The 72089-nt window shown below is 36.3% G+C and overlaps 2 protein-coding genes across 2 annotated transcripts; one reads left to right on the forward strand and one right to left on the reverse strand.

The window, feature by feature from the left end:
* Positions 1–17021: 17021 nt before the first annotated feature.
* On the reverse strand, positions 17022–17594 carry LOC107929645 (tropomyosin-1-like). Its single transcript, XM_016861138.1, has one exon. The coding sequence runs from the start codon at positions 17592–17594 to the stop codon at positions 17022–17024; it is 573 nt and encodes a 190-aa protein (XP_016716627.1).
* A 20800-nt stretch (positions 17595–38394) lies between these two features.
* Positions 38395–39144, forward strand: LOC107929644 (uncharacterized). The gene has a single exon (XM_016861137.1). It carries the CDS (start codon positions 38395–38397, stop codon positions 39142–39144), a length of 750 nt encoding a protein of 249 aa, XP_016716626.1.
* Positions 39145–72089: the final 32945 nt, after the last annotated feature.

A 72089-nucleotide genomic window follows, 5' to 3' on the forward strand; every position in this document is an offset into this window, starting at 1 on the left:
CCATACCCGCCTCAACGGGGTCTTAACTTCTGCCACCTCATACTTGGTCTTCTTATTCCTACCTTCACTTATCCCATTCACTCCTTGGTCGGTATGATTGGGGAGTGGGTTTCCTACTACATTGGGTGCGGCTGGGTCGTCAAATCTCACGATCCCTATCTTAATAAGTCTTTCGACTACTTTCTTAAAGGTAGTGCAGTTTTCGATAGAGTGCCCGGTGATTCCCGTGTGGTATTCATATTGGGCGTTTGTGTCATACCATTTTGGATACGGGGGCTGTAGTGGCTTCAGGTAGAAAGGGGACACCACATGAGCGTTGAACAGGTTCTGGTACAACTCCTTATACGTCATGGGTATAGGGGTGAATTGTGGCATTTCTGTGTTCTCCCTCGCATTGGATTCTTGTCTTACAGAGCTTTGATGATTGGTGGTCACCATCTTGGGTTGATTTATGGTGAATGACTTGGACTGACCCTTGTTGAATGTACTCGTGTTGTTCATTTCATTGACTCTTTTCCTCGGGGCTGACTTTCTGGCACTCTCTCCCGATTCTATCTTGCCGCTCCTCACAGCATTTTCGATCATTTCCCCCGTCATCACTAAGTCGGAGAAGCTTTTTGTGGCACCTCCTAACATATGAGTGATAAAAGGGGCTTTCAAGGTGTTGATAAAGAGCATTGTCGTCTCCTTTTCTAGAAGTGGCGGCTGAACTTGTATGACCACCACTCTCCACCTTTGTGCGTACTATCTGAAGCTTTCATTCGATTTCTTCTCCATGTTCTGGAGACTGATTCTGTCAGGGGTCATGTCCGTCACATGATTGTATTGCTTCATAAAGGCCTGAGCCAGGTCTTTCCACGAGTTAATTTTAGAGCGGCTTAATTGGTTGTACCACTTAGACGCCGCCCCGAGAAGACTATCTTGAAACTAGTGGATTAATAGCTGGTCATTGTTAACATATCCCGTCATTCGCCTGCAGAACATAGTGATATGAGCTTTAGGGCAACTTGTTCCATTGTATTTCTCGAATTCGGGCATTTTGAATTTAAGGGGAAGAACTAAATCTGGGACCAAACTCAGGTCCTTGGCATCAATCCCTTGATGATGATCCGCGCTCTCCATGTCTTTGAATTTCTCCTCAAGCCATCGACACCGTTTTTCCAACTGTTTTTGCAAATCTATCCTCGCCTTTTCTTCTTCAGCAATTTCGTCCAAATCGGGAATGGGCGGATAGTTTAGGTTGTTGACAAAGTTAGAGCATGAGCCAATTTGGAAGTTCATCGGTATTGAAGCTTCATTCGGAACCTACTGAGGCATGATCGTGACGGATGGTTTTGGTAGATTAATCTCGGGTTTTACTGGTACATGTGTCGGAGTGAAGCCGGGGGGTATTGGGGGTCTTCATTAGTTTGCTCAACTTTGTCCATGGGGCCCTTTCCCTTATCCGTTCCTCCCAACATCAATTGGGATAACTGATTCATTATTTCCCTCTGGGACTCCATCATTTTCTCTTTCATCTCTCGCTGAATCTTCGCTAGCTGCTCTTGCATCTGAGACTGTATTTGTTCTTGAATGTCTTTTTGCATCTGCTTTAATTTCTCGAGTCTCTTATCCATTGATTTTTTTGTATCGTAGGGGTGCGTGGTTGGTTGGTTTTCGTTGGTTTCCAGGTTACTGAAATAATTTTTAATTAATTAATTAGAAACCTCTTATGGCCTTTAATGCATAATGATATGATGTAATGCAAATGCATGAATGCAAAGGAGGCATCAATTTTGATTCAATTGCCTTTAGAAAATTTCACTTGAAAATAAAATCATTACATAAAGTTGAGTTACAGATAAAATTTCGCTCTAACACTCAAAGTCTTAATTTTTCTAAGCAACGAGGCTAGCTCTTGTCTGCGATTTGACTTCAACTCATACTTCACGCTCAATGTGTCTACCTGTACAGCTAAAACCTGCAAGTAGTCAGCTACCTCTCGAATCTGGGTTATGGCCTCCCCCATAAGGTAATCTCTGTTTCTGACTTGGTCTTGCGCATGGTGAAGCTGCTCTTTCCAACGATCCTCGTTTGCCTTGAAAAACTGAATCCGCATTTCACAGTTTTGCAGTGACGCCTCTAACTCTTCTATTTTTCCTTTCATTTCTTCTAGCTTGCTCAAGCTTGCCTTCAATTCTATTATTGTGCTGCGGTTTCGGTACTAATGCAGAGACTTCTCGAGTTCTGCCACTCTAGCCCTTAATTCACCTCGTTCATTTCTGCTTTCCGATAAAATCTTCTCTAAATCTTCATTTCGTACCTGAGCTTCTCGGAATTTCCTTTCCCACGGTCGGTATTGGCTTTTTCTTCTCGAATTTCATGGTGCCATTGTTCGGAAGTCTTACCTAAACCCGCAGTCCTCATAGATAGGTGCAGCTTCTTGTAGTATGTCTTCAAACTGTCTAAATCTTTTTTGGCCTTAGTTTTTCCTTTTCTCCACTTTTCAGCCTCTGACCTCTGGACATCAGGGTCCATTTTTAAGTGCATATTTTCTTCCTCCAATTGTTCGATCTTCTTCCTAAGCTTCGAACTGTTCTTCTCGAAATCTTGCCTTATAATCTCCAATTCTGAAGGGGCGACTTGTAATTGTTCCCCGATAGGTCGAGCATCCTCCAAGCTTGGCTTAGGAACATTATCATTAACCCTCTTCTTAAACCACTCGATATACTCGGGCGTTACCATGGAACCAACGGCTAACCTCTTCATCCAACAAGTTTGCTTCCAAGCATCCGATAACTTTCAAACTCTTTTCTTATAGTGAGCACCTTTAAACGAGAATTCACTTTGAGCAAGTCCATAGGTTGTGGGTACAAACTGCCTCGACTTATATTGCCTCAACGTAAGTAATGGAGTATACCCGGTAGCTCCCCAAATTCCTAACAATGGCACCCAATCGAAGTTACCACATCGGTACATGATCTCGTCAGGAACCATCCAATAAGCTCCCCACTAGATTTCCCCCTCTTTGAGGTTCTGAAGAATGTCGATCCACTTCTTCTCTGAGATATCCTCTCTCCTGTGTATAGCTACCTCTTGTTTTAACGGGGAATAACCCTCAGAAAAACCCAATAGGAAACCTTGTCTACCTTCCAAAAGTGCCTGTGAAACCATGCCATCAATAATTGTGCATATCTAATGAACCGTCCTTCGCCCGTCTTCCGACATGAGCTCAAAGATCTGAACGTTTCTACCAATATCGCCGATACCGGCGTGATTCCCTTCTCAAGGTGATTGAATATGTCAATGACTGCCTCGTCCACGTGCCTCAAAGCCTTAGGAAAAATCACCAATCCGTAGATACTTAAGGTAAAGATATCGACCCTCTTTCTTTCATCTGGATGCGTCAAAATCAAATCTCCCAAATTCTCCCAAGGGATGCACTTACTATCTCCTTTTTGCTGAATCCGAGCAATGACCCAAGACTCGCTCATCCCAGAAATGCTCATCAATTTTTTCACGAAAGTCTGACTACTAAAAACCCGGGCATAAGTCTTCCGGACCTGAATTTTTGGACACTTGAGCAAAGTAGTGTATTCCTCCATGGTAGGTACTAAATCCACTTCTCCAAAAGTGAAACACTTGTATGTAGAATTCCAAAACTGAACTATAACCCGAAATAGATGCTTGTCCACTCTAATGTCTAGTAAGTAGGATATATCACCATAGCTTTGATAGAACAACTCCTTGATCCCTTCATCCCAACTGGCCAAAATATCTTTCAACTCTTACAGCTCATTCTGTGCTACATTGACGCGATTGAAATCCTACAACTCCGATATATACCCTTCTGTTAAGCTATCCCCTCTCTCGGATTGTAGCCTGTCCGACCATGCACGAATGGCCGCATTATCCTCGACTTTACTAAGAAATTCATTCTCCATGTCAAACTTTCTAATTTAGTAATTGAATATGGATTAACACCTCCTTTAATATGCAATGTCATGCAAAAAAGACAATAAAAACAAAACACAGACTAGTAATAGATAATATCGATAAAATGGAAGCACATAAACGATAATCACAACGCATATATGGGTAAGTACTAAGGCTCGACGTGGCGCTACCCAAGTATAGCTCCTAAGGTTCACTATATATGGTTTAGTTCTATGGATGAGGTACCCGAACCAGCAGATTCCTCAATCATCACCCATTATAGGCTCATATAGATCGAGTTCAGTTCGGGGGGATACATTTCTCTATGACCATATGGAGATGAAAATCTAACGAAATCATTGGTACGGATGTACCTCGGAAGCAATCCACTAGCCCATACGGAGGTGAAAACCTCACGAAAGTGTAGTTTTTTACTCCCACTTAAAAGGTGTGACCATAACGGTCATGCAATGAAATGTAGTACTATTCTACAAGACCCGCACCAAAACAATAATCAAAGGTAATAGAAAGATACATTATTTTTAAAATAAATTTTCGGTCTTTGACAGAAGGACAGCAAATAATCAATTTTATGGCCAGACTCTCTTTTCATCCCCAGTAGAGTCGCCAAGCTGTTGAAACCATCCTTTTTTGAGGATTAAAGAAAGACGGGGAAATCGACATTTTAGAAATGAAACATGGAGTCACCACTGATCTTTTGTTTTGGTGTGATCGGATCACCTAAGAACTTGGTTATTTTAATAAAGTATTTTAATTCACTAAAACAAGGATTTAAGTCTACGGACTTTTGAGCAAATGGGTTCGGGAGTCGGTTACGCATGAGGAAGGATTAGCACCCTCACTACGCCCAAAATTGGCACCAAATCGATTAAATACTATCCTTTTGTCTAAGATTTAAAAACGTTTTGAAATGTGGTTCTTTTTTAATAACATTTGAATCTCCTGAGTTGGTTTCCAAAAATCTTCTTGTTTTAACATCCGAAAATTTATAATTAGAAAATCACAAAAGGATGCTCAACTATTTAGTCCATAAAAAAAATTGAAACCCAGCACAGTAGGGCACGATTCCTCGAATTTCCAAACATTGACCATTGCCTTACTTTGGAAAATACGAGTGAAATTCCGGAGAGATATTCGATTATTTTGGACAAACGAGATATTGCAACCCAGCACGATAGGGCACTATTCCCCGAACTGCCAAACATTAACACTTCTTTCGTTTTAAAGGGTTTTTGGAAAACGTGAATGAAATTTCGAAGGGATCTTCGATTGTTTAAAACCAATGAAAAAACGCAACCCAGCACGATAGGGGACGATTCTCAAATCGTCAAATATCGAACATCTTTTTTTTTTGAAAGGTTTTTAATAAACATGAGTGAAAACCTAAAGGAATATTCGATTGTTTTGACCAAACGAGAAATTGTAACCCAGCACGTTAGGGCACGATTCTCGAATTGTAAAACACCGAATATTGCCTTCATTTTAGAGGTTTTTTAGAAGACCAGAATGAAATTTCGAAGGGGTATTTGATTATTTTGAGCAAACGAGAAATTGCAACCCAACACGTTAGGGCACGATTCTGCGAATTGCCAAATATCAAACTTTGCCTTCGTTTTAAAGAATTTTTAAAAGGCATGAGTGAAATTTTGAAGGGATATTCGATCATTTTGAGCAAACGCGAAATTGCAACCCAACACGTTAGGGCACTATTTCACGAATTGCCAAATATCGAATCTCGTCTTCGTTTTAAAGAATTTTTGAATGAATGATTATAAAACTAGCTTAAAACATATTAATTTGATTTGAAATGAGACGAAATTAATCATAAAAATTTGAATTTTACAAAAAACCACATTTCAAAAACAAAGTGGAAAACGATGATATAGGGTAATATGCACATATGAGGTATAATGTTTGATGAATAAGAATATTAATCAACTAGTAGAATAAGCAATTAAACATAATTAATCTAAAAATTATAACCCAAGTTCGATCACGTATGAATAATAATCGACATATCAATAAGATGAATACCATGCAATAATAACGTATATGCTACAATGTAAAACAACCAACAAAATATATGCGAAATGAAATAGAATTTGAAAGTCAAAGTAGTATAAGACGATGTCTAAACACAAATGACCTAATGAATCAAATATTTGTGCTACAAGTGAATTAATGAATTGGTGCATTTTAAAATTTATTTGTAAAAAAAGAAAAACTAGGGATATACACTTAATCATTTAAAATACATATTATAAAATGAATGTTTAAATCGAAAATCGTACTAAAACGTTGAATAATATTGGTTTTAAAAAAATGAGGATTTATATAATAAAGATTTAAAATATGTGTAAAATATATTAAAATAATAAGAATAAAAACGTATAATACGATGTAATCTTTAAAAACATAATGGATCTACAAATTATATGTATATGTGTATAAATAACTTTTAAAAACAATTATTTGTAAAAAGATAGAAATACATGCATGATTAAATTAATTTTATAACCAATTATATAATAGTTTTAAGAAGCTACCTATGTATACATATATAAAGAAAACTATGTGTATAAAATACATAAGTTTAATAAGGTATATATCAAATATAGATATCTATAACATATACATATATAAAAACAATTTAGAAGATGTGTTATATAGGATTATATAATAAAATACAATAATAAATTTAAGAAAACATATGAATAAAATAACATAAAGTTAATAATATATATATATGAAATAGAATTTACTCAAATATAAAGTAAAAATATATGTATGATTGCGTAAAAAAAATTCAAAGCATATGAAATGTGATATTATCATTACAAAAAAAAAACAAAATTACAACGAAACAATAACAATTACCAAAGACATTTAAAACAATACAAACAACTGATTAAGAATAAAATTGGGTTATAAAACAAAAAAACTTAATTAAAATTAAACTAAAACAAGGGGATAATTTGAAAATAAACAAAAATGACAATGGGGACCAATAGGCCATACGCACAGATGCGTTGGGACTTAAGCAGGAACTAACCCAGCTCCCCAAAATGCAGTGCTCAGGCTCGGACCCCTTTGCAAACAAACGCGAATTGTGGGGAAAAATTAAAAGAAAAAGAAAGATGAATAGAAACTGATTTGCACATGGCGTGAAAGGGGAGGGACCAACATTGCAAATAATCCCTCACCGCAAAAACACGTGGGTCGTCGGGGCAGCAAACCTGATCGGCTCGGGTGAACAGGCTTATGTGACGACGTTTTGAGGTCACGGTAGTAAGCCTCAAAGGACGTCGTCCCCACAGGTATAAAAACCCCCTTTCATGCCAGATTTCTAAAGCTCCCAAACCCTAGCCCCTTTTCATCAGCTGCTCCTCTGTTTTCTCCCTCAAAAAGCACCAGCCCGCAGCAAGGTGTGGTGTCCGACACTCTGGGCTTCGAAGTATGGCCTATTTTAGCCACAGATTTGCTTCTAACTCCGATTTCGACGAAGCGAAGGGGACCGACGGCCTAGCAGTGAGGTAAACCCTCTGTTTTAATTCTTAATGCTAAAAAACAAAACAAAAAGAGAAAGATGGAGCCGATCCAAAGAAAAAGAATACAAGACGCTTCCAATCACCTTTTGATTGCCTTTTTTTTGTATTTGGTATGCCAAAAAAATGTGTCTATATTGCGTGTGTTCGTAAATATATGTCGGTATTGCCTATTCCGTGTCAAAAAAAAGGAGAGTTTACAACCAGAAATCCATAGGCTTTATAGCCGAACGTTAAAAAAATAAAAATAAAATACACTTTTCTTTCTTTGTATTTTGCTGCTTTTGTTTGTTCCCTTTCGCAGGTACAGAGTACAGGCTATGTGCTGGCATGTGTACGGGAGTTGGCGCATCACTGCTGGAGGGTACGGAGGCTTGGCGTGGTTGCTGGAGGCGTTGTACGACGCTTGGAGGCTGAATGGTTGCGGCGCATCTGCTAATAGGGCTAGGGTTTGGCGAAATTTGTTTAGCATCTGGGCAGTTTGGGCTCAATTCGAGTATTGGGTCAGTCTTTGGGTTGTAAAAAAGGACATTGATTACTGGACTGTTATAATTTATTTGGGTTTTATGTTTATGGTTTATTATTATTATTTTTATTTTGTGTATGCATGGGCCGGGCCAAAATTTGTCATTACAGCTGCCCCTCTTTACTCATTGTCGTGTAACGAGAATGGAGCAAAGACTATAAATGGCCCAATTTTGTCGGAACCTGCTGGGTCCCGATTTCTTGCTGCTTCTTTTCTTCAAGTAGCTTCAATACGCTCCACTGCAACTTCAAGGAGACATGGTTCGAGTGTTTTTATCCTGCTCTACTGCAACTTCAAAGAGATAAGGATTGTGACTTGGATCTGCTCCTCTGCAACTTCAGGGAAACAAGATCTAAAATTTCAGCCTACTCCACTACAACTTTATGGAGTTAGTTTGGCGGCTTAAATCTGCTTCACTGCAATTTCAGGAAGCCTAGATTCACCGTCTTCGATCTGCTCCACTGCAACTTCAGGGAAACGAGATCTAAAATTTCAGCCTACTCCGCTACAACTTTAGGGAGGTAGGTTAGTGGCTTAAATCTGCTTCACTGCAATTTCAGGAAGCCTAGATTCACCGTCTTTGATCTGCCCCACTGCAAACTCAGGGAAACGAGATCTGTAGGATTAGTCGATGTTGCTACACCGTCTTCTAAAGACCTGATTTGTAGAATTGGTTTCGTGTATCTGTGTATGCCAAATAATTAGGGTGCCATGATCAAAATGAACCAAATGTCCCTAACTAGATGTGGTGTTTATGTCAAATAATTAGAATGCTATGATCGAAATGAATCAAGTGCTTCTAACTAAATGAATGATTATGAATGTAGAAATGTCATGAGAGTGATTCCTTTTTAAACGCTTAAGTTATCATTGCTCATAATTCGCCTGGGATTCCTTTTTAAACGCTTAAGTTATCATTGCTCATAATTCGCCTGGGTTCTATCATTGATGTGCTATCACGCCCTCTTGCTTACCCATTATCTTCGATAGAAAATTTGAAGAGATAGTCACAATTAGGGCTCTTCTTTTTCGAATGTTTCAAATTTTGAACCTAGCCAGTCCTGACTAGTGGCCCTGTTTCAGGTCCTTGTACTATTTAGAGACTTTTCAGAGTAATATGCATAACATCTTTTGTGTGAATATTACATGTCAAAAATCGCGATTTCAACAAAAATGCTCGAAAGAGATTATCATAAGGGACTAAGTGGAATTTAATTGAGTAAAACTCGAAGTGAATACATCAAACAAGATAGCAAATTTGCTAAAGCAAAAAATAAGTATGAGAAAAGAGGTGCCCTAGATATCGCAGCACGAGTTTCACTATTCCAATTTCTCAAAGGCTCCTTCGAACCGAATGTGTATTCAGGAGATCCTATGTATTTTGTTGATGCTCCAAGGTGTACTATTCTTCTGTCTTGCTGATTTCAGGGGGAAAAGGCTACCATATGCCCCATATTCAAAATTTGAGCTGCCCGTTTTCGGGTTTTCAACTCAAAAGCCCCTTTGGTCTCAAAGTGCCCTTTGCGGGTTTTCACCTTGGCCTCTCCATCTTTTTTTTTTCCAGATTTCAGAGCGCCCTTTGCGGGTTTCCACTCTGGCCTCTCTTTCTTTAGGTAAAATACTTCTTGATCGAATCTGAGTTTACAGGATTGGGCAAGTTTCTGCCGTCCATCTCGGCTAGAATTAATGATCATCCGGAGAAAGCTTTCTTCACCACGTAAGGCCCTTCCCAATTAGGCATCCATATCCCTCGAAAATCCTTCTGTATGGGAAGGATCTTTTTCAAAACCAGGTCTCCTTCGTGGAATTCTGTACGGCAAACCTTTTTGTCATAAGCTCGCACCATTCGCTTTTGGTACATCTGACCATGACGGATAGCTCTTAGCCTCTTTTCCTCAATTAGGTTCAATTGATCATATCGAGACTGGATCCACTCAGTTTCTTCCAACTTTAACTTCGACAACACTCAAAGGGACGGGATCTCAACTTCGATCGGCAACACCGCTTCCGTTCCGTTGACTAAAGAGAAAGGGGTTGCCCCAGTTGAGGTTCTGACTGATGTTCGATAAGCAAAGAGGGCAAACGGTAACTTCTCATGCCAATCTCTGTAGGTCTCGGTCATCTTCCCCACGATTTTCTTAATATTTTTATTGGCTGCTTCCACTGCCCCATTCATCTTCAGACGATATGGTGACGAGTTGTGATGTCTGATCTTAAATTGGCTGCAGACTTCCGCTATTGTACTGTTGTTCAAGTTTAATGCATTGTCAGATATGATCCTCTTAGGCATTCCATATCGACATATGATTTCTTTTTTCAGGAACCTACTCACTGCTAACTTTGTAACACTAGCATATGAGGTGGCTTCTACCCATTTGGTGAAGTAGTCGATAACCACAAAGATGAACCGATGCCCATTGGAAGCTTTCGGTGATATTGGTCCAATCACATCCATGCCTCACATGGAGAATGGCCATGGGGAAACCATGACATGCAGCGGTGAAGGAGGCACATGAATTTTGTCTCCGTAGATTTGGCACTTATGGCATCTCTTGGAATATTGACACAGTCTCCTTCCATGGTAGACCAATAGTACCCGAATCTCATAATTTGCCTGGCCATTGTAAAACCATTAGCGTGTGTCCCACAGACGCCTTCATGGACTTCTTCCAAGATTTTCTTAGCTTCTATAGCGTCTACGCATCTTAATAGCACCTGATCCTTTCTCCTTTTGTATAGGATCTCCCCATCTAAGACGTAGTCGATGGCCAATCTTCTCAGCGTTCTTTTGTCATTCTCGCTTGCTTGGTCCGGGTATTCAGGATTCTTCACGTATTGCAATATATCGAGATACCAAGGGTGATCATCTTTTTCTTCGCCTTCTCCAATATTATAACAGTGGGCCAGAGTTTCATAATTGCTCATCCGGATGGGTTTTGACATCTTCTTGTTTGTTCACCCTGATCATGGAAGCTAAGGTAGCCAAAGCATCAGCCATCTGATTTTCGTCTCGTGGAAGGTAGTGGAAGGTAATGTCCTCAAACTCTTTAACCAATTCTAGGATCAGTTTTTGATAATCGATCAACTTGGGGTCTCTGGTCTCCTATTCTCCCTTGAGTTGATAAATCACTAGCGCAGAATCCCCATACACCTCTAGCATTTTAATCTTGCGTTCTATGGCTGCACGGATTCCCATGATGCAGGCTTCGTATTCTGCCATGTTATTCGTGCAATCAAAATCCAATTTACAAGTGAATGGATAATGATCTCCATTTGGGGACACCAAGACTGCCCCAATTCCATTACCTACAGCATTTGACACCCCATCGAAGTTTAGTTTCCAAAGAAGTTCTTCTGGATCACCTTCTTCAGCGGTCGCAACACACATTAGGTCTTCATTCGGGAAGTCGAAGTTCAGAGGCTCGTAGTCTTCCAAAGCTCTACTGGCCAAAAAGTCTGCTATTGCACTCCCTTTTACGGCTTTCTGGTTCACATAGACAATGTCAAAATCAGAGAGCAAAATCTGCCATCGGGCCATCCTTCCATTCAAAGCGGTTGACTCCATCATATACTTTAAAGGATCCAATTTTGAGATGAGCCAAGTAGTGTGATACAACATATACTGCCTCAGCCTTCAGATTGTCCAAATTAGGGCACAACACAACTTCTCTATCAGCGGGTACCTTGTTTCATAGTTAGTGAACTTCTTACTAAGGTAGTAAATAGCTTTTTCTTTCCTTTCTGACTCATCTTGTTGACCTAATACGCACCCCATGAAATTCTCAAATACTGCCAAATACAGTATCAATAGCTTATCGGGGTTAGGTGGTGTTAGCACCGGAGCATTGGATAAGTACTGTTTGACCTTGTTGAAAGCCCTTTGGCATTCTTCATCCCATTCACCTGGGTTGTGTTTCTTGAGAAGGTGAAAGACAGGGTCACATTTCTCGGTTAGTTGTGAAATGAACCAAGCGATGTAATTTAATCTTCCTAGAAAACCTCGAACCTCTTTCTGGGTACGCGACGGAGATAACTCTTGTATGGCTTTGACTTTGTCTGGATCGATCTCAATCCTTTTCTCACTGACCACGAATTCGAGCAACTTTCCAGACTTGGCTCCGAAGGTACATTTGGCTGGGTTGAGTTTTAGCTCAAACTTCCTCAACCTCGAGAACAATTTCCTCAAGACTTGTATGTGCTCCTTCTCCGTCCAAGACTTTGCAATCATATTATCCATATAAACCTCTATTTCTTTATGCATCATGTCGTGAAACAGAGTTACCATGGCTCTTTGGTAAGTTGCCCCCGCATTTTTCAGTCCAAATGGCATCACTTTGTAACAGAACATCCCCGACATGGTTACAAACCTGGTCTTCTCCATATCTTCAGGATGCATCTTGATCTGGTTATATCAGGAAAAACTATCCATGAATGAAAACAATGAGTGTCCTGCCGTGTTGTCCACTAGGGTGTCAATATGAGGCAGTGAGAAATTGTCATTCGGGCTGGCTTTATTCAAATCTCTGTAGTCCACACACATTCACACTTTTCCATCTTTCTTAGGGATGAGGACGATGTTGGCCACCCAATTTGAGTATTTTACCACCTTCAGGAATCCGGCGTCGAACAGCTTTCTAACCACTTCTTTTATTTTTAGCAAGACATCGGGCCTCATTCTTCGGAGTTTTTGCTGAACTGGCTTACACCCTTCTTTTATGGGGAGTCGATGCACCACGATGTCAGTGTCCAACCCGGGCATATCTTGGTATGACCATACGAAGACATCTTTGAATTCTTGAAGTAATTCAATGAGGTATCGCTTCATCTCCGTAGTGATACATGTTCCGATCCTTACCTCTTGTCCTTCTCCTAAGCTCACAATTTCAACTGATTCTTTGTGAGGTAGGATCTATTTCTCGTCTTGTTCTACCATTCTCAACAAATCAAGAAATAGGTTACAGCCTTGGTCATCCTCAAAATCCCGAGGATCCTCCATACACACATCTCACTCAAAAGGAAATTCTGAGTCGCTAGCAGTGTCACTCGTGTCATTGATATCTGGGGACCTGTTATGAGGATGAAGGCAGATACAAAGAATCAAAAGAATTCGAAACATTTATTTGTGGTATGATTATGAATTACGAATGAAAGAATATTTAGAATGTTTAAAGAATAAAAGAATCCGAAAGTAATCATTTGTATGGTTCTGAATGAAATTGAAAGGATGAAAGATCGTTTGCTCAAAAATGATAATAACCGTGCATTTTATTGAAATAACGTTTTTAAACATCAACCTATTTCACAAAAGATTCTTATTACTCCTAGGCCTAGAGCAATAAGTGTGTTTTGGACATTACTCTGAATCAGTTCTAAAAACTACAGGAATCTCTTCCGCAGTCCAGTTATCCAGAACACTTCCAGGTGCATAGGGGCAAATGCTTGACAAATTTTCTCCTCCAGCTTCTTCATCGTATGTGGCGTTGATGTCCAATCTTTCCAACCTCTCCTCTATTACTTCTTTTCTTGGCGTGCCCCTCTCGGGATAAATGATTCCCCCGGACACAAAAGTTTTTGATATATGGGGGAATATCATTGGTTCCCATTTCATTTCCTCTCTTGTTAACCGTGCTCTCCTTCTCTCCTGCTTCTTTTCCAGGTCCCTTCTCCTTTGTTTCACATCTGGCTTAAATCCTAAGCCAAAGCAGTCTCTCTTGTTCTTCAGCATTGGCGTTTCAATCCTTCCTTGTAGATGTCTCCCAAATCCTCCTTCGGGTAGGGCCCCTTTTCCAATCGTCAACTGTAGGCTCATCCTCATGGTTTTTGACAATTTTGGCACCAGAATCTTGCTTACCTCGGCGATGAAGGTTGCATTAACAAATTCTAAAGACCGAAATAAGCATTCGATTGCTTCGTCATTTGTCTCCAAATAGGGTGCATTATTGCTCACAGTTGCAATGATATCCTCTTCAACATTGATCGTTATCAATCTCCCCTTTGATACCAGCTTCAACTTTTGATGCAACGAGGAAGGCACTGCCCCAGCTGAATGTATCCAGGGCCTCCCCAATAAGAAATTATATGAGAGCTTGATATCCATTACTAGGAAATTCACCTCATATGTGTTTGGCCCGATCTGAAGAGGTACCTCGATTCTGCCCATCACCTTTCTCTCTGTGTCGTCAAATGCTTTCACTATATTCTGGAACTCCTTCATGTGAGAGCTGTTTATAGGTAATCTGTTAAGTGTAGTCAATGGTAGGATGTTCAAAGGCGATCCGTTGTCAATCAGTACGCCCAGCAGCGTATACCCTTTGCAGAGCATGGTAATGTGCAAGGCTTTAGTTGACCCCATGCCACCGAGTGGTATCTTGTCGTCATTAAAAAAGATATAGTTGTCAGCACTTATGTTGCTAACCAAACGGTCTAGCTTGTTAACGGAGATATCGTTGGCAACATATGTCTCATTCAAGACCTTCATCAACGCGCTGCGTTGAACTTCCGAGCTTAGAAGTAAGGCCAGCACCGAGATGCGAGCCGGTTGTTTACGTAGCCGTTCCACCACACTGTATTTGCTATGTTTTAGGAATTTTAAAAACTCCTTGGCCTCCTCTTCGTTAACTGGCTCGTTAATAGGTTTGGTTGCTTTTTCCTTCATTTCCTCAACCACTGGGGCTTTTCCTTTTGTTGGTTGTGCCTCTTCATTTACTTCATTGTAATGTCTCCTGCTATGTGTATAGGAGCCCCTGTCTTGACCCTCTTTTAAAGTATCCACTAGGTTTTCCTTTCCTGGAATCGTCATGTTGCAATCATAATTCCATGGGACATTTTTGTTGTCTTTGTAGGGAAAGACTGCAGGTCTTTGGATTATGACCCTCGGTGGCATTTGAACTCCAGCTTCATTATTTTTGGGTCTCGATATGATAACCATGGGATAGTTAGATGTTCGATTCTGTACCATCGATTCTCCCTCCGATACGCATATATCTCCCTCTACAGGGTTTTTGGCTTCTTCATAAAACTCAATTTCCTTATTGTTCATCATGTTTTGCACTAAGGCTTTGAACTCCACACAATCTTAGATTTCATTCCCCACCTCGTCGTGAAACTCACAGTAGTTTCTCTCTTCTTCGGATTCTTCCCTCAAATCCTACGCTATCAATCCTCTCTTGGTCATCTCTTTCCATACCCGCCTCAACGGGGTCTTAACTTCTGCCACCTCATACTTGGTCTTCTTATTCCTACCTTCACTTATCCCATTCAATCCTTGGTCGGTATGATTGGGGAGTGGGTTTCCTGCTACATTGGGTGCGGCTGGGTCGTCAAATCTCACGATCCCTATCTTAATGAGTCTTTCGACTACTTTCTTAAACGTAGTGCAGTTTTCGATAGATTGCCCGGTGATTCCCGCGTGGTATTCACATTGGGCGTTTGTGTCATACCATTTGGGATACGAAGGCTGTAGTGGCTTCAGGTAGAAAGGGGACACCACATGAGCATTGAACAGGTTCTGGTACAACTCTCTATACGTCATGGGTTTAGGGGTGAATTGTGGCCTTTCTGTGTTCTCCCTCGTGTTGGATTCTTATCTTACAGAGCTTTGCTGATTGGTGGTCACCGTCTTGGGTTGATTTACGGTGAATGACTTGGACTGACCCTTGTTGAATGTGCTCGTGTTGTTCATTTCATTGTCTCTTTTCCTCGAGGCTGACTTCCTAGCACTCTCTCCCGATTCTATCTTGCCGCTCCTCACAGCATTTTCGATCCTTTCCCCCGTCATCACTATGTCGGAGAAGCTTTTTGTGGCGCCTCCTAACATATGAGTGATAAAAGGGGCTTTCAAGGTGTTGATAAAGAGTATTGTCGTCTCCTTTTCTAGAAGTGGCGGCTGAACTTGTATGACCACCTCTCTCCACCTTTGTGCGTACTATCTGAAGCTTTCATTCGATTTCTTCTCCATGTTCTGGAGACTGATTCTGTCAGGGGTCATGTCCGTCACATGATTGTATTGCTTCATAAAGGCCTGAGCCCGGTCCTTCCACGAGTTAATTTTAGAGCAGTTTAATTGGTTGTACCACTTAGATGCCGCCCCGACCAGACTATCTTGAAAGCAGTGGATTAATAGCTGGTCATTGTTAACATATCCCGTCATTCGCCTGCAGAACATAGTGATATGAGCTTCAGGGCAACTTGTTCTATTGTATTTCTCGTATTTGGGCATTTTGAATTTAGGGGGAAGAACTAAATCTGGGACCAAACTCAGGTCCTTGGCATCAATCCCTTGATGATGATCCGCGCTCTCCATGGCTTTGAATTTCTCCTCAAGCCATCTACACCGTTCTTTCAACTATTTTTGCAAATCTATCCTCTCCTTTTCTTCTTCAGCAATTTCGTCCAAATTTGGAATGGGCGGATAGTTTGGGTTGTTGACAAAGTTAGAGCCTGAGCCAGTTTGGAAGTTCATCGGTATTGAAGCTTCAGCCTGAACCTGCTGAGACATGATCGTGACGGATGGTTTTGGTAAATTAATCTTGGGTTTTACTGGTACATGTGTCGGAGTGAAGCCGGGGGGTATTGGGGGTTTTCATTAGCTTGCTCAACTTTGTCCATGGGGCCCTTTCCCTTATCCGTTCCTCCCAACAGCAATTGGGATAACTGACTCATCATTTCCCTCTGGGACTCCATCATTTGCTCTTTCATCTCTCGCTGAATCTTCGCTAGCTGCTCTTGCATCTGAGACTGCATTTGTTCTTGCATGTCTTTTTGCATCTGCTCCAATTTCTCGAGTCTCTTATCCATTGATTTTTTTGTACCGTAGAGGTGTGTGGTTGGTTTGTTTTCGTTGGTTTCTAGGTTACTGAAATAATTTTTAATTAATTAATTAGAAACCTCTTATGGCCTTTAATGCATAATGATATGATGTAATGCAAATGCATGAATGCAAAGGAGGCATCAATTTTGATTCAATTGCCTTTAGAAAATTTCACTTGAAAATAAAATCTTTACATAAAGTTGAGTTACAGATAAAATTTCGCTCTAACACTCAAAGTTTTAATTTTTCTAAGCAACAAGGTCAGCTCTTGTCGGCGATCTGACTCCAACTCATACTTCACACTCAATGTGTCTACCTGTACCGCTAGAACCTGCAAGTAGTCAGCTACTTCCCGAATCTGGGTTATGGCCTCCCCCATAAGGTAATCTCTGTTTAAAACTTGGTCTTGCACATGGTGAAGATGCTCTTTCCAACGATCCTCATTTGCCTCAAAAAACTGAATCCGCATTTCACAGTTTTGCAGTGACGCCTCTAACTCTTCTATTTTTCCTTTCATTTCTTCTATCTTGCTCAAGCTTTCCCTCAATTCCATTACGATGTTGCGGTTTCGGTACTGATGCAGAGACTTTTCGAGTTCTGCCACTCTAGCCCTTAATTCACCTCGCTCATTTCTGCTTTCCGACAGACTCTTCTCTAAATCTTCGTTTCGTGCCTGAGCTTCTCGGAATTTCCTTTCCCACCGGTCGGTATTGGCTTTTTCTTCTCGAATTTCATGGCGCCATTGTTCGAAAGTCTTACCTAAACCCGCAGTCCTCATAGATAGGCGCAGCTTCTGTAGTATGTCTTCAAACTGTGTAAATCTTTTTTGGCCTTAGTTTTTCCTTTTCTCCACTTTTCAGCCTCTGACCTCTGGACATCAGGGTCCAATTTTAAGTGCATCTTTTCTTCCTCCAATTGTTCGATCTTCTTCCCAAGCTCCAAACTCTTCTTCTCGAAATCTTGCCTTATAATCTCCAATTCTGACGGGGCGACCTGTAATTGTTCCCCGATAGGTCGAGCATCCTCCAAGCTTGGCTTAGGAACATTATCATTAACCCTCTTCTTAAACCACTCGATATACTCGGGCGTTACCATGGAACCAACGGCTAACCTCTTCATCCAACAAGTTTGCTTCCAAGCATCCGATAACTTTCAAACTCTCTTCTTATAGTGAGCACCTTTAAACGAGAATTCACTCTGAGCAAGTCCATAGGTTGTGGGTACAAACTGCCTCGACTTATATTGCCTCAACGCAAGTAATGGAGTATACCCGGTAGCTCCCCAAATTCCTAACAATGGCACCCAATCGAAGTTACCACATCGGTACATGATCTCATCAAGAACCATCCAATAAGCTCTCCACTCGATTTCCCCCTCCTTGAGGTTTTGAAGAATGTCGATCCACTTCTCCTCCGAGATATCCTCTCTCCTTTGTATAGCTACCTCTTGTTTTAACGGGGAATAACCCTTGAAAAAAACCCGATAGGAAACCTTGTCTACCTTCCAAAAGTGCCCGTGAAACCATGCCATCAATAATTGTGCACATCCGATGAACCGTCCTTCACCTGTCTTCCGACATGAGCTCAAAGATCTAAACATTTCTACCAATATCGCCGATACCGGCGTGATTCCCTTCTCAAGTTGATTAAATAAGTCAATGACTGCCTCGTCCACGTGCCTCAAAGCCTTAGGAAAAATCACCAATCCGTAGATACTTAAGGCAAAGATATCAACCCTATTTCTTTCATCTGGATGCGTCAAAATCAAATCTCCCAAATTCTCCCAAGGGATGCACTTACTATCTCCTTTTTGCTGAATCTGACTAGTGACCCAAGGCTCGCTCATCCCAGAAATGCTCATCAATTTTTTCACAAAAGTCTGAGTACTAAAAACCCGGCCATAAGTCTTTCGGACCTGAATTTTTGGACATCTGAGCAAAGTAGTGTATTCGTCCATGGTAGGTACTAAATCCACTTATCCAAAAGTGAAACATTTGTACGCAGAATTCCAAAACTGAACTATAACCCGAAATAGATTCTTGTCCACTCTAATGTCTAGCAAGTAGGATATATCACCGTAGCTTTGATAGAACAACTGCTTGATCCCTTCATCCCAACTGGCCAAAATATCTTTCAACTCTTGCAGCTCATTCTGTACTACATTGACGTTAGTGAAATCCTGCAACTCCGATATATACCCTTCTGCCAAGCTATCCCCTCTCTCGAATTGTAGCCTCTCCGACCATGCACGAACGGCTGCATTATCCTCGACTTTACTAAGAAATTCATTCTCTATGTCAAACTTTCTAATTTAGTAATTGAATATGGATTAACACCTCCTTTAATATGCAATGTCATGCAAAAAAGACAATCAAAACAAAACACAGATTAGTAACAGATAATATCGATAAAATGCAAGCACATAAACGATAATCACAACGCATATATGGGTAAGTACTAAGGCTCGACGCGGCTCTACCCAAGGATAGCTCCTCAGGTTCACTATATGTGGTTTAGTTCTAGGGATGAGGTACCCGAACCAGCAGATTCCTCAATCCTCACCCATTATAGGCTCATATAGATCGAGTTCGGTTCGGGGGGATACATTTCCCAATGACCATGCGGAGATGAAAATCGCACGAAATCATAGGTACGTTTACCCCGGAAGCAATCCACTAGCCCATGCGGAGGTGAAAACCTCACAAAAGTGTAGTTTCTTACTCACACTTAGAAGGTGTGACCATAGCGGTCATGTAATGAAATGCAGTACTATTCTACAAGACCCGCACCAAAACAATAATCAAAGGTAATCGAAAGATACATGATTTTTAAAATAAATTTTCGGTCTTTGACAGAAGGACAACAAATAATCAATTTTATGGCCAGACTCTCTTTTCATCCCCAGTAGAGTCGCCAAGCTGTTGAAACCATCCTTTTTCGAGGATTAAAGAAAGATGGGGAAATCGACATTTTAGAAATGAAACATGGAGTCGCCACCGATATTTTGTTTTGGTGTGATCGGATCACCTAAGAACTTGGTTATTTTAATAAAGTATTTTAATTCACTAAAACAAGGATTTTGGTCTACGGACTTTTGAGAAAATAGGTTCGGGAGTCGGTTACGCATGAGGAAGGGTTAGCACCTTCACTACACCCAAAATTGGTACCAAATCGATTAAATACTGTCCTTTTGTCTAAGATTTAAAAACATTTTGAAATGTGGTTCTTTTTTAATAACATTTGAATCTCCTGAGTTGGTTTCCAAAAATCTTCTTGTTTCAACATCCGAAAATTTATAATTAGAAAATCACAAAAGGATGCTCAACTATTTAGTCCATAAAAAAAATTGAAACCCAGCACAATAGGGCACGATTCCTCGAATTTCCAAACATTGACCATTGCCTCACTTTGGAAAATACAAGTGAAATTCCAGAGAGATATTCGATTATTTTGGACAAACGAGATATTGAAACCCAGCACGATAGGGCACTATTCCCCGAACTGCCAAACATCGAACACTTCTTTCGTTTTAAAGGGTTTTTGGAAAACGTGAATGAAATTTCGAAGGGATCTTCGATTGTTTAAAACCAATGAAAAACGTAACCCAGCACGATAGGGCACGATTCTCAAATCGTCAAACATCGAACATCCTTTGTTTTGAAAGGTTTTTAATAAACATGAGTGAAACCCTAAACGAATATTCGATTGTTTTGAGCAAACGAGAAATTGCAACCCAGCACGTTAGGGCACGATTCCCGAATTATCAAACGCCGAATATTGCCTTCGTTTTAGGGGATTTCTAGAAGACCAGAATGAAATTTCGAAGGGGCATTTGATTATTTTGAGCAAACGAGAAATTGCAACCCAACATGTTAGGGCACGATCTCGCGAATTGCCAAATATCAAACTTTGCCTTCGTTTTAAAGAATTTTTAAAAGGCATGAGTGAAATTTTGAAGGGATATTTGATCATTTTGAGCAAACGCAAAATTGCAACCCAACACATTAGGGCACTATTTCACGAATTGCCAAATATCGAATCTCGTCTTCGTTTTAAAGAATTTTTGAATGAATGATTATAAAACTAGCTTAAAACGTATTAATTTGATTTGGAATGAGACGAAATTAATCATAAAAATTTGAATTTTACAAAAAACCACATTTCAAAAACAAAGTGGAAAACGATGATATAGGGTAATATGCACATATGAGGTATAATGTTTGATGAATAAGAATATTAATCAACTAGCAGAATAAGCAATTAAACATAATTAATCTAAAAATTATAACCCAATTTCGATCACGTATGAATAATAATCGACATATCAATAAGATGAATACCATGCAATAATAACGTATATGCTACAATGTAAAACAACCAACAAAATATATGTGAAACGAAATAGAATTTGAAAGTCAAAGTAGTATAAGATGATGTCTAAACACAAACGACCTAATGAATCAAATATTTGTGCTACAAGTGAATTAATGAATTGGTGCATTTTAAAATTTATTTGTAAAAAAAAGGAAAACTAGGAAAACTAGAAAATCGTACCAAAACGTTGAATAATATTGGTTTTAAAAAAAATAAGGATTTATATAATAAAGATTGAAAATATGTGTAAAATATATTAAAATAATAATAAGAATAAAAACGTATAATACGATGTAATCTTTAAAAACATAATGGATCTACAAATTATATGTATATGTGTATAAATAACTTTTAAAAACAATTATTTGTAAAAAGATAGAAATACATGCATGATTAAATTAATTTTATAACCAATTATATAATAGTTTTAAGAACCTACCTATGTATACATATATAAAGAAAACTATATGTATAAAATACATAAGTTTAATAACGTATATATCAAATATAGATATCTATAACATATACATATATAAAAACAATTTAGAAGATGTGTTATATAGGATTATATAATAAAATACAATAATAAATTTCAGAAAACATATGAATAAAATAACATAAAGTTAACAATATATATATATATATATGAAATAGAATTTACTCAAATATAAAGTAAAAATATATGTATGATAGCGTAAAAAAAATTCAGAGCATATGAAATGTGATATTATCATTACAAAAAAAAAACAAAATTACAACGAAACAATAACAATTACCAAAGACATTTAAAACAATACGAACAACTGATTAAGAATAAAATTGGGTTATAAAACAAAAAAACTTAATTAAAATTAAACTAAAACAAGGGGATAATTTGAAAATAAACAAAAATGACAATAGGGACCAATAGGCCATACGCACAGATGCGTAGGGACTTAAGCTGGAAATAACCCAGCTCCCCAAAACGCAGTGCTCAGGCTCGGACCCCTTTGCAAACAAACGCGAATTGTGGGGAAAAATTAAAAGAAAAAGAAAGATGAATAGAAACTGATTTGCACATGGCGTGAAAGGGGAGGGACCAACATTGCAAATAATCCCTCACCACTAAAACACGCGGGTCATCGGGGCAGCAAACTGAATCAGGTCAGGCGAATAGGCTTATGCGACGCAGTTTTGAGGTCACGGTAGTATGCCTCAAACGACGTCATCCCCATAGGTATAAAAACCCCCTTTTTATGCTAGATTTCCAAAGCTCCCAAACCCTAGCCCCTTTTCATTAGCTGCACCTCTGTTTTCTCTCTCAAAAAGCACCAGCCTACCGCAAGGTGCGGTGTCCGGCACTCCGGGCTTCAAAGTATGGCCTATTTTAACCACAGATTCTGCTTTTAACTCCGATTTCGACGAAGCGAAGGGGACCGACGGCCTAGCAGCGAGGAAAACCCTCTGTTCTACTTCGTAATGCTAAAAAACAAAACAAAAAGAGAAAGTTGGAACCGATCCAAAGAAAAAGAATACAAGACGCTTCCAATCACCTTTTGATTGCCTTCTTTTTTTTGTATTTGGTATGCCAAAAAAATGTGTCTGTATTGCGTGTGTTCATAAATATATGTCTGTATTGCGTATTCTGTGTCAAAAGAAGGAGAGTTTACAACCAGAAGTCCATAGGCTTTATACCCGAACGTTAAAAAAAATAAAAATAAAATACACATTTCTTTCTTTGTATTTTGCTGCTTTCATTTGTTCCCTTTCGCAGGTACCGAGTATAGGTTGTGCGCTGGCATGTGTACGGGAGTTGGCGCGTCACTGCTGGAGGGTACAGAGGCTTGGCGTGGTTGCTGGAGGCGTTGTATGACGCCTGAAGGCTGAATGGTTGCGGCGCATCTGCTGATAGGGCTAGGGTTTGGCGAAATTTGTTTAGCATCTAGGCCGTTTGGGCTCAATTCGAGTATTGGGTTTGTCTTTGGGTTGTAAAAAAGGACATTGATTACTGGACTGTTATAATTTATTTGGGTTTTATGTTTATGGTTTCTTTTTTATTTTTATTTTGTGTATGCATGGGCCGGGCCAAAATTGGTCATTACAGAATTAATTTCCAATTCAAACCTACAGGGGTTTTCACATGGCCTAACACACGCCCGTGTCTCTCACACGACATGACACGCTCGTGTCCTAGCCTGTGTGCAGAAACCTGGACATTCTATTTCTGACGTCAGCAATTCTCAAGGGCCACATGGCCAAGGTAAATGTCTGTGTGCTAGGCCGTGTCCTTCACACGGCTGAGACAAATGACCGTGTCTCTGCCCGTGTATTTACTACTATGCATACAGACTTGCAAATTTTACGTGCAGGGGACACACGGCCGGGCAACATGCCCATGGGGATGGTCGTGTGTCACACACAGCCTTGACACATGCCCGTGTGTTTACCCATGTGGACAATATAGGGCTATCTACCAAGCCCTTTGCCACCCTAAAACATATATAACAACATTTATTCAAGAATACAAGGTATAATCAGCCACACAAGGCATTTTCTCATTCATGAACATATCGTCATTTCATATATCAATAATGAACATTCGCCACTATTCCAAGGCTTAGTACAAAATGAAGGGATTCATCCCAAGCCAACACATTTGACCAATTTAACATGAAACAAACATCAAAAGTCTAAGCCCTATACATGCCATAATTCAAATAGTAAAACCAATTATACCCAGTGCTTCGGTTGATAGTGTGATCGATGTTTCCCACGTCTGATGATCCTCGAGCTAATTAGGCGGCACTATAAGAAAATGGAAAGGAGAGAGAGTAAGCATAAAGCTTAGTAAGTTGCATACAAAGAAATATAACAACAATTCTACCATTCGTCAACATGCTCATAGAACAAAAGAAGGCATAAGCACAACTTACTTATCACTAACCAATACAAACCACATAGCATATATTGAGCTCATATCTCTTACATTTCAAATAGGTACCTGTACCACTCACAACATAGTTATGCTTTACTCATTTAACTTAAATTATAACTCTCACCATTGAACCATTTGGAATATTATCGGATATTCATTAAGCCTCAAACATAGGGTATAATGCCGATGCCATGTCCCAGGCATGGTCTTACACTAGCTCTCACATATCCATGCCGATGCCATGTCCCAGACATGGTCTTACACTAACACCTCTATACATGCCGATGCCATGTCTCGACATGGTCTTATACTGGCTTACTTCACGAGGCCGATGCATGTCCCAGACATGTCTTACACTAGCTCTTGTCTCAATACCGATGCCATGTCTCAGGCATGGTCCTACACTGGCTCTCATAATGTGGCCGATGCATGTCTCAGACATGTCTTACACTAGCTCACAATAACCCATACGTCATGGCATGAATATTCGATTTATTCCCTATGGTTCTAACAGGAATTCTACTATCTCAATTATTATCATGCATTCTCATTTCCAAAATCAAGCATTTCATGTTATATCAATTCAGCACAAATAATAACAAAGTAGTTGTATTATTTACATACAACTTACCTCGGCTTACAAAATATGGCGACTTATTGGTCAATCTACTCGCTTGGCCTTCCCCCGGTCTAGGTTTGGATTTTGAATTTCTTGATCTATAATAACAAAGTTTACTCATTTTATCAGCACATTAATCTAGACACCCAAAAAATTATAATTTGATAAAATGACCATTTTACCCATATGCTTGAAAATCGATTTTTATCGAATTTCTTCATGTTTTAAGCCTAGCCGAACCCTTTTTTACACTTATAGCAACCCAAAAATCTCCATTATTTCTCACATTTATCACTTATTTTACAACTTATGCAGAATGGTCATTTTTAGGGTTTCCATAAGAAATCTCTTCACAGAAGTTGTTTATTTCAGCACTATGATTCATTTTCTCACATAAAGTTTCAGAAAACAACATCAACACACTCATGGTAAAATCCTAGACTTTCAACCATTTTGCAAAATAGTCTCCTTATTTGAAAGCCCATGTTACAAGGGTTCTAAAAGTACAAAAATCATCAAGAAAAATCATCAAAATCACTTATTTGTGGAGAGACTAAATGGATAAAAATTCAAGCTTCAAAATCCCCTCTAATGGCTGATATTTTCACTCAAGAAGAAAGGATGGAGGAAAAAGATGATGACTAGTCTTTTATGGTATTATTTTATTGCACATTATGTCATCACATACCTAATACCTTGACCTAGACTTTCTTTGTCACATGGCCAGCCAAGCTATAGTCTAAGGGTCTATTTTCCCTTTAAAGACCCCTAATTTAAGTTTCATGGCAATTTAACTCCTTTAGCTATCAAAATAGGACTTTTTCACTTTATGCGATTTAGTCCTTTTTCACAATTAAGCTCACAAACGCTAAAATTAATCCACCAAAATTTTCATGCACCTTTATAAACATGCCATCACACATAAAATAATATCAAAAATAATTTCTCCAACCTCGGGTTAGTTGAAACCATTGTTCCAATGAAGCCCAAAATCGGGCTATTACAATTCTCCCCCTTAAAGATTTTCGTCCCCGAAAATCTTACCGGTGAATAGATTCGGGTATTGGTCTCTCATGGTTTCCTCAGGTTCCCATGTGGCTTCCTCGACTCCATATCTATGCCATAAGACTTTCACAAGTGCTATACTCTTATTCATCAACTATTTGACTTCCCGAGCTAAAATCCTGACCAAATCTTCGCCATAAGTCATGTCCGGATCTCAACCTCTGATGGTGCAATCACATGCGAAGAGTCTGATCTATATCGATGTAACATGACACATGAAACATATCGTAAATCTTTTCCAACTCGGATGGCAAAGCCAATCGATATGCCACAGGCCCTACTCTCTCGGTAACCTCATAAGGTCTTATGAAACGAGGACTCAACTTGCCCCGTCTACCAAATTTGAGGACTTTCCTCCACAGGGATACCTTCAAAAACACTCGATCATCGACTTGAAATTTGATCTCTTTTCGTTTCAAATCCGCGTAGGATTTCTGTCTATCCGATGCAGCATTTATGCAATCACAGATCACTTTAACCTTTTCTTCAGTCTCTCTAACTAAGTCGACCCCGTGAATCTGATTCTCTCTCAGCTCGGTCCAATATAAAGGTGTTCGACACTTATGCCCATACAAAGCCTTATAGGGCGCCATCTTCACACTTGACTAATAACTATTGTTGTAGGCGAATTTAACCAATGGTAAATACCTTTCCCAACTACCTTGAAACTCGAGAACACAACACCGTAACATGTCTTCTAAAATCAGAATCACGCTTTTTGACTGACCATCGGTTGCGGGTGAAATGCCGTACTAAAATTCAGTTTAGTTCCCAATGCCTCTTGTAACTTCTTCCAAAACCTTGAGGTAAACCTCCGGTCTCTATCTGAAATAATCGACAGAGGCACTCCATAAATCCTCACAATCTTGGAAACGTACAAATCAGCTAGTTTCTTAAGGGAGTAGTCGGTACGCACTGGTATAAAATGTGCCGACTTTGTTAGCCTATCCATAACAACCCAAACATTATCCTTTTTTTTCGGGGTTATCGACAAACCCGTTACAAAATCCATGGTAATTCAATTCCACTTCCACTCGGGGACTATAATAGGCTGAAGTAGACCCGATGGTACTTGGTGTTCAGCCTTCACTTGCTGACACACAAGTCATTTGGAAACGAACTTCGAAATGTCTCTTTTCATTCCCGACCACCAATATATTTTCTTCAAGTCATTGTACATTTTCACACTACTTGGGTGGATAGATAAATAACCACTATGTGCCTCTCCTAAAAATATTCTAAATAAACTGATTGTCCTTGGGTACACAAACTCTATCTTTGAACATTATACACCCATCGGTACCAATCTGAAAGTTTGATTCAACCCTCGACTCACACTGAGTTCTCTTGGCCTTTAAATCCTTATCATCTTTCTGAGCTTCACGGATCGCTTGTAGAAACACCAGCCTAGCTCTCGATTCTACTAGAATCGAACAGTCATTTAATAAGGCCAATTGGGTATTCATTGTTCTCAACGCATATAATGATTTTTTACTCAATGCATTGGCAACCACATTCGCCTTTCCTGGATGGTAGTCGATAATCAACTCATAATCTTTTAATAATTCCAACCATCTCCATTGTCTCAGATTTAAATCTTTCTGAGTCATCAAGTACTTAAGACTTTTATGATCGGTGAACACTCGGCATTTCTCGCCATACAAATGGAGTCTCTAAATTTTCAATGCCAACACGACGACGGCCAACTCTAAATCTTGCGTCAGGTAGTTTCTCTTATGCGGCTTTAGCTGTCTCGAAGTGTAAGCCATGACTTTACCTTCTTGCATGAGCACGTACCCCAATCCATTTAAAGAGGCGTCGCTATATACCACAAACTCTTTTCTCAGTTTCGGTTGCACTAATATTGGGGCTTCGGTCAACAAAACCTTTAATTTCTCCAAACTCTGTTGGCACTTCTCCATCTATTCAAACTTGACATCTTTTTGCAATAACCTTGTCATCAGAGTTGCTCTCATCGAGAATCTATTCACAAATCTTCTGTATTATCCGGCCAAACCCAGAAAACTTCGAGCCTCTGTTACATTCCTTGGCGGTTTCCACTCAATAATAGCCGAGATTTTACTCAGGTCAACTCTAATCCCGTCACCCGACACAATGTGTCCTAGAAATTTGACCTCTTAAGCCAAAATTCACTCTTACTGAACTTAGCGTACAAATTCTTATCTCTTAAGGTTTGTAAAATTGTTCTCAAATGCTCTGCGTGCTCACTCTCATCACATGAATAAATCAATATGTCATCGATAAAAATGACGACGAATTTATCCAGGGACGGTCAAAAAATACGATTCATCAGGTCTATAAAAATCCCTGGAGCATTCGTTAAGCCAAAGGGCATGAGGAGGAACTCATAATGGTCGTACCTCATTCGAAAAGCGATCTTCGGAACGTCTTGCTCTTTAACCCTTAACTGGTAGTAGCCAGACCTTAAGTCGATCTTAGAAAACACAGTGGCTCCCTTTAACTAATCGAACAAATCATCGATCCTTGGCAAGGGATACTTGTTCTTCATAGTCACTTTATTGAGTTGTCGATAGTCTATGCACAATCTTATCGACCCCTCCTTTTTCTTCACAAATAGAACTGGGGCACCTCACGGAGAAAAAATCGATCTTGCAAAACCCTTGTCAGTTAACTCTTGTAACTTTCAACTCCTTTAACTCTGTAGGAGCCATCCTGTACGGAGCAATCGAGATAGGTGCCGTACCAGGGACTAACTCAATTCCAAACTCGACTTCTCTGGTTGGTGGTAATCCAGGAAACTCTTCTGGGAACACATTTATAAACTCACAAACCACTGGTACTAATTCAATCTTTGACTCAGACACTTGAGTATTCAACACAAAAGTGAGATAAGTTTCATATCCCTTCTTCAAATACTTCTCAGCAGTTAAAGACGATATTATTATAGACAAGTTATCCAATTCATCTGGTCTAATCCGAAGAACATTTCCGTCTTCACATTTCAACTCAATAACTTTTCTCCCACAGTCCACTACAACACTATGAGAAGTTAACCAATCCATCCCCAGGATTACATCAAATTCATTAAACGGCAATAATATCCAGTTAGCCGGAAAACAATGACCTTTAATTGTCAAAGGATAATTTGTACACACTTGCTCAACTAGCACATGCCTGCCTAAAGGGTTGGATACTTTTACCACAAATTTAGTAGACTCTACTAGCATGTTTATACTGGATATCAATTCCATACAAATATAATAGTGGGTAGACCCCGGGTCAATTAAAGCAACGACAGATATATCATGGATAGAAAAGGTACTCGTGATCATATCGGGAGACTCTACCTCTTCATGAGCACTTATAGCATAAGTCCTTGCAGGCGCTCTGCCCTCAGACATCACTGCTAACCCCACTTCTAGAGTTCTTTTGTGGTCTACTCGTTAAAGGAGCACTACTTACCTTCATATCTTGATTTTTCTCTCTGCATCTAATTCAAAAAAGTGTCAGATAAAGTGGTCTAGTGATCCACATTTGAAGCAGCCCCTCTCATTCCTTCAACACTCGCCAAAATAGCGTCTACCACACTATGAACATTCTGGCCTATTTGGCCGAGCACTACCAACACTAGCGATAGAAGTGGTTTGAGCTCTAGAAGCTATGTTCTGCAAGTTTTTATTTCTATTCGGGAACCCCACCGAAGCATTCGATCGGGTAGAAATCTCTCTCAATCTCTTAGATGAGGTCTGTTGTGATTTACCCATTTGTCTTTTCCTTGAGTATCAGGATTTGATGTCAGCTTTTCTCTTCTCTTTGGCTAATTCCTCGGCCTTACATGCTCTCTTTAGGAGCACTATAATTTCCCTTATCTCTAAGATGCCAACTAATAAATGGATGTCTTCGTTTAAACCATCTTCAAACCTCTTCCACATAATGGCTTCTGTAGATACGCACTATCGCACATACTTACTGAGTCTCACAAACTCACGCTCGTATTCAGTCATCGTTGTACGGCTTTGCTTCAACTCTAAAAACTCTTTCTTTTTCTAATCTACAAACCTCTGGCTAATATACTTCTTTCAGAACTCTTCCTGAAAGAATTCCCACGTTATCTGCTTTCTCGGTATGATTGACACAAGAGTATTCCACCATTGGTAAGCTAAATTTCGTAGGAGTGACACTACGCACTTCATACACTCCTCCAGCGTGCACGATAATTCGTCGAATACCCTGATGGTATTTTCCAACCAAAACTCGGCCCTTTCGGAGTCATCATCAATGTTTGCCTCAAATTCTTCGGCCCTATATTTTTGAATTCTGTCTACTAGAGGTTTGTCTCTCCTAGCCATCTCTACTCCTTGAAGAGCTATATGAACTGGTTGAAGAATTGGGGGAGGTAGGGGAGGTGGAGTATTCGAGTTCGCTCGAATAAACTCTGAGTACCACACGTCTATCATATGGAGGTAAGCCTCTCTAGCCCCTCCGCCTTGACTCATTATCATGGGCCCACTATCTACTTGCGCGGTCCCTTTAGCGGGAGCCGTCGTATTACTCTCCACATCGTCCACCGTAGCTACGTCAGGATCCATTTACTATATGAGAAACATAATTTATAATCGCCAGGAGTCATCACACTATCAATATATAGATATGACATGTATAGCTAGACTAGTACTCACGCTGGGTTAGTTTTAGAATCGACTAAACTATGCTCTGATACCACTAAATATAACGCCCCACACCCATACCCTATGTTGGGTTGAAATACGAGGCGTTACCTAATTTGAACACATATATTCAAACGTTATTCGAGTCACAAGAATTGGTTAAATTTGAAACTTTTCCCAACTTTACCATAAACTCCTTAATATGGGCTTACGAAGCTCAAAACATTCATTTGAAACCATTCGGGATCGATTCGGGCCATTTTAAGAACTTTGAAAAATAACACGTGACACAGGGGCACACACCCGTGTGAAAAGGGCAACACGCCCGTGTGACCATATCAACATGGTCGTGCTGATGGCCCGTGTGGTTCATACGGCCTAAGCATTTAGGGACACGCCCGTGTCCTTTACCCGTGTGGAATTAATTTCCAATTCGAGAATCCACATCTTAAGAAGTTTGATGAAGATGCGATAAATAATTGGTTTCTTGAAGAGCGTCTTTATATGGTAAATGAATCCGGAGTCCCTTGGTTTGCAGATATTGCAAATTATTTGGTTACTAATATTCTACCAAGAGGTTTATCTCATTGACAGTGACTTTCTAGGTCTACAACTCAAGTGTAGGTTATATTCAAGTAATAAAATCTCGGGAGTCCGAGGTTGATCCACAGAGAATTTGATTAGAACTTACAAGATTACAAGTATTATGCTAGAACAGAAATTTAACACTTAACTTGGGAATAAGTATTGATAATGAAAGTGGTAGCTAGAAACACTAAAAATAAAAAGTCAATGTAAGAAAATAAAAACAAATACCTGGAAGAAAATATGCTGAGGTTAGAGGATCAACTCTTGGTGTCATATTAAGATTAAATTTTAATATTCAATGTTATTATTCAATTCGAATCCATACGTAAATGGAGGTCCTAATCGGATGATCCAGCAATGTAGGTCCACTAATTAAGCATATGAATCTATGAGCAAAGGTATGTTCAACAATGGCGTGTCCAAAATGATTGTCCAATAAGTCCAAGAGTTTAACAAATGAATCCATAAGCAAAGGATGGTGCAATATGACAGTTCAACTATTTAAGTTTAGTCCAACCATATGGTATTATAGTCACTTGGTCACTTCAAGACTTATAAAAATATTTCAAATGTTTATTATGCCAATTTTTATGTGTACAACAAATCAAGGTTAATTTATCCAAGCATTCATTGTGCCATATATTGTTTATAACAAATAAAATATCTTACTTTACAAGTATGATTATATGTTGTAAAATTTTAGCTCAACTGATGAGTATGGAATTTACCTTAATATTTCCCAAAAGTTTCACTCTTTCACCTCAGCATTGAAAACTTAAAATAACATAGCAAAAGTAAACAAATCAAACTTAGATGAAATAGACATATTAGAAATAAGAAACTTGAAATTTTACATGAATAATGAAGCATATAAAAACTTAAGAAGAAAATGGTCTTGAACTCAAGTTCAAGATGTCTCCTATGATGAAACCAAAGGCTATTTATAGAAATTTGTAAAGAGGAAAATGAAAATATAAAAGACTTGCTAATATTAAATTTCTAGGCCTACTTCTTTGTCATCTTTTGAAGCATTTGTCACATGTTCAAAGATGACTCCTTTGGTCCAGGTTAATGGCTTTCAATAGGAAAGGTCCAAGAGAGTTGATTGATGGTCTGTATCTTGTGTATATGCTGTAAAATTTCATCTCCAAACTCCAATTGTGTTAAAAGATATGACCCAAACACGAAAATACGTCAAAACTATCCATCAATGTGAAATTTGTAACTTTATCATTACTTTTGGATTTCTTCCTGATACATTTTGGTGTTGGTGTTCTAATATTTGAATAGATCTTCAAATCCCCTTTCCAACGATATAAGGTACACCCAAAATGGAATCCTGAAGCTCGAGACATGATTAAAATACTAAGAAGTGTCCTGACAGAAAGTGTTCAAATTGCAAATTTTTAATCTTTCGATTTGAACTTTAACTCATTATCTTGGATCAACTTTAGGCTTAGTGCATTTAATCTCATGGCTCTATATATTTACATATTCTTCCCAAACTTGTTTTACCTATAAATTCCATATGGAATATTTTATTGAAACTAAATGCAGGAAAAACACTAAAAATACACAATATTTTACAATACAAATAAAAAAAATTGGTCAAATCACTAAAATGAATTTAAAACATATAAAATTGCTCAGGAAACCGAGAAAATGTAAGTAAGATATATCCAAAATAATCATATGATGATTGTAGCAACCCAAATTTACCCGGGCCGATACATTAACAAATAAAAACAAAAAAATAAAAATAAAATAGCTTTTGTACAGTCCAGTTTACAAACCCAATACTATAGCCCAAAATCCATTAACCCGTAACCTAGCTAAACTACCCAAAACGCAGTACCTAGTTACAACCCAATTAGCCTAAACTTTTGGCCCAAAATCTATTAACCCGTTACACCCAAACCCAAACAAGACCCAACCTAAATAAGGCCCAATGCCTAAACAGAATCTGGAAACCCTAGGGTTTCTAGAAGCTTCGCGCCGTAAGCACCCCATCAGTCACACCTCTTCAACCTCGATCGTTCCATCTACCCTCATCGACGCCGTGATTCCAGGTCTCAAATCTGGCCGTAGTTGAAGTCGAATAAAACGCATATCAGCGCCAGCACCGTCATCATCAGGGCCTAATCATCTTGGCCCACTGATTTCCTCGCTAGATACCTGCAAAAAGGAAGAGAGAACCAACAGCAACCAAGAAACAAATTTGGAAAGAAATCAGATGATTTCTTTTCCTAAAATGTAACAAAGGGTTATAAAAACCCCTTCTTTTTCTAAACTGTAACTACGTTTTACTAATATATACAAAAAACAAAAAAAATCAAAGGAAAGAACAGAAGAACAGAGGTGATATTTTAATTTTCTTTTCATTATTTATTTTCTTTTTGATACAGTATATAACAAAATACGTTATAAAGATAAAAAAGAGATTCCCTTTTGGATCCGCTGCGAAAAATGGGGGCCTTGAGGGCCCTAACCGCCGGACACGGTGGCTCAGACGGTGACGCGTGAAGTGCGTGTGGCCAAAGGCGGTGGTGCTCCAGGACGAGCTAGGAAGGCCACTAGCCGGAGCTCTGAGAGAATTTTAGAGCTCTCTCTCTCTTTTTTTTTAATGAAGTGTTTGAAATGAAGATTTTAAGTTTTTTTTTTACTTTTATAACATCAGTAAAACGACGCTGCTTTAGTTTAATTCAATAAGCTTAAAAAGGACGTCGTTTTGAAGCAAAGGATCCGCGCGTTGACCCGTTTACCCGGGGAGGATCCGCGCGTTTTATTAAAAGGGATATTTCCCTTCCAGGTTCTTTCGCATTTTTAATTTTTCAATTTCATTTTATTTTTATTTTAATCTGACCCTAACCTTTTACTTCTGTTTCAATTTAGTCCTAACAGTCCCTTTGAGACCTATTCTGAAACGACGCCGTTTTGTGATTAGGGCTAATTGCCCAATGAGTCCCTACGAATTTAGCGAGTCTTTCAATTTGGCCCAAAATTTTAAATTTATTTATAAATTAACCCTAAAATTTTAAAATTAAATTAAATTTAAGTTTTGTTTTATAAATTCAATTTATTTTAAATACTATATATATTTTTTATAAACATTAGTTATATATATACTAATATATTATTTTATTTATGATTAATATTATATACATTTTATAAATTTTATTATATGTCATATTTTTATTGTATGTTATTTATTCCATTTATATTATATTATATTTTTTTATATTATATATATTAATTATTTTATTGTATTTTTGTATGTAAATTTACTTAATATATCATTCTTATTATTTTATATTTCATCTATTATATAGTTTATATCATTATATATGTATTTTGTTCATAAATTTATTATATATACATTTTTACCATATTTCCTTACATTACCTTTGTTTTATTATAAAATATACATTATTATATTACTTATTAATTATATACATTTTTAATTTTTTTGTAAATAAGTGTAATATCAATATTTAGTACATTTTTATATATTAAGCTATTATATCTAAAATTATAATCTATATATGTATATATCATTTAAAAAAAGGGTTCTCTTTTATTATTCTTATATTATTTTAAATAGCTTACTTTTATTTGATTTCTATTTTATACATTTTAATTTGCTTAGTTCTTTTTGGTTTTCTTTTGTTGTTTAGTCGGTTAAATTTTGCATATCATTTGTTTTATCTCTAGTTGATTATTTTATATTGTCCTTTTAAGAATATATTTTGCATGAAATATTATTATGTATTGATATATTTTTCCATTTTTTTATATTTTACATGTAACAAATGTGCATGAATATTAGTTATGTAGAACCATGCATAAAGTGATAATGTGTATTGTGTAATTTATTATTCTCTATACTATATTTGCATAAAATGATAAAGTATGCATTATGAAGCTAGGCTTGTTTAATGTTGTTATCTTGTAAAAAACGTCATCATTTTTCAAAATAAAAACATCCTGTTTCAAAAGGAATTTTTAGAAGTGAAGCAATGTTTTGATATTTAGGAATTCGGGAATTAGTGCCCTAACATGCTGGGTTGCGATTTTTCGTTTATCTAAATATTTAAAATATCCTTTTAAACGGGTTTCACAAATCGCAAGATGATTTTAGTTATGAAAGATTAAAGATATCGTATACAATCATGCTGGATATGATATTTATACTCTTTTAAAATGAAAGAATCTTGATTCTTTTAAATTTAAAACATTACAGTTTTAAAGGAATCTCATTTCTAAAATCTTTCAAACTTCTGACACTAATACAAAATTATGCAATTTGGTACCAATTTTGGGCGTTACGAGGGTGCTAATCCTTCCTCGTACGTAACCGACTCCCGAACCTATTTTCTTATAATTTCGTAGACGAAAACGTTTTAAATAGTGATCCAATCACACATTAAAAAATTGGTGGCGACTCCTGTTTTCGTTTTTCAAAAGTCGATCCCCGTTTTTTTCAAAATCCCTTTAAAAAAATTAGTTTCGACAGCTTGGCGACTCCACTGGGGACTTAAAAGAGTCAAGCCAAGAAATTGAGTATTTTTGTCTTAATGTCAGAAGTTTGGAACTTTTAAAATTTGATCTTTTTACATGTGTTTGATGCATATGTTTGTTGCTTTATTGCTATACATTGCATTTGCACGACCGTTGTGGTCATACCCTTAAGTGGGAGTGAGAAGCTACGCTTTCGTAAGGTTGTCACCTTCGTATGAGCTAGTGGATTGCTTCCGGGATACTCTACCGATGACTTCGTGAGATTTTCATCTCCGTATGGCCATAGGGAAAAGTGTCCCCTTGAACTGAACTTGGTCTATATGAGCCTATAGTGGGTGAGGACCGAGGAATCTGCTGGTTCAGGTACCTTTGCTTTAGAACCAAAACTCATATAGTGAACTTTTAAGTGCTTATCCTAGGGATAATAGTGATAACCTTTAGAAAATTACCCTTATAAATATTTGTTTATCTTTTTTATATATTGATACTGACTTATTGTTTTTTATTTTTTGCTGTAATTGCATGTCATTTCGCATTTAGAGGTGTCGATTCAAGGCTCAATTTCTAGATTAGAAAGTTTTGTAATGAGGAAAGAATACCTTAATAAAGTGGAGGACAATGCTTCTGTCTATACCTGGTCAGAGAAAACCCAGTTAGAGAAAGGAGATAGTATCACCGAGGGGTATACATCAGAGTTATGGGACCTCACTCATGTTAATTCGACGCAGAATGAGTTGCAAGAGTTGAGAGATATTTGGGCCCAATGGGATGACGAGGCTAAGCAGCTCTTCTATCAGAGTTACAGAGACCTCCCTTATTTACTAGACGTCAAGGTAGATAGGCACTTGTTTCGAGCCATGGTACAATTTTGGAACCCTGCTTATAGTTGCTTTACATTTGGTAATGTTGATCTTGTACCCACCTTAGAGGAGTATACGACTTTACTACGTTGCCAGAGGATTCAAGGTTACAAGGCTTATGTTAGGCCTGCTAGCCTTCCAACTTTTGCGAAAAAGTTGGTAATGATTACTGGGATGAGTGAGCAGTGGGCTTTAGCTTGTGCGCAGTAAAAGGGTGACAGTAAGTGCATTCCATGGGCTGTTTTGAGGGATTTGATATCTACGCATCCAGACGTGAAGAAAATGGTCGACGTCTTGGCTTTGAGTATTTATGGCATGGTGATTTTCCCAAAGGCGTTGGGGCATATAGATGAGGCGGTTGTGGATTTATTCGATCGACTTGGAAAACAAAACACACTAGTGCCCGCGATCTTAGCTGAGACGATAAGATCCTTGAGTGCATGTAGAAGAGCTGGTGAAGGAAGATCCATTAGATGTGCACAGTTGCTGTTGGTTTGGTTTCATAGTCACTTCTAGAAGTTAGATAAAGTTCCTTGCCGAGTTTTCTTTGAGAGTTATTCTCCTTTAAAGGAAGTAGTAGACATACCTAGGAGAGGTGACATTTAGGAGGAGAGGTGGATAGACATTCTTCAGAATCTTCGAGAAGAGGATGTTATGTGGAAGGCTCTCTGGTTGGTTTCTAGTGAAGTCTTTTACTGATGTGGCAGTTTTGATTGGGTCCCTTTGCTAGGAATTTGAGGAGCTATTGGATATACACCGTTGCTAGGTCTAAGGTAGTATCGAGCAAGGCAGTTTATACCAGCTACACAGGGTTTAGCTCAGAGTGATTTCTCTTACAAAAGAGATCACTACAAGAAGAGGATGCGAAAGATTTCTAAGGCTTGGAAGAAGCCTTTCTGTATGAAGATCTTGGCTGAAGGCTCGGCGTCAATCCTTGAGTATAAGGGGTGGTTTAGTAAGAGAGTCAACGATAATGTTCTTAGGTCGAATTTGGGAATAGCTCGATCATTAGAGAAGAGCTTACGATTGATTCCATCAGAGTTGGAGGTTATGAAACAAGAGTTTGAGAGAAAGAATTTGGAGAAGCTCGAAGAGGAAAAAATGTGTTTGAGTCTCGATGTCGATGTTCAAAAGATGGAAGTCGAGAAGGTGAAAAAGGAAAAGAGGAAGATCGAGATGACTTGAAGACACATTACAAGAAAGCCCAAGTAGCGTTGAAAAGGGTTGGATTAGGGAGATCTTCAGAGCAGTGGCAACATAAGATCCAAGCGGAAAAAGCAAAGGCCGAGTATTGGGAGAAGAAGTTCCAAGACATGCAGTCGCGTAATCAGGCCCTAGAAAAGGAAAATCAAGGACTAAAAGTTAAGGTGACAGAGCTTGGACGATCCTTTCATCATTATCGAAGTCGTAACCCTGCGATCGAGTTAAAGGCAAGCTTGGACAAGATTGAGAAAATGAAGCACAACATTGGAAAGTTAGAAGCAGCACTATAGGGCTGTAAGCTACAGATTGAGCAGCTCGAGGTAAGAGAAGGACAATGGAAGGGAGAACTTCACCATCTTCCGAGTCAAGTGGGAGATAGAGATCATGTCATGGGAGAGGCCCTAGTTCAGATTCGAGAGGTCGCTGAACACTTGCAGGAGTTGGCAACACAGGCTAGAACGCTGAGTATGATGTATGAGTCATCGTCAGACAAAGGATGAGAGTTAGCATTGTTATTAGATAAGGTTAAGACTCTAGGCCTACGGGCAAAAGTGTATTTGTAATCCGTTTTATGAAAAGATTTTTGTTCCTTAAATAACGTTTTCTAAAATGAAACTGAGTCAGAATCGACATTCTTTTTGCATTTATGCATTTGCATTTCATTACATCATATGCATTCAAGTTTATAGAAAGACCCTAATTAGTTAAAATTATTAGGGAGAAAGAGAGTAAGAAAAAGAAAATCTGGAAGTAACACATCCCTACGGTACACGCACTAAGTCGAAGAATATGGACCAAAGATTTGAACAGCTACAGAAAGACATGCAAGACCAACTGCAAGAGCAATTGGCAAAAATGCAAAACGACATGAGGGAGCAAGTACTGGAAGCTCAGAAAAACATGATGGCTGAACTACTGAGGGCCACTGATAAGGGAAAGGCTCTCATGGAAATTGCTGGAGAGGAGAATGAGGGTCATCCTCCTGGATTCACTCCACCTCACATACGAACTCAACCTGAGGCATATCCTCGAGGGCCACCTGTCACAATAAGGCCTCAACAGGGTCAAGTTGATACTGGGATCCCTATAAATTTCCCAACTGGCTCGGGATTCAATTTAGGCGATAACCCTACCAATCCTCTCATTCCTGATTTGGATATAGTTGAAAAGAAAGATTTGAGAGCCGAAGCTGCAAAACAGTTAGAAGAACATTGTCGATGGCTGGAGGAGAAATTTAAAGCTTTAGAAAGTGCTGATGGGCATCATGGAGTCGATGCCAAAGACTTGAGTTTGGTCCCAGACTTGGTGTTTCCTCATAAATTCAAAATGCTGGAGTTTGAAAAGTACAACGGGACTACTTACCCAGAGGCCCACATCACGATGTTCTGTAGAAGAATGACCGGGTACGTAAACAATGATCAGTTGTTGATCCATTGTTTCCAAGACAGTTTAGTAGGAGCAGCAGCCAGGTGGTACAATCAACTAAGCCGGACCAGAATAAGTTCATGGCGGGATCTTGCCCAAGCCTTTATGCAGTAGTACAATCACGTGACCGACATGACTCCAGATAGAATTGCGTTGCAAAATATAGAGAAAAAGCCTAATGAAAACTTTAGGCAATACGCACAGAGATGGAGAGAAGTGGCAATGTAAGTTCAACCACCATTGTTGGAGAAGGAGACTACCATGTTGTTCATCAACACTCTGAAGGCTCCATTTATTACCCATATGATTGAGAGTACTACTAAAAGCTTTGCGGATATAGTTATGGTGGGAGAGGGGATCGAGAATGCCATAAAAGGTGGCAAAATCGAGGGCAAAACAGCCAAAAGATCGGCCCCAACGAGAAAGGATGGGGAGTGAATAATACAAGCACCTATAACACGAGGGCAATCACAATTGGTTAGTCTAAAATAGCTGCGGTTGAGCAACAAAGTTCTCAAAAGAAAGAGTCGAGAACCAGGCAGAACACTGAAATGATGAAATTCACACATATTCCCGTGACATATCGCGAGCTCTATCAAAGCTTATACGATGCACATGCTATTTCTTCTTTCCATTTGAAACCACTACAGCCCCTATATCCCAAATGGTATGACGCAAATGCCAGATGTGAATACCATGCTGGAATACCAGGGCATTCGATCGAAAATTGTACTGGTTTCAAGAAAGCCATGGAGAGGCTTATTGAGGTGGGGGTAGTGAAGTTCGACAATACCCCTAGTACTGAAAACCTGTTGCCAAATCATGGTGACCAAGGACTGAATATCATTGGTGAAGCTAGTGAGAGAAGAATAAAAGAAGATGTTGCTGAGGTAAAGATGCCTATGAGAGTGATTTGGGAGGAGATAATGAACAGAGGTATGTTAACCTCTAAAAATGAGAGAGAAGAAACAAGGAACTATGGTGAGTTCCATGAAGATTGCAAAGATTTCAAGGCCTTGGTGCAAGACTTTATAAACAATAATGAGCTACAAATTTTTGAGGATAGCTCTTGTGAAAAACAAATATGTGTGTTGGAGGATGAACAGCAAAGAACCAGTCAGCCAAGGATTATTATTTCCCTGCAGGGGAATAATGAAATGGGGCCACAAACAGTGCCTAAAGTCATTATCCATAAACCTGAGTCCTTTCTTTATAAGGATAACAAGAAGGTACCATGGAGTTATAATTGTCAAGTATCAATACCGGAGAAGGATAATGTAGCCAGTATGTCTAGGGATGTACAAATTGAGGGTTCCCATACATGGAGTGGGAAACGGTATGGTATGGTGGGTATTAGAGAGGAGCTCACAAAAACAAAGGATGTTAGTACAGAGAGGTTGAAATGCCTGTCAAGGAGTCAGTAAATGAAGAGGAGGCTAAGGAATTTCTAAAGTTCCTAAATCATAGTGAGTATAGCATGGTCGAACAATTGCGTAAGCAGCCAGCTCGCATATCAGTATTGGCTCTACTTCTGAGTTCTGAGGCGCATAGGGAAGCATTGATGAAGGTGCTTAACGAGACATATGTCACCCATGACATATCCATTAACAAGCTGGATCCGTTGGTGAATAACATTAGCGCAGATAATTTCATCTATTTTAATGATGATGAAATCCCACCGGGGGGCAGGGGGTCAACTAAGGCCTTGTACATTACCACTCGATGCAAGGGGTACACTCTCCCAAGTGTGCTTGTCGACAATGGATCAGCTTTGAATGTTTTACCATTGTCTACTTTGAACATATTACCTATTGATGATTCTCACATGAAAACATGGCAAAATGTGGTAAGAGCGTTTGACGGAACAGAAAGGAAGGTGATGGGAAGGATTGACATCCCCTTGGAAATCGGGCCAAACATATACGAAATAGACTTCTCAGTGATAGATATTAAGCCCTCCTATAATTGTTTATTGGGGAGACCATGGATACATTCAGCAGGAGCGGTGCCCTCATCGTTGCACCAGAAATTGAAGCTAGTGACGGAGGGACGGTTGGTAACCATCAATGCGGAAGAGGATATTATAGCCGCAGTCACTAACAAGGACCCTTATGTCGAAACAAATGAAGAATCTATTGAGTGTTCCTTTCGCTCTTTAGAATTTGTAAATGCAACTTTCATTTCAGAAGGAAGTGAGCTACCAGTACCAAAGATGGAAAGAGCTACAAGGATGGCTCTACAAATGATGACAGGAAGGGGAGCCTTACCAGGAAGAGGTTTAGGAAAATATCTGCAATGAGGGACTTAGATCCCAAAGTTGATTGAGAAAAAAGACTGCTTTGGTTTGGGTTTCAAACCAGACTATAAGCAAAGGAGGAAAGACATTGAGAAGCGCCAAGAAAGGAGAAAGGCGCGTTTAGATGGAAGAGAAGTGGGGTAGGAATCGATGACATTCCCTCCTATATCCAAAACCTTTATATCAAGAGGATTACTTGAAGAGGAGATTCATCAGATTAATGCTGCACATGACGAAGGATCAGAGCAAAGGAACCTTGAGGGTATTCGCCCTTATTAATCGAGAAGCTCTCTGAACAATTGGACTGCGGAAGAACTTCCTGTAGTATTTAGGAATTTTTCAAAGTAATTCTCAAACATTCTTGTTACTCTAAAGCCTAGGAGTAATAGGATTACATTTTTGAAATAGGCTTATGATCATTTATCATTTTTTTAATAAAACATAACTTTTATTAATTCAAACGAGTATTGCTTCATTTTTTTCAATCAATATTCCATAAAATTTTGATAATTCTTATTCTTTCATTCTTAGTACATAAATAAATTCATTCATTTTTTGTATATTCTTTATACTTCTCAGATCCCTATATATCAATGACATAAGCACTAATATATCAAATCTTGATTTCTCTCACGAGCAAGACATGTGTTTAGAGGAATCTCAGGATTTTGAAGATGTCTAAGATTGTGATGTGTCTCTAGATCTTTTAAGGATGGTAAAATAAGAGGAAAAACAAATCATGCCACATGAGAAAGAGGCAATAGAGAATGTAGCCCTAGAGGAAGGAAAGGAGGTGAAAATTGGCACGTATATTAAAGAAGACACAAGGCAAAGATTGATTCAGTTGTTTCGTGAGTTCAAGGATATCTTCGCATGGTCCTATCAAGATATGTCAGGTTTAAATACTGATATTGTAGTGCATCGTCTCCCAATAAGACAAGATTGTAAGCCAGTCCAGCAGAAGTTTCGAAGAATGAGGCCAGATATCGTGTTGAAAATAAATGATGAAGTTAAGAAGCAGTTTGATGCAGGATTCTTGCAAGAGGTGAAGTACTCCGAATGGGTAGCTAACTGTAATAGCCAAAATTTTCAGTGGTGTCGGAAACAGTGATTCGAGATCACTAAATCCGACAAGTAAGTTTAGAAAGTTTAACAAATAATGATTATAGGCCAAGCGCGAACTTAAAAGAATTATTTTTAATTAGTGAATTTTGCTTTTAGAATGAACAAGGTGAACACTTTGTTGTTTTCACCCACTTTCTATTTTTTTTATTTCATTAATTCATGATATTATGTCATTTAACTAAATAAAGTTAATAGAAAATTCATATTTTATTATATAATTAGTAACATGGCCGGCCACTACCTATAAATGGTTAATTTAACATGCAAAACCATACTTTTCCACACATGTATTATTAGACCCTTATAATTTACCTATCATATTTCGAAAGTGTCACATATAAATCCTAATAAATAAATTCACATGCAAATGACCAAATCAAAGCTTAAACTTTCACACATGTATTTACTCACTTCATAAACATGAAATATTACTTATAATATTTTTATATAACTCGGTTTTTGTGGTCCCGAAACCACTTTCCGACTGGGGTCAAATTAGGGCTGTCACAACTCTCCCCCACTTAAGGAATTTTCGTCCCCGAAAATCTTACCAGTAAATAGATTTGGGTATCGTTCTTTCGTAGAGTTCTCAGGTTCTCAAGTAGCTTCTTCGATCCCGTGCTTGAGCCATAACACCTTTACTAACAGAACATTTTTGTTTCGCAACTCTTTCACCTCGCGAGCTAGGATACGAATCGGTTCTTCTTCATAACTCAAATCAGATTGTATTTCAACCTCAGATGGATTAATTATGTGCGATGGATCGGATCTATAACGTCGAAGCATCGAAACATGACAAACGTTGTGAATCTTTTCAAGTTCAGGGGGCAAAATTAATCTGTATGCGACTAGCCAAATTCGTTCGGATATTTCATACGGCCCGATGAACCTCGGACTCAATTTGCCCTTACGGTTAAATTTGAGCACCCTTTTCCAAGGTGAAACTTTAAGAAATACTTTGTCTCCGACCTGATACTCAATGTCTTTTCGTTTTAAATCCATATACAACTTCTGACGATCTGAAGCTGTTTCCAGACTTTCACGAATCACTTTTACTTTCTGTTCAGCATCTTTAATTAAATCAACCTCAAAAATTTTACTTTCACTGAGCTCGATATAAAACAACGGTGTACGGCATTTACGACCGTACAAAGCCTCGTAAGGTGCCATCTTAATGCTTGATTGAAAACTATTATTGTAAGCGAACTCAATCAAAGGTAAATACCATTCCCACGAACCACTAAACTCAAGGATGCAACATCTCAACATATCCTCGAGTATTTGAATTTTCCGTTCAGATTGACCATCAGTCTGGGGATGAAAAGCGGTGCTAAAATGTAATTTGGTACCCAAAGCTTCTTGCAATTTCTTCCAAAATCGCGATGTGAATCTCGGATCTCTATCTGACACAATAGAAATGGGTACTCCATGTAACCTTACAATCTGAGATACATACATTTCAGCTAGCTTGTCAAGGGAATAATCCGTACGTACAGGAATAAAATGAGCTGACTTTGTCAGTCTATAAACAACAACCCAGATCGCATCTTTCTTGCTTGATGACAATGGCAACCCAGATACAAAATCTATCGTGACTCGTCCATTCGGGTATCATGATCGGCTGAAGTAATCCTGAAGGCACTTGGTGTTCCGCTTTCACTTGTTGACATATTAAACACTTCGAAACAAAATCAGAAATGTCTCGTTTCATACCATGCCACCAAAATTGACGTCTCAGGTCGTTGTACATTTTCGTACTCCCCGGGTGAATTGACATTCGGCTACAATGAGCTTCGTTCAGAATCATCGAAATAAGTTCTGAATTTCTTGGAACACACAATCGACTTCTGAACCTCAAACAATCGTTGTTGTCAATTTGAAACTCTGAATCCACATTCGAAACACCTTCAGCTGATCAAACAAATCATCAATACGCGATAATGGATATTTGTTCTTTATTGTCACTTTATTTAATTCATCAAACGGTAAAAGTATCAAATCGGCCGGAAAACAGGAACCTCAGATTATTAGGGGACATTTCCTGCACATTTTATCAACTAGCACATATCGACCCAAGGGATTCGACACTCGAATCACGAACTCAGTAGACTCAATAAGTAGATTCTTACTGGATGCTAAAATCTCACATACATATGAATGAGTAGAACTAGGTCAATCAATGCAATAACATCAGTATTAAAGAGAGTGAAAGTGCCAGTAACAACATCAGGCGAAGAAGCATCCTCGCATGCGCGTATGGCATAAGCTCTAGCAGGAGTATAAGTCTCGGACCTGGTCGTAGCATCTCTAGACCCTCTCTGACCGCCACTAGCATTTCTCGTATTCCTAGGTGGTCTACCTCGAGCTATAGTAGTACTCGGTTTTCCACTCTGATTCACATTTCGTTCTGACAACCTCGGGCAATCTTTGATGAAGTGGTCGGATGATCCGCATCTAAAACAGGAGTGATCATGAAATCTACAACTCCCCGAATGCCATTTTCCAGAAAACTTGCACTCGGTCCTATCCCGAAGATCATTTCCAACACTGGCAACTGATGTAGCTCGCGTACTCATAGGAGGTCGATCACGGTCTCGTCTGGAAAAGCCCGAAGTGTTCTTAGATCAGCCCGAATCATCTTGAAATTTCTTCGATGATTGCTGAAAAGGCTTTCCCAAAGATCTTTTACGAAACTCTCCAGCTCCAACATCAGCTTTTCTTTTTTTTCCTTACTAAGCTCCTCGGCTTTGCAAGCTCGCTCGACAAGTACTACGAAATCTCTTATTTCAAGAATGCCAACAAACATTTTAATATCTTCATTTAGCCCGTCCTCGAAGCGTTTACACATAATAGCCTCAGACGAAACACATTCCCGAGCATATCTACTAAGTTTGACAAACTTTTGCTCATAATCGGTAACTATCATAGAACCCTGTTTGAGCTCAAGAAATTCCTTTCATTTCTGATCGATGAATATTTGACTGATATATTTCTTACGAAATTCGGTTTGAAAGAAATCCCAAGTAACCTGTTCTCTCGGCACCACTAAAACTAAAGTATTCCACCAATAGTAGGCAGAATCACGTAACAGTGATATAGTACATTTTAAGCACTCATCGGGTGTGCACGATAATTCATCAAACACACGAATGGTATTATCGAGCCAAAACTCAGCCTACTAAGTATCATCATTGTCAGTAACTTTGAACTCAATAGCCCCGTGCTTTCGAATTCTATCAACCGGGGGTTTGCTCAACCTCAACGGGTCAACAATAGGAGTTACCACAGGTGTAGGGGTTGTATTAGTCGGGGGTGGGGGTTGTGTAACAGCCGGATTAGTTCGAATATATTGGGTAAACCAATCATTCATTATAGCATAGAAGGCTTGTTTAGCCTCATCATTTTGATTGCTAGCATTCGGTTGAGAGCCTATCGGTACTGTCCCTATCGCGGGAGCAGGCGCTACGCTCTCAACATCATCAGCTACTGCTCGATCGGGATCAGAATCCATTACTATACGAAAAACACGTTTTAATTGTCAGAAATCATCACACTATCATTTTAACACTTTATGGCATGTATAGCTAGACTCACACACGCTACGTTAGTCCTAGAATCGACTAAACCATAGCTCTGATACTAATAAAATTGTAACACCCCTATAACCCGTGTCCGTCGCCGGGGTGGGTTATGAAGAGTTACTGATCCAAAATTTAATATTTTAAAAACATACACAATAAAAATAAAATAAAAATATACATCGCCAAACTCAGTTAAAGATCGAAATTCAAACTTGTATCGACGTTCAAAGGTAGCCATATTCACATGGCTTATATATAAGTACATCTCAAAATATCATTCGCTTAAGTCTATTCCATACATGCCATACTAGCTCCAAAATATAGTAGTACCCCAAAATGATAGATAGTGTGACGAGTAGCTGACAATTCCCTTTCCGAACAGGTAACTGGAATCAACAATCTATAAAACAGAGAACGTAACAAACGAAGTAAGCTTTCAAAGCTTAGTAAGTTTTAAGCATCACAAATAATTAAAACTTATCGAAAATCAAAACATTCATTTAAATAGACTTATTCTCAATTCAAATTGCTTCATGGCCGAATACACATAAACATAAACATAGATTCTCAGCACATATTTTTCTTTTACTAAAAGTTCATGCGATGCATTTAAATCAAATAATCTCATATAATAACAACATTTGACCGAATATGTCACTGTTTTACTCGTAGATATAACAATCATTCACACTTAAGTATCATTCTTTGATACTAATAATTCACAAAATCATTGACTGAATGTACATGAGTACATAAAGAAATCTTAACATATAATTCATATAAAAATATACCATGATCGATTAAATCATTCTCATATTCGCAAATATAACCATCAATCATATTTATATATATATATATATATATATATTCTTCTTTGATGCTAATGATTCACTTCGAAATCAATTCACCGATGAGTAAGTAATACGTACCTGAACATATTAAATGTATAGTACTTACTCGACGATGGTTTATTACGAACATTCAATATCGTAATCTTACTTAACTTACTGGCATTAAGCCTGTCTGGTCTTAGGACTTGAAACCAATTACCAGCACAAGCCTACGAGAATTTAAACCCGGTATAATACCAGCTCGAAGCCTGCGGGACTTTAGCCCGGACATATTTCCAGCACGTAGCCTGCGGACCTTAAGTCCAGATATAATTCCAGCACATAGCCTGTGGACCCTAAGTCCGGATATAATTCCAGCACATAGCCTGCGGACCCTAAGTCCGGATATAATTCCAGCACATAGCCTGCGGACCCTAAGTCCAGATACACATCAAATATCATGCATATTTAATCATATATTAACACAACTTATTCAACATATCACATTTCACCATTCAAGCTTAACACATAGTGACCATTCGACTATAAGTCATATACATAAATTATTTATCACACCACTTAATTCAAGTAGAACCGAAAGGTCACAATTCATCTAATATACACATATCAAGGCATCATCAATTATATACTAAAGGTGACTACTCAAAACTTACCTCGAATATTTTCGAACAGTGTCGGATCGGCTATTCAACTACTTTCTCTTTTCCATTGTCCAACCTTGGTTCTCTATGCTCTTGAGCTTAAATTCAACAATTTTAAACTAGTCATTGTTCGACTATTCAAGCATTACTTTCAGAATATAATATATATACGACTTTCACACATATAGATCATAGTAAGTTTATAAGAAAACATTAAGCAACTCGTTAACAAATTTTTATCAATATTTACCACATAATCACAAATTCACAATAAGCTGTCTTCCTGAGAAACAGTCACTAAATTATTTATAATTGGAGCTACAGAACTCCAAATCAATTTCCGTAAAAATTCCCTGAAAATAGACTCATATATATTTTACCCATAGAATTTTTAGAATTTTTAGCTTGGCCAATCAATACCAGATTTTTCTTAAAGCTTCCCCTGTTTCACTGTTTGACTAATCTGACCACTCTTCACTACGAATAAAATTTCTCATTGTACAGAATTCAAAATATGTCCTCATTTATTTCATTTGAAACTAGACTCATTAAGGAGTCTAAGAATATAGACTCCATCATATAACCATTTTTTTACAATTTATCATGATTTTATAAAAACAGAACAGGGGATCTAGAAGTTATTTTGACCTTGTCCTACATCACTTCAAATATCTTATTATCAGAAATTCGTTTGCTTTCACAGTTTCTTTTATAAGAAAATAGACTCATTAAGATTTAATTACATAATTTATTCAGCTTCTAACTCAACTCCCACAATTTATGGTGATTTTCCAAAATCACGTTACTGTTGCTGTCCCAAGCAGATTTATTACCAATTCATTCTTTCACACATTCTTTGCATGCATGTTATTTAAACATGTATATCACCAATCAATTTTATCACATATCTATAATTTCACTTAAGCATAATCTCAATCCAAATATATCCATATACTTAAGCTCAATAATTATAATATAACATCAAGTACTCATTTTACTCATGTGGCCGATTATACTTGGTCATACATACACATAATCAAAAATAAATTCCAAAATTTTCACATCATTTATGTACTAAGCCGAATACACTTACCAAGTTCACATACATTCTTCAACAACTCCTTCTTTAAACAAACACATATTCGGCTAAAACAATGAAAATTTTAGCAGCTTTTAATTTGACACCTAATCAATTATAACACATTTAAGCATTCTTTTCATATTATCAACTCCAACCACATACATTACTCAAGTATAACATTTTCATATTCGACAATAGTATCAAACATAATAGCCGATTCTTCCCACTTTGTATCTATGCATCTATTTGATCATTAGTTTAGTTCAAACACCCATTCACCAAGATTCATCCAATTTAACATGAAACAAAAAAAAACTTAATCCTCAATAACTACTATGGCCGAAAGTTCTAGTCATCCCAAAATCAAAATTTCTAACATGGGTTACCTAAAGAACTTGGTAACTAGTTCAAATTTATCTAAAATTTCAAGAATTCACATGAATTTCATACCTTAATGAAGACCTAACATGACCGTATGGCTCCTTTCCTCCCAACTCCTCTTCACTTTCGGCTTTTGGAATGAACAAGGTGAACACTTTGTTGTTTTCACCCACTTTCTATTTTTTTTTATTTCATTAATTCATGATATTATGTCATTTAACTAAATAAAGTTAATAGAAAATTCATATTTTATTATATAATTAGTAACATGGCCGGCCACTACCTATAAATGGTTAATTTAACATGCAAAACCATACTTTTCCACACATGCATTATTAGACCCTTATAATTTACCTATCATATTTCGAAAGTGTCACATATAAATCCTAATAAATAAATTCACATGCAAATGACCAAATCAAAGCTTAAACTTTCACACATGTATGTACTCACTTCATAAACATGAAATATAACTTATAATATTTTTATATAACTCGGTTTTTGTGGTCCTGAAACCACTTTCCGACTGGGGTCAAATTAGGGCTATCACAATGATATTTGAATAAAAGTACAAATTAAGTGGAACAACGGATTTGAGTACTTTCGTTCAGTGGCTAAGACGAATTGACGGAAAAGACCATGGTTGGACCATGGCATCAATGTGATATGTGATCTGTGTAAGACCATAGCTGGGCTATGGCATCAGAGATATGTGATTACGTGCTTCCGTATAAGACCATATTTGGGATATGGCATCAGTGTGATATGTGATTCGTGTAAGACCATGGCTGGGCTATGGCTACGGTGTGTGATATGTGACTATGTGCAAGACCATAGTTTTGCTATGGCATGATGAAAACGAAGTACTCAATTCCGAAATGGTTCCCTAAATTGATTAAGAAAGGTAAGTGATAAATGGACTTAAAAGATTGAAATTGATTAATTGTTGATATTGAGTTAAACTAAGTGAATTCATTGTTTGAAATTGTAGATGGCAGAAAATATTGATAGACTATATAAGTGTATAAATTTTCTTGAAGTGAATTATGAGAAAACGATGATGTTATGTATGAATGTCAAGTCATATGTGTGTAGTTATGAGAGTTAAGTTAGAGGCTTTACGACCTCACCCCCTTACCAGAGTTGTAATTATGAGGGAATAAGTGAGATTTCGATGATATGCTCTGACATTGTATGCTACAGTCTAAAGGTTATTGGGAAGATATGTTTGAGATTAATTCGGTTATGATTCTGAGAAATTTTGTGGAAGTTTTTCATTAGAGTTGAAAGCAACTTTTTCTGGTAAGATTTTCGGGGACGAAAATCCCTAAAGGGGGGAGAGTTGTAACAGCCAAATTTTTCAATGGTGTCGGAAACAGTGATTCGAGATCACTAAATCCGACGAGTAAGTTTAGAAATTTTAACAAATAATAATTATAGGCCAAGGCGAACTTAAAAGAATTATTTTTAATTAGTGAATTTTGCGATTTTAAAAGAATTAATCAGGTAAATTTAGTTGAAAACGAGGTATCGAGACCTCGGATTTATAAACCGAGCCATAAATATTTTTATAAATATTTATGGAGTGTTATTAAGTTAGTATTAAAGTTTCGTTAGAAAATTTTAACGTTTGGTTAGTCAATTAATTAAAAAGGACTAAATTGAAAATAGTGCAAAATTTATTAAACTATGATTAAATAGTTTAAGTGATTAAAAATGAGGGATTTAAAAGGCAATTCGACCTAAATTGTATGGGCTGGACGGTTGGGCAAGAAAATCAGCAAAAAAGACAAGGAGAAACAAGGGCAAAATGGGAAATTTTACAAATTAAACATATAAAACAAGACAAATTCGAAAAATCTAGAGATATCATCATTTTTCTTCAGCAAAAATGACATGGGAGGTCTGAAAGCTACTGGTTTTTCATACTTTGACATATGTGAGTTCAATTCTTACCCGTTTCTTTGAGATTTTTATGTTTTTGTGACTTTTACAATTAGGTCCAAGTGTTTAATTCATTAGTTTTTGATTTTATGAACAAAATTAAAAGCTATCATTGATAAGTGTTAGCTGTTTATGATGAAATAAAATGAATTTGAAGCTTTGATTTTGTTGTTTGATGATTTTATCAAGTAATTTCAATAGAAATTGATTTTAGGACCTAATTGTGAAAAAGTTGTGAATTAAGGTTTAGTGTTAAAATTTTGATTTTCAAAGATTGTGTAATAGTTTAGAATGATGGAATAAAATGTTAATTGAGAAAAATTAGCTTAATAGATGGGCTAATTGAGCAAGGACTGAATTGTATGACCTTTGAAATTTAGAGAAAGAATGGTAATAAACATCTTGAACTAAAACAATATTGGATAGCAGAAGTAGACTAACTTTTAAAAATCACCATAAATTTTAGTAATCGAATTAGAAGATGAATAAAATATGAAATTAAAGCTTATTGAGTCTAGTTTTTCATAGAAGAAACGGTGTAAGCAATGGATTTATAAATTATGAGATATAATGAATTTTGTGAGACAATGTTAGAATGAATTCGGGTTCCCCTGTTTTGATTTTAGAAAATCAAAAACAATTGGATAAATTTAATTAGAGTCTCAAATTTATATGCTTAGAATCCTTAATGAGTCTATTTTCAATAGAAATCAATGGGAACATTATCCGAGTTTTGTACTGTGATATAATTAATTTTTAGTGAAGAGAGGTCAGAACTGTTGGATAGTGAAACAGGGAAAACTTAAATGAATAAAATGTACTAATTGGCTAAACCAAAAATTCTTAAAATTTTATGGTGGAATTATATGTGAGTCTAGTTTTAGGGAAAATTTACGGATCTTAATTTTGAGCTCTTTAGCTCGAATTATAAATAATTGAGTGACTATGACTCGTGTGAACAGATTGATGTGAGCATTAATAAGTAAATTGTGAAATCGTACTTACAAGAATGTTATATACATTAAGGATGTGGAATGGAGAGGAGGAGGAGGAAAAATATATATGAATATTCAGTTAGCATGGCTAATTTGCATGTTTTAAGCTCATGGACTAAATTGAATAAAAGTAAAACTTTAGGGGACAATTTTGTAAAAATGACAAAAATGACTAAATTGAAGGGAATAAATTGTTTTCTTATCTAAATTAATAAATTGAATGAAATTATCAATTTAAGATTGGGTGAAATTTGGGAAATGGTAAATTACCAATATGCCCCTAAATCTTGGTATTTCTGCAATTTAGTCAGGTAGGTTCGGATACCCTGAATGAGCATGTAAATATGACAATTTAAGTATTGTATCATATTTTATATGATATTTTGAATTGAATATATGAAAAGGATGTTACATGAAACGTGAAAATGAATACTAAATAATATAAATTAATTGAAATTATTCTGAAAATTTCGGTAATGCCTCGTATCCTATCTCAGTCTCAGGTACGGGTATGGAGTATTACACTAACATTGTACCAGTTCCTAAGAAAGATGAGAAGGTACAGATGTGTGTTGATTACAGAGATCTGAATAAAGCTAGCCCCAAAGATAATTTCCCTCTACCACACATAGACACATTGGTAGACAATACAGCGGGATATTCATTGTTCTCCTTCATGGATGGTTTCTCAGGGTACAATCAGATAAAGATGCATCCCGAGGACATGGACAAAACCACCTTCATAACTTTGTGGGGTACCTTTTGCTACAAGGTAATGCCTTTTGGGTTAAAGAATGCAGGGGCAACATACCAGAGGGCCATGGTGAACCTGTTCCATGACATGATGCATAAGGATATTGAGGTGTATGTTGATGATATGATTGCCAAGTCGCGAACAGAAAAGGAGCACATTGAGCTCTTGAGAATATTTTTTTTTAGATTAAGAAAGTTTCAGTTGAAGCTTAATCCAGCAAAGTGTACCTTTAGAGCTAGATCAGGAAAGTTATTAGGCTTCGTAGTCGGTGAAAAGGGAATTGAAGTTGCTCAAACAAGGTCAGAGCCATACGAGAATGACCTCCACCATAAACTCAGAAGGAAGTTTGAGGATTTCTAGGAAGACTGAATTACATCGCTCAGTTTATTTTACAACTAACTGAGAAGTGTGATCCCATCTTTCGCCTACTTAAAAAGCACAATCAAGGTACTTGGGATGAGGAATGCCAGAATGCTTTTGAAAAGGTCAAACAGTACTTGTTGAATGCTCCGGTGTTATCTCCGCCCAGTCCAGATAGACCACTAATACTGTACTTATCAGTATTCAGCAATTCCATGAGATGTGTGCTTGGTCAACATGACGAGTCGGGAAGAAAGGAGAAGGCAATATACTACCTCAGCAAGAAATTCACAGAATGTGAGATGAGATATTCGCCAATTGAGAAATTGTGTTGTGCTTTAATTTGGACGACTCGAAGGTTAAGACAGTACATGTTGTATCATACTACTTGGCTAATTTCAAAAATTGATCCTTTGAAGTATATAATGGAGTCAACAGCATTGAATGGGAGAATGGCAAGATGGCAAATTTTGCTTTCAGAGTTCGACATAGTCTATGTGAGTCAAAAGGCTATAAAAGAAAGTGTGATAGCAGATTTTCTGGCTAGTAGAGCTCTAGAAGACTATGAGCCGTTGAATTTCAATTTCCAAATGAAGAGTTGATGTGTGTAGCAACTACAGAAGATGGTCTTTGGAAGATGAGCTTCGATGGGGCATCCAATGCAGTGGGAAATGGAATTGGGCCAGTCTTGATATCCCCAAATGGCGATTATTATCCGTTTACATGCAAATTATATTTTGATTGCACAAACGATATGGCCGAGTATGAAGTATACATTATGGGACTCCGAGCGGCTATAGAGCGAGGAATAAGAACCTTGGAAGTATATAGAGACTCTGCGTTGGTTATTTACCAGCTTAGAGATGAATGGGAAACAAGGGATCCTAAATTGATCAATTATCGAAAGATAGTTTTGGGATTACTTGAGGAGTTTGATGATATCACTTTCAATTATATCCCACGAGACAAAAACCAGATGGCAGATGGTCTGGCAACTTTGGCTTCAATGATCAAAGTAAATAGAGAGGAGGAGATGAAACCCATTCAGATGAGTATCTTTGAGGCTCCAGCTCATTGTTGTAACATCGAGGAAGAAGAAAAGGATGATAACCCTTGATATTTGGATATATTGCGATATGTGAGAGATCGTAAATATCCAGAACAGGCGACTGAAAATGACAAGAGAACTTTAAGGAGATTAGCTTGCGATTATGTTTTGGATGGGGACATCTTGTACAAAAGAAGAAAGGACCATGTATTGTTGAGATGCGTTGACACCGTGGAAGCTAAGTTAATCTTGGAGGAAGTTCATGAGGGTGTTTGTGGGACGCATGCTAATAGTTTCACAATGGCTAGACAAATCATGAGGTTTGGATATTATTGGTCTACGATGGAGGGGGATTGTATCAATTATGCCAAGAAATGCCATAAATGTCAGATTTATGGCGACAATATTCATGTGCCACCTTCACCTCTACATGTTATGACGTCTCCATGGCCTTTTTCCATGTGGGGCATGGATGTCATTGGGCCAATATCGCCAAAAGCTTCAAATGGACATCGCTTTATTTTCGTGGTCATTGATTATTTCACAAAGTGGTAGAGGCTGCTTCTTATGCAAATGTTACTAAGTCGGCTGTAAGTCGTTTCTTGAAGAAAGAGATTATTTGTCGATATGGGATGCCTAAGAGGATTATATCAGACAATGCATTGAACTTGAACAACAAAATGATAGCAGAAGTCTGTAGTCAGTTCAAGATTAAGCATCATAATTCATCTCCGTATCGACCAAAGATGAATAGGGCAGCGGAAACTGCTAACAAAAATATCAAGAAGATAGTGGGGAAAATGACTGGAACCTACAGAGATTGGCATGAGAAGTTACCGTTTGCACTCTTAGCCTATAGAACGTCTATCAGAACCTCTACGGGGGCAACTCCTTTCTCGCTGGTTTATGATATGGAGGCAATGTTACCTATTGAAGTTGAAATACTGTCTCTCCGAGTCTTGTCAGAGATAAAGTTGGATGAGGCAGAGTGGATTCAATCGCGATATGACCAATTGAACTTGATTGAAGAGAAGAGGCTAAAGGCTATTCGCCATGGTCAGATGTATCAGAAGTGAATGATGCGAGCTTATGACAGGAAGGTTCGTCCAAGAGAGTTCCGTGAAGGGGATCTTGTGCTAAAAAAGATCCTTCCTATTTAGAAGGACTTCAGAGGAAAATGAATGCCAAATTAGGAAGGGCCATATGTTGTGAAGAAGGCTTTCTCTGGAGGAGCATTGATTTTAACAGAAATGGATGGGAAAAGTTTACCCAATCCAGTGAATTCAGACTCAGTCAAAAATTATTTTTTCTAAAGGAAAGGAGAATCCAAGGTGAAAACCCACAAAGGCCGCCTTGAGATTTCAAAAAGAAAAAAGAAAAAATAAAAATGGAGAGGCCAAGGTGAAAACCCGAAAAGGGCGCCTTGTGACCAAAGGGGTTTTGAGTTGAAAACCCGAAAGGGTAGTTTAAATTTTGAAAAGCACACGGTAATCTTGCTATATCTGATTCAACGAAGAGTGAAGCGCATTGCATATCGGGGCATCAACAAAGTACTTTGGATCTTTTAAACACATGTTGAATTCAAGAAAGTCTTCATGGAGTTGGCATATAAGCGCTCAAGCTGCGATATCTAGGGCATCTAACTTTTGTCCTGTTTGCTATCTTTAGATTCTCTTTCTTCTCAAAGAGAAGCTTTCAGATTAATTCTTTATGTATTTTTGACAAATTCATTCAAATCTGATTATTCTCAAAATTGAATTCATCTTCCATTATTCTTAAAGTGTGTTGCATTAAATAATGATAGATGAACTAAATGATTTTCACAAATGGGGTTTTGCTTATTACTCTAGAAATTTCTAGATAATACAAGAAACTAAAACAGAACAATTGTTCGAGGAATTCACGTAAGACTCGAGGGAAGTCCTTCTTTAAGTCCAAAATAATGATTGAACAAATCAAACGATTCGATCCTAAGAGAAGATCATCTTACAAATAGTCTGATGGGTCATAGCATTTGAAGAATGGTACAAACCCACAGGCTGAGTAAGAATGATACTGCGCAAGAAATAAAGAAGAGCTTTGACGAAGGAATAAGTAGTAACGTCTAGAATGGGGGTCATATTCATAAACATTTTGCATTACAACAGATTTAATTAGGAGCATTTGACTCAGTTCGATCATAGCATCCTAATTATTAGGCATGAACTCATACACATTTTACAGGTCATGTCCTTCAAGGGAAAATGAAGATCGATACACCTTAGCCCCTAAGTAGTAGGGTAACAGGCCAAAGCATAGCAGATTTGACCTTCATGTGTTTACATCGAAGCAGATCCAAGACAATAGATTTGGCATCTCTGTATTGGTAGGGAGCAGATCGAAGACATAGCTGATTTGGCTTTCACGCGTTTACGTTAAAGCAAATCTAAGATGATTTGGCATCTCTGTATTGGCGGAGAGCAGATCGAATATACTAGATTTGGCATCTCTGTATTAGCAGAGAGTAGATCGAAGACAATATATTTGGCATCTCTGTATTGGCAGAAAGCAGATCAAAGATGACAGATTTGGCATTTCTGTATTCGGCAGAGAGCAGATCGAAGACATAGTTGATTTGACTTCCACGTGTTTACATTGAAGAAAGTCTAAGATGATTTGGCATCTCTGTATTGGCAGAAAGCAGATCGAAGATAGCAGATTTGGCATCTCTGTATTGGTAGAGAGCAGATCAAAGATGACAGATTTGGCATCTCTGTATTCGATTAACCCGTAACCCAGCTAAACTACCCAAAACCCAGTACCCAGTTACGACCCAATTAGCCTAAACCTTTGGCCCAAAATCTACTAACCCGTTACACCTAAACCCAAACAAGACCCAACCTAAACAAGGCCCAATGCCTAAATAGAATCTAGAAACCCTAGGGTTTCTAGAAGCTTCGCGCCGTAAGTGCCCCATCAGTCACATGTGACACCGCTAATTTGACCCTAGTCGAAAAGTGGTTTCGAGACCACTAAATTGAGTCATAAAAATAATTAACCGTCATAGTTGATGCTTATTATATGTATATATGCATGTGTGAAAATTTCATGTTTGAATTTTGTTAATTGTAAGTGAATTTTATTAAATAGGACTTATGTGAGAAAATTTAGAAATGTGCTAGGCAAATGTAAAGTGGCCTATTAATGCATGTTATGAAAATGATGGGTTTTCATGTCAAATTACCCAAAATTAGAGCTAGTGGCCGGCCATGCTATGGGGTGAAACATGTTGGAAACATGTTGTGTTAGTGTGTTATGTTAGAAAGAATAAAATAAGAGGTTAGTAATAAAGTAATGAAAAGAGATGGGTGATGAAAACAAAGTTGTCTCATCCATGCCCCCCTCTATTGCCGTGAATTGAAGGAAGAAAACAAAAGAAAAGAAAAAAAAATGTTCATCTTCTTCTCCTACCTCTCTCAAGCCGAAACTAACCAAGAAATGGAAGAAAGCACACCTAAGGCATTCGACCATCTTGTGGGGGGGGGAATTAAGGTATGATATCATGTGATTCTTTTGAAATTTTTGTGAAGTTGAGTTTGTTTTGGTGCTCATAACATGACCCATGTGTTAATTTTTGAGTTTGTGTTGCAAGAAACATTTGGTTATGTCCTTATATGTCAAATTGATGATAAATTTTTGATATTTGGTGAATGAATATGGGTTTCGGTCATGGTAGATAACAAAGAATGTGGTTGTTGTTCTTGTTAATTTGGATGAATTTTTGGTGGATAGGTGCTTGAATCAAACAAATGATCATGTGTGTACACTATGTGCTAGTTGAGAAGAATCGGTCACTATATTGGAGGCCATTGCAGAATATGAGTTTAGTTATTGAGAGTGATGAATGTGTTTTGAGTTGATGGAATAAAAGAATGCTTAAAGATGTGTCACAACAGATTATATGTTAAGCTAAGGTTGTTAAATTATCAATCTTTCTTCCTAGCCGAATATGTGTTTATAAAGTTGAGTTGTTAAATAGATTTTGAAGTTAGCCCATGTATTTACTTTTGAATTTAAGAAGAATGATACATTCGACTATGCTTTGATGTGCTTGGATTGTTGTTCATTGAGTAAATGATTGAGGAATGGTTAGAAGAATTTGAATGCTAAACTAGTTGATTTGTTTATAATGTCCGATTATGATCATTTATAGAGATGTGAATAAATATTTGTTTGATGATATATATATGTATTCGGCAATGGGATAAAATGTGTATTAAGGTAAGTTTCATGGTGATTATGCTTGTGATGTTGGGTTAATATTCGGCATTAAGTAATGTGGGGTAAGGTGATTAATCGGCTATGAAATTAGCTAAATTGAATAGGTATGTTTAATGATATGCTTAGTATAATGTATGATCTTATAACTCGGTTTGGTATTGAGACAAAGGTTAGATGTATGATTGGATTTTGGTATGTGTTAAATTGGTCAATCAAAGATTAAATGATATGTGATTGCCAAATGTGATTGTTAAGTGACTAATATTAGTTAAGTACTTAAGCAAATCTATTGTTTTAATTAAGCTTAAGAGCAAAGAGGATCAAAGTCGGATAGGGGAAAAGAGAAAGTAAACGAATAGCCGTGGACATCTAATCGTCGACCACTTCCGAGGTAAGTTTTAAGTGATTAAACGTTGAGTAAATTCAATCATAATAGGACATAATGAGTTGATTTAATAAGATATGATGTGGCCATGATATGTCTTAAACTCAAATGATAAGTTCATAAGTGTTTGGACTTGGAAATTTAAGAGCAAATTGTAATAATTTGCTTGGGACAGCAGCAGTAACGTGATTTTAGAAAATAACTATAAATTGTTGGTGTGGAATTATAGGCTGAATAAAATATGTAATAAAAGCTTAGTTAGTTTAGTTTCTTATAAAAGAGACCGTGGAAGCAAAGAAATTTCCTATAAAGAGATATTTAAATTTGTGTGGGACAGTGTCAGAATGACTCCGAAATCCCCTGTTCTGTTTTTGGAAAATCATTATAATTTGTACAAAAATGGTTATAAGATAAGATTTATATGCTTAGACTCCTTAATGAGTCTAGTTTCAAATGAAATCAAATAGAACACATTATGAATTCTGTACAATGAAAAAAATTTGATTCGTAGTGAAGAATGGTCAGATTAGTCAAACAGTGAAATAGGGGAAACTTTAAGAAAAATCTGGTATTGATTGGCCAAACCTAAAATTCTAAAAATTTTATGGATGGAAGATATACGAGTCTATATTCAGGGAAAATTAACGGCAAGTGATTTGGAGTTTTGTAGCTCCAGTTATAAATAATTTAGTGACTATTGCTTAGGAAAACAGCTCGTAGTGAATATGTGATTTTGTTGTAAACATGGATAAAACTTGTTTTAGTTGCTCATAAGCTATTGATTAAACCCATACGTGGATTCTAAATCGTGATATTGTAAAACGATATATGAGTGTTAGACGGATCTTTGATATTAAAATTTGTGAAATTGTAAGTTTATGAGTATTCGAATATGAAATGATAGTATGGCGTGAAATTGAATTATTCATTGGAAAATGATTGATGTAGATTCGGCCAAGACAAAGTGTATACATGATAGTATATGTGGTATGTGAAGTATATTTGGATAATTGTGATGTGAATACATGAAAATTTATATTTTGATTTAGGATTTTATGTGATGAATGTGAACATGCATATATGTGATAAGGCCGAATGGCCAATGTGATAAATGTGAGCATGCATATATGTGATAAGACCGAATGGCCAATGTGATGAATGTGAGCATGCATATGTGTGATAAGGCCGAATGACCAATGTGATGAATGTGAGCATGCATATGTGTGATAAGGCCGAATGGCCAATGTGGTGAATATGAACATGTATATGTGGTAAAGCCGAATGGCTAGTGTGAAATATGTAGGCGATGTACGTATATTGTGGCCGAACGACCAAATGTGAAAGGTGTGTATTATTAGATATTTGATGAGGCAAATGAATTACAAATATGACAGTCGATGTGAATGTTGTAACATGTGATTAAATGTACATGAAACTTGGAAATATATTCCGGGTAAGACCCGATGACTACGTGTGGAGATTATGTCCGGGTAAGACCCGATGACTACGTGTGGAGATTTTGTCCGGGTAAGACCCGATAACTTCGTGTGGAGATTTCGTCTGAGCTAAAGGTCTCGCCGATAATCCAAGTAGAGGTTAAAGCTATAAGACTTCGTAATAAGAATTGCTTATAAATATATTCAATGCGAAAGGTTAAACAGGTATGTACTCCAAGTTTATATGTGAGCTTGATTTGAACTAAATCATAAGGTAGTTATGTGATGCATACGAGAGCAATCTATGAGACTATTTCTATGATTATGTGACATCGGATCAGTGTGAGAGGTTATGTGAAATCATACAATATATCTATGTCACATGAGCTCACTTTTATGTGAAAGTTTAACTGCCTATTGTATATGATGAGATGTGCATATTCGGTAAAGGGATGGTATGCCCGAAGGAAGAGTGAAATAAAATATACGAACAACTATGTTATAATTTGATTGTTATCTGTTGACACTGCTTAAAACTTACTAAGCATTGTAATGCTCACTCCGTTTACTCTGTTTCCTCTGTTTTATAGATCTCATTGCGAAGCTACAGGCTCGGGGATCGTCAGCAACTAGTCACACTATCACTATCCACCGCTTGTTACTGTTACGTTTAGAATTATTTTATGGCATGTATAGAATAGACTAGTGGCGGAAGAATATTTTTGGTTAATGTATATAAGCCATGCGAAAATGGCATCTTTTGAATGTTTACTTAGTGAAGTTTAAATTTTACCTCTGGCTGTGCTTAGTACTTATTTAAATGAACGATCTTTATTTCAAGAAAAAGTTCAAAATTTTACTATTCTGACATGAGTTACAAGTCCGGTAATGCCCCTTACCTATTCTGGCGACGGTTACGGGATAGGGGTGTTACATCACACCTCTTCAACCTCGGTCGTTCCATCTACCCCCATCGACGCCGTGATTCCAGGCCTCAAATCTGGCCGTAGTTGAAGCCGAATAAAACACAGATCAGCGCCAGCACCGTCGTCATCAGGGCCTAATCATCCTGGCCCACTGATTTCCTCTCTAGATACCTGCAAAAAGGAAGAGAGAACCAACAGCAACCAAGAAATAGATTTGGAAAGAAATCAAATGATTTCTTTTCCTAAAATGTAACAGAGGGTTATAAAAACCCCTTCTTTTTCTAAACTGTAACTACGTTTTACTAATATATACAAAAAAAAAATCAAAGGAAAGAACAGAAGAACAGAGGTGATATTTTAATTTTCTTTTCATTATTTATTTTCTTTTTGATACAATATATAACAAAATACATTATAAAGATAAAAATGAGATTCCCTTTTGGATTCGCTGCGAAAAATGGGGGCCTTGAAGGCCCTAACCGCCGGACACGTTGGCTCAGACGGTGACGCGTGAAGCGCATGTGGCCAAAGGCGGTGGTGCTCCAGGATGAGCTAGGATGGCCACTGGCTGGAGCTTTGATAGAATTTTAGAGTTCTCTCTCTCTCTTTTTTTATGAAGTGTTTGAAATGAAGATTTGAAGTTTTTTTTTTTACTTTTATAACATCGGTAAAACGACGCCGTTTTAGTTTAATTCAATAAGCTTAAAAACGATGTCGTTTAGAAGCAAAGGATCTGCGCGTTGACCCGTTTACCCGGGGAGGATCCGCGCGTTTTATTAAAAGGGATATTTCCCTTCCAGGTTCTTCTGCATTTTTAATTTTTCAATTTCATTTTATTTTTATTTTAATCTGACCCTAACCTTTTACTTCTGTTTCAATTTAGTCCTAACAGCCCCTTTAAGGCCTATTCTGAAACGACGCTGTTTTTGTGATTAGGGCTAATTGCCCAGTGAGTCCCTATAAATTTAACGAGTCTTTCAATTTCGCCCAAAATTTTAAATTTATTTATAAATTAACCCTAAAATTTTAAAATTAAATTAAATTAAAGTTTTGTTTTATAAATTCAATTTATTTTAAATACTATATATATATTATAAACATTAGTTGTATATATAATAATATATTATTTTATTTATGATTAATATTATATACATTTTATAAATTTTATTATATGTCATATTTTTATTGTATGTTATTTATTCCATTTATATTATATTATATATTTTATATTATATATATTAATTATTTTATTGTATTTTTTATGTAAATTTACTTAATATATCATTCTTATTATTTTATATTTCATCTATTATATAGTTTATATCATTATATATGTATTTTGTTCATAAATTTATTATATATATATTTTACCATATTTCCTTACATTACCTTTGTTTATTATAAATATACATTATTATATTACTTATTAATTATATACATTTTTAAATTTTTTGTAAATAAGTGTAATATCAATATTTAGTACATTTTTATATATTAAGTTATTATATCTAAAATTATAATCTATATATATATCATTTTAAAAAAAAGGATTCTCTTTTATTATTCTTATATTATTTTAAATAGCTTACTTTTATTTGATTTATATTTTATACATTTTAATTTGCTTAGTTTTTTTTGGTTTTCTTTTGTTGTTTAGTAGGTTAAATTTTGCATATCATTTGTTTTATCTCTAGTTGATTATTTTATATTGTCCTTTTAAGAATATATTTTGCATGAAATATTATTATGTATTGATATATTTTGCCATTTTTTTATATTTTACATGTAACAAATGTGCATGAATATTAGTTATGTAGAACCATGCATAAAGTGATAATGTGTATTGTGTAATTTATTATTCTCTATACTATATTTGCATAAAATGGTAAAGTATGCATTATGAAGCTAGGCTTGTTTAATGTTGATATCTTGTAAAAAACGTCATCATTTTTCAAAATAAAAACATCTCGTTTCAAAAGGAATTTTTAGAAGTGAGGCAATGTTTTGATATTTAGAAATTCGGGAATTAGTGCCCTAACATACTGGGCTGCGATTTCCTGTTTGTCTAAATATTTAAAATATCCTTTTAAACGGGTTTCACAAATCGCAAGATGATTTTAGTTATGAAAGATTAAAGATATCGTATACAATCATGCTGAATATGATATTTATACTCTTTTAAAATGAAAGAATCTTGATTCTTTTAAATTTAAAATATTACGGTTTTAAGGGAATCTCATTTCTAAAATCTTTCAAACTTCTGACACTAAGACAAAATTATTCAAATTTGGTACCAATTTTGGGCGTTACGAGGGTGTTAATTCTTCCTCGTACGTAACCGACTCCCGAACCTATTTTCTTATAATTTCGTAGACCAAAATGTTTTAAATAGTGATCCAATCACACTTTAAAAGATTGGTGGCGACTCCCGTTTTCGTTTTTCAAAAGTCGATCCCCGTTTTTTCAAAATCCCTTTAAAAAAATTGGTTTCGACAATGATGACTCATCATACCCCCACACTTACATTTTTGCTTGTCCTCAAGCAACAACAACAAAAAATTGCTACTACCTAAAAATAGCACACAAATTAAAATAACATGTAAAAAAATACAAAAGTATTATAAAAACAAGAAGTCATGATGGAAATAGAAATCATAGATGCTAGACAAAATATAAATAGTCACATGAATATTTATATAATTAGGCAAAATTAGAAACCATGGACTTCCGTGCTTGTATGCAATTGCCTGTGTGCAATCTTATCAACGCATTAAACAATAATAGGTTGTAAGTTAAGCATAATAATCATGATTTCATAAGTCTATTAATAGTTCCCCTCTCCTTTAATCTGATTCCAATATGCATAACAAGTTCACTTAGTCTTTTGGCTTGTAACATTAGGCTAGGGCTAAGGTAGGATTGGAACACCCTAAAATAATGCCTAGGAGTTTTAAGGGTATTTTAGGAATTTTAGCCTTAGAGTATTCGGAAATTCACAACATGGTATATCGATAATGTTTTTTATTATAGTTTTTAAAAAATCAAATTAATTTTCGAAAATGTGCTAGGGAAACCTTTAATTTTGGAAAAATGACTGATTTGTAATAGAGCCAAAACTGTAAGCATTATGTTGCAGTTTCACCAATTTTTAAAATTGAACCTAATAAACCCCCACTCCCAGCTTATTTCACGATAGCTTCTTGCATTCTCTTCAGTGTTTTCGTCCCTTGCTTTCCATTGCTTCTCCCATTGATTTTTTTATTCCTAAGCTATTATACTTTGATTATCTATCAATCCCAAGTAAATTATCTTCATAAATCTCCAAGAAAAACACGCAAAAACTCCAAAGATTTCATCATCTTCTTCAATTGTAAGTTTCCCAGATTTACATCAAAACTCATTCATTCTTTCATCAAAGGTAGCTATTCATCACCCATTGGTTTTTAATGATATTTAGACTTTAAAACTAAGTTTTTAGTTAAAAAATCGCAAGTTTTGGTTAAAAGCTGAAAATTGGGTCGTTAATGGTGGATTTCAGGATTTTGAGTAAAATCGTGGTTTAAAGTGTTTTTCAATTAGTTTTGATATAATTAGAAGATATATAAACTTACTTTGAAGTTTCATTAAGAATTTCTAACATTTTAATAATTTTTTGAAAATAGCTTTAAAACATGTCAAAAAATGTCGATACCATGAATTATGCAGTTTTGTGTAGTTTAAAGGTTAGGAATTAGCTATAGGTGAAATATAAGATGAATGGAATTCGTTTTAGGTGAAAATACTAAGTATAGACTGAGATATTTGAATTTAAAGTTTTTTATGTTAAAAGTTTTGGTTACATGAGAACTCAGCTTAGACTTGTGTTTTGGTTGGTTAAAGTGAGTCCTTGGATGCTATTTGACTGTATTTATTGTATGATTGTTGTGTGTGAAGCCTCAGATTCATTAGAGCCTGCTACGAGTTAAGGAAAAGTTAGTTGAGCTTTCGGCTTTTCGGCGAAGCATAAAGTGGTGAGTGTTTGGGATTGCTACTCATAGACACGAGTCATGTGTTATTTGGGAATTTAGTAGTAGCATAAACCCTACTCTAAATTTCAAGTGTAAGTTTTCTTGTATCTATATTCGTTTTGTGGTTTTGTGCTTATATGATTATGAAATTGTGCATGGTGATGAGAACAAATATGTGATATGTGGATATGGTAACTGTTGTGAAAAGTGCAAATGTATACATGATATATATATGTTATATGAAATTGATAGTGTTTTGCAAAAGATGCTAACATGCAGTGATAGTGCACAGATAATCGGTAAGTGAAATGTGATTGTTTTTCAAATATTTTGGCCTTGTGAACTTGAAATCGTTGGATATAGTTGGCATACCATAGGATTGTGAGTACTCACTTATATGTACAGTGATTTTTGGCATTGAGGCCCTAATACATGTTGGAGGGATAAGGGAATGTAAGCTAAACTCTATTCAACGAGACATGTTAAGGGAAATAAAGAGTGTTAACTATATGCTTCGCTTTTAATACATGTTTGACTCTATGAGTCACTTGGTGTGATTGAAGATCCGTGTATCTGATGTTTGATGATAGAGCTCACTATATGTTTCATAACTCAAGTGCCAAACTATCTTATTATATGTGACTGCGTGAATCATGTTTTATGCTTAAATGAATATGTGATATGAGATTTATGCCTGAATGAGTATGCAATTGCTATGTAAATGGACTACTAGATAATACATGAATAAGTAAGGTATGACACTAGTCATAAGAATAATGTGTTTGTGCTATGTGGTTGTTTGTAGATGCATGATGACATGTTTGCATTGTGGTTATCCTACTCATTCACTGAGCTTGTTAAAGCTCACCCACTCTTTTCAACATATGCAGTTTAATGACGTTTTAGTGTAGGCGGCGTGGTTTTCTGAGGGAGTGATCCATGAAAGACTTGTTAATTCTTGTAGGTGTTCATTTATATATTTACGTATTGGGGAATAAGGCAATGTAGTAGACTTGTTTAATGTCATGATGTGTTAAGACTATTTTTCGATTTTGCTTTTGTTGTTTTAAAGGTTTGTGAGTTTATATATTTGTTTCAGTTTATGAATATTGATAATGGCATGATGATACTTTCTCAAACATGTTTTTGGCATTTTGAACTATTGATTAAGCTGTTTGGATGGTTAGTTGTCTTAGTAGTTGATGCATGATGATTAGAAGCATATTTGGAATAAAAATATACACTTGTAAGCTGTATTTTTATGTTCAGAAGTAGAGGTATCAATATTCTAGTTTTTAAAAATGACACCTCTATGCTTTGAAATGTGCAGGAAGTCAGAATATAGATTTGGTATCAATACCCTGATTCGAGTACTGATACTCAAGGTAGATTTATCGATACTTTAAGAAAGGTACTGATAATTTTTTATGTTTTGAATTTTGGTGAGAAACAGAATGCAAGTTTGGTATTGATTTTTCATATGGTATTGATACCATGTTGGGAAAATATCGATACCCTACGGTCAATATCGATACCCACGTGATTGTCTTGGAAATTGTTATAATAACCATTAACATTAAGCAAACCAACGAGTTTTTTATGTTTGAAGAAAGATGACCAAGAGGCTATGCAAAATATTTCCTCTAATGTACCAAAACCTTCTAGTAAGGCAATGCATCAGCAATGTCGAACATAATCTCTAACTGTTTAGAAATACTTCAAATTGGTAGTTCTTTACCAATGGTTGGTCCACATTGTGCATTTTGTTTGAACACTCTTGGGATTATTCCCAAAACTAAACTCCCTTTAACATATGTTGATGTAGCCATTGATCCCATTAAACCCATACTTCCCCCTCCATAGGTTAACTTAGTTTTTTCGTTGGCTAGCACTTCACCCAATTTTATAGCCATATCTATAAAAGTTTTATCTTTTCTTGGATAAAATCCACAAAAAAAACACAAATATTTTCATACTTTTGAGTTGAAGTACTTGCCATGTTTTTTTAGTGTTTGGATGTGAGTGAGGGAGTGGTGAATTATAAAAGGTTCGAACCCCACATAAAGTAATAATGAAATAGAAAGATAAAATAAGATGTCAGGAAAAAAATCAAACAAATCAGATGCAAATATTTCTCGAGAAAAAAATAAAAAGGAACATGCCACAATTAGTCATTAGGTACATAAAAACATGAATCTCGAGACAATAATACGGAAGAGAAAAAATCATCACGTGTGACAGAAAATCTAAAAACAGACAGTCATAAAATATCCATATTAAAAACCAAATTTTTTTTATTTTTTTCCAAATAGTTGAGATCAAGGTAAATAACATAGATACAAACATCATTTAAAATGCATGAAAGATATGATTATTTCAAATGAAGATTAAAGATTGAGAGTTATTTACAATAGTTGTGATTGTGGCTCACATCTTCCTCCGGTTTTACGTCTAGTAACTACTTAAATGCCTTTTATGAGTCTAGGATTAGCTTACCATCCAGTTTTCTTATAAACTGGCAAACAGGGTTTTTTATCGTCAGATTCCCAAGACGATTCCATTCATATTAGAACTAAGACCATAAATCAAGAATTTCATTTTGCATAGCTCAACTAGGATGGGTCTCAAGAGAAATTTGAATGTCTCCAAAATTCTCCTTACACAATCCATCCTTAATGAATATTATTTTATCTTCTCGATTTACAGATGCCATCCCAATAGATCGACACCGACCATTATAGATCCATTTGGCACACTTGTGACAAATCACTCTAAAGCACTTTGCTTTTCGCTTTCTTGCATAACTACTCCTACATGTGCCAGGTAAGTGCAAAAAAGGAAGATATTCCTCAAATCATACCTTTCCTTCAATGATCGCTCGAATGTCTGTAGGCATGCCCTTATGCATGAGCATTATTAATCTCTTGCATCTAACCTTGTAAAGCTTCACTATCATATTTCTAAGGAGACAAGAAAATCATTTGTGTAACTTTGAAACAACATTATCCATTTTGAAAACAAGTTTGAGAAAAATATTAGAGTACTTTGAAAGCAAAGAAAACGAGATGGGAGAGAAGAGTGAAAGGATTTGAATTTGAGAAAATTTAAAAGTAAGAATATACAATATTAGTTTTATGGGTACCTGATGGGATCAGCTATATAGTCACGGAGTATCGTTATTCGCCCTTTAACCGGGGTAAAAAAACAAAAGAGAATTGAAATAAATAGTAACAATAACAACGATAATAATATTTATAATAATATGTGTACAGGCTCAAATCTACCCGGGCCCATACAAAAATCAAAATAATAAAATAACAAAATAATAAAAATCCAATAAATGTCCATAGTCCATTTTACAACAACCCATATACAATTGAAGCCCAAATTTTAAACTTATTTTACAACATGGCCCAATCTTAAAACGCCCAAATAGCCAGGGCAAATTGAAACTTATGAAATCCTAGGGTTCCCTTGCGCAGCAGCTTTCACGAGCAGCCTCGTCACATCGCACGTGCTCCTCTGTGCCTCTGTACACTCCCACGAACGACTTCTCCAGCTGGCTCCTCTTGCAACAGACTAACAAAAACAACAAACAGGCCATGGACAGCGAATAACAACAGGGAAATTTGTATTTCTTATTTATTTTATTTTTAGTTTTCGGCTATAAAACCGAATGAAATGGAATGTAAAGGGGGATCTTTCTTTTCCCATTACGCATACAAATCTGTAAAAAAAAGTTTGAATAGAAGAAAAAAAGTTTTGAAGAGAGGTTGAAACGGTGCCGTGTAGAGTTGGGTGAGATCCGCGCGTCAACCTGTTTTGCAACCCGAATCCTCGCTTTTTCGCTTTAATTGGTTAATTTGCACGATTGGTCCTTCGTTTTTGCGCAAGCCTTTTAATTGATCCATATTCACATGTTATTTTATTTCGAATTTTTCTTAAAATTTGCGTATATTTTCAATTTAATCTGCACCTCAACTCAGCGTTTTGGGACTTGGGTTATTTCCAGTTCTAGTCCCTCTGTATTCTAATGTGTGGCGTGCTGGTCCAAATTTCAACCTCATTGATTTATTTTATTTATAAATAATCCTTCCAATTTTGTTTTAATTTCAATTGAGTTTATTTTATGTGTTATATTCTTTTGGATTTATTTGTTTAGTTATTTTATGTAATTATTTTTTTAAAACCTATTATTTTAACATATTATTTTGAACTATTTTTTTAATTCCATTTAGTTTTAGTTTTTTTTAATTTTGCTTTTATATATTGATTGAGTTGTTTTACTATATAAGTTATTGTTTTAAAATTCTCTTTATGTAAATTCATATTTAAAATATTTATGTAATATTCATTCTCATACATTGATATTTATATATACATATACATATTTTATGTCAAATTACTTATTTGAATCCTCTTATGATCATGTTCATGAAATTTTTCTTTAAGATTTCACTTATATATATTATTTGTTTCTTTTAAATCCAATTTTGGTATTATATAGTTTGTTTGTTTCAAATATTTTCCTATATTATTATTCTCTTATATATGCATTGTTTGTACTAAGATTTTTACTTCTTGTTTATTAATTATTGTGGATAAATTAATCTTGTTTTGAATTATTTTGCATGAACATTAATTTCATATTATATAAATGGTAGTTTATTCTTCTACATATTTTTATACGGTCATATTTATCTTAAAATTTTCTAACATGTACATCATTGGTGTCGAAACATTTTTTAAGAGGTTTTAAAAAATGGGGTTCGACTTTAAAAACGAAAACAGGAGTCGCCACCAATCTTTTTAGGTGTGATTGGATCACCTTTAAAGCATTTTGTTTTAAAATCATTAGTTTTGGTCTACGAAATCAGAAAACAGGTTCGGGAGCCGGTTACGTACGAGGAAGGGTTAGCACCCTCGTAACGCCCAAAAATTGGTACCTAATTGATTATCAAAATGTCCTTAATGTAGGAAATTTAACAAAAATTTAAGATGTAATCCTCTTTACAATATTTTGATTTTGAAAATTAGGGTTCACTTGTATCAAATGAATCAAAATATTACATCCAATAAGTTAGGGCGCACTATTTTAAGACATTCGAGACTAAGCTAACCATTTTTGAAAATCCCTATCTTGAGACGTCAAAACGTCATATCCAGTAAGTTTGGACACAACGCTTTGAAATTTCAAGACAGTTGCTCGTATTTTGAAATTCTTTAAAAAATTTTAGAAAGGTGCTTGACTATTTGAACTCAATGAGAAAAGTGGCAACCCAGTAAGTTAGGGCACTACCTTTCTCGAAGCTTCCAAACATCAAGCATTGCTTTTATTTTTATAAAACTTTTAAATATTGTTTTAAATGACCTTTTAGAGTGACAATTCTGTATTACAAAACATAGATATTCAAATAACGTATATTACAAAATATTATAACACTTTATACAAATGCAATCACTATATAAAGGGCCAAATAGAATAATAAAAATAATCATGCTAAGCAAATAGGAATATACCCAAAAGAAAACATAATAAATGCACTATTTATATACAATATATCATAAATAAAACATTAAATAATATAAAAAACATGGTAAATATTAATGTGTAAAATATGCATGAGTAAAAATAGATGACATGCATAGAAAATGGATAAATAAAATCTACATAAAATATAAAATATACAATCCAATAATTTAATGTACACATGAATGGATTAATAAATGAAATGATGCATATAATATAATATATCAATGTACATATATATAAAAATATGCATTTGAAAATAAATTATAAAAGTCTAAGATATTACATAACATATAAAATACATAACATAACAATAATACATTAATTCTAAAGTAAAAATAAATATTGTATAATAATAAAAGACATAAGTTTTAAAAATATATGTATAATATAAACAATTGATAAATAGAATGAGCATATAATAAAAAAATGATATTTAATAATAAATTTAAAATATAATATATAATAAAAAATATATTTATAAGAATAATAATTATATAAAAAATATAAAATATATTGGTTTAGAAAAATAATGTATAAAATATCAAATATGTAAAATAATTTATATTTATAATGAAATAATTATATAATATATATAAATATAAGTTTAGAATAATATAAAATAAGTAATTAATGACGAAATATACGTATTATACAAATTATAATATTATAATATCTTCAAAATGTGTAATAATAGAATATAAATAAAGTAATTATTAACATATAAATAAAAATAAGTATATAATATAAGTTAAAAACCTTTAATGATAATAATATATAGATAAAAATGTATAACAATATAAAAAAATGACATAATAATATATAATAAATAATTATAATATATAATATAAAAGTATATATGTAAAAATAATATATAATATATATAAATAATTAATAAATATATAATACAAGTAAAAATATAATAATAATATATAAATAATAATGTAAAATAATAATAATTTGTGAAAAATAATATATAATAAATAATAATATAAATAATATATAATAAAATAATTATATAATATATAATATAAAAATAAGGTTAAAAATAAAAAAATATATATATATACATATAGATAATAATAAAAATAAATATATAGGGTTAGATTTGAAGTTCAATAAAATTACAGGGCGAATTTTAAAAAAATAAAGCTGAATTAAGGTCCTAATTAAAACACGCGTAAAACGAAAAGGACTCATTGAGCAAAGCGCCCTATTCCCAAAACGGCAGCGTTTTAATTCTGTGTCTAAAAGGGCCGGGGATCAATTTGAAACCAAAATAAAAATAGTGGGCAAAAATTAAAAATTGCAATAAACTTAATTTAAAAGATGAAAAGACGGAAGGACTAAAGGGATAAATATCCCATTTTCTTAAAACACGCGGACCCTCCGGGTCGGATCGGGTCAGATCCTGGGCCCTATATAAGTTAAATTTTAATTTTAAATTTCATTTCTAAC

This window comes from Gossypium hirsutum, chromosome A08, assembly GCF_007990345.1.
Source record: "Gossypium hirsutum isolate 1008001.06 chromosome A08, Gossypium_hirsutum_v2.1, whole genome shotgun sequence".
NCBI classification, from domain to species: domain Eukaryota; kingdom Viridiplantae; phylum Streptophyta; class Magnoliopsida; order Malvales; family Malvaceae; genus Gossypium; species Gossypium hirsutum.

Coding starts and splice junctions, on each gene's coding strand:
- LOC107929645 (XM_016861138.1), bottom strand. CDS start 17,594: ATGAGGACTGCGGGTTTAGGTAAGACTTTCGAACAATGGCGCCATGAA.
- LOC107929644 (XM_016861137.1), top strand. CDS start 38,395: ATGGACCAAAGATTTGAACAGCTACAGAAAGACATGCAAGACCAACTG.